Genomic DNA, 59,143 nt, shown 5'->3' with positions numbered 1-59,143 from the left:
CCAAAAAATATTGAAGCGCACGTTTTTTAAAAAAATCTACTTTTTGACTACTTCTCACAGTAAGAGATGAATCTGATTTATTTCGTAGTTCATGATTTCTAGGGAGACACTGAACGAGGAAGGATATTTTTTAAATTATAATGTTCTTAATCATAAAAATTACAATTTCCTCGGTTGTAATTGGTTTAAAAAACTCCTATTTTCCACTAATTCACTTGCCAAGTTGTTGTCGGACAGTTTGTTATCGGACAGTTTGTTATTGGATAGTTTGCTCTTGGACAGTTTGTTATCGGACAGTTCAATAAGTCAATCACATTCAAAGTTGTAGTTTAAATCAACCAATCACATTCAAAGTTGTGGTTACGTGCGTGCGTGCGTACGCTTGCTTTTGTGTTTTTGGCGCCTAATTGCCGGTAGGAGGCGCGGTGGCCTTAGAATGTTTACATCTCCTTTGTAGGTATTTTGATGCAAATTTTCCCTTTCTTTCATAACTTGGCTATTCTTCTTTTCTAGGAAATTGTAATTTTTATGATTAATTGGTATTAAGACTTCGTGTCGTCCAATTCGGTCTGTAATCATACTCGTCAGGTGATAAACAAATCGGACTCCTGCTACGCGGTCGTCCGATTTTATCACTCTTATGATAACAGACCAAATTAGACTCCACCCAGTCCTATTACCATTACTAATAACAGCTCCTTGGTGAAAGAGTTAAATATTTATACTGGAAAGTGGCGCCTAATATCATGTGATATCTAACTACTTGTTTGAGGAAGGGACGAATAGAAATTGACTACAACAAATTTAGTGACTGGAAGCTCGGGAAAAAAGTTTCTTTTATGCTGGATACGGCTTTTAATAACTGCTTCTTATTCTTAGAGGGGGAGGTTTATTGTAAGTTTTCAAGGAGCAGCAAAGAGAGAATGAAGTCGGTGTATTTTAACTACATCTGCCACAGGCTGCCCAAGCTCTCTCTATGAACCACACAAGCAACACAATATGGAATCGAATTATAAGGGATTATATGGGATTTTCTACAAGATATCCATGGAGGTAGTTAAAAGTGAAAATTCTCAATAAAAATAGCTTACCTTATTCCAGACGTGTGTTGTTTGCTCCTGGTGTGGTTATTTTACCGATTGCACTTGATTTAAGCGACTTTTTTGAATTCCGATTTTCCCTTTATAAAGAGAGGACAAGGCGAAACACCTCAGTCGGAACAGCCTGCCGAACGAAGTCAAAAATCCCAGGCTAAAATGTACCCACGGCCACAAATCCACCGCAGAATTCAAGGGCAAAGGTTGATCTTTCATTTCAATCCTCTAGCCACACAATCGCAGCCCTGCGAGCGACGCCAGGCGGCTCTTCGTGTCCCCAGTGAAACGATAAAACTATGGAAGAGCTCCGTGTCGTTTGATCGGCGACCCAACGACCGTTGAAATCGGCTTGGTAACCTCGTCATGTTGGCAAACCAAGACTCGCGGGGGTACTAGACCGCAATTTGTCAACTAAACTTCTTGTAATCCTCTCAGGTCGAATTTACAATGCAAAATAAAAATCGTACAGAACGCTTATGCAAAATGGCTTCAAAACCAAAGAAACGTAAGATCAACGGCGAAAGCTCCGTAGAAACTGAGGAGATTCAATCATTTTTGAAGTGGAAGTCGTGGTAAGTTTTCTCGTTTATGCACCTTTGATTTGTTTGTATAAAATATTCTCGAGCTGATAAACTAAATTTGCTTCTCTTAGGGTATTGTGGAATTACGAATATTGTGAGGAAACTGTAATGGAAGCCAGCTAAATTTTGTCTAGAACATACGAAGAGAAAGAAATTGCCGTAAGCAAATTGAACTCTGTTTTGCTCAAATTTGCTCGGGAGAATTCTTAACGAATTATGGGGAGATGAAGTTAAATTGGTGAGGCGAGGACCAAGTAACTCAAAGGTGCGTAAACGTGAAAACTTACCATGACTTCCACTTCAAAAATGATCTCCTCAGTTTCTACGGAGCTTTCGCCGTTGATCTTACGTTTGACAAATTTGACAAATTGCGGTCTAGTACCCCCGCGAGTCTTGGTTTGCCAACATGACGAGGTTACCAAGCCGATTTCAACGGTCGTTGGGTCGCCGATCAAACGACACGGAGCTCTTCCATAGTTTTATCGTTTCACTGGGGACACGAAGAGCCGCCTGGCGTCGCTCGCAGGGCTGCGATTGTGTGGCTAGAGGATTGAAATGAAAGATCAACCTTTGCCCTTGAATTCTGCGGTGGATTTGTGGCCGTGGGTACATTTTAGCCTGGGATTTTTGACTTCGTTCGACAGGCTGTTCCGACTGAGGTGTTTCGCCTTGTCCTCTCTTTATAAAGGGAAAATCGGAATTCAAAAAAGTCGCTTAAATCAAGTGCAATCGGTAAAATAACCACACCAGGAGCAAACAACACACGTCTGGAATAAGATAAGCCATTTTTATTGAGAATTTTCACTTTTAACTACCTCCATGGATATCTTGTAGAAAATCCCATATAATCCCTTATAATTCGATGCCATATTGTGTTGCTTCTGTGGTTCGTAGAGAGAGCTTGGGCTGCCTGTGCATCTGCTTTCTAACTGGCGCTAGGAAAATGACGCTTGTGTTTGTTCCAAATTGTATGATTCCATAAAAAGGCGTCCGGACAATCGGGCAAACCAATTCGTCTTTGATTTTCTGAAAAACTAATTTCCTTACAGTGTAACTACTTAAACCGGTCCAGAGAAAAATGGAGTGGTATCTTTCTCGTGAAGGCGGGTAACGCTCTGTTTGGCATGAATGCATAAATACTATTGACTCCTCTGCGTTATATACACTACAGATTCAGTCCTCGTCGGCGAATCATCATAATTGTAAATTTCCCAAACAAAATTTACCTTGAAAATACGTTTTGCGACAACTAAACCGAAACCGTTGATATGCGTACAAAATTAGCAAACAACAAGTAGCAAGTTTTCTGAGAGTTCTGTAGCACATCACACTTTTGTTGGGTTTGAACTATACGGTTTGTATTCTTCAGTGTTATTTTTTAATCTCGAGTAACGCTTTGAGGGGTTATTTTTTTGCAAGTGGCTAGGTTCGAGTGGTCGCTCTGTAATGATTTTCACGATATTTGATTTACTCCTTCGAAAAGTGTCTGCTACCGCAACCTCCAGTTCAAGACTGACGCATTTTTATTTGACGAAATCGCGAACGTTCGTTCAGCTTGTGCTAGGAAGTGTAACAGAAATGTTTGGCATCCAAAACGCACCGAAATGCCAATTTTAGTACTATCTATAAGAAAACTGACTTGATTTACGCTGAGGGCCGTAAATACAAATTACCACCGAAACAATTTTCTCCGAGAGCTGTGGTATGTATATAGCGCAAAAAAAAAAAACCCTGTTGCTGTAGTTTGTCGAATTCAGTATCCATGTTCCTGGTGGTTTGGAAAAACAAAAAAAGAAAACATTGTGCGAAGTTTATACTTCCAAGACGTGACCCAGCACCGGCACTAAGGAACATTTTATAGTGAATAAAAACTATTTAGCATAATACCAGAAAAATTCAAAACTTACCAGCAAAAGAGCAAGAAAATAGCAGAATAGTGGAAGATATCGGAATGCCATCTTGCTTGTGCAATGACTTGACTGATTTTATGAACCTGCAAATTTAAAACAATGCAACCGAAAAATTTCTTATTACCAGTTGATTAAAACCTCAAACAAAAAGTAAGGGAAACGCCAAGAAAACATTCGGGATAAAGCTTTAGTTTTAGACGTACGATCAACGTGCTTTCATTTACCTTAAAATTTCCTCTCCTCTTGCGATTAAAATTTGCGGTCAGATGTCCTTCTTAAGACTTCGACAACAAACTCAGCTTTGTCTTTCCCACGCTTCATTTTATCAGATGATTTTTATTTCATTGTTTAACGCTCGAGAATTTTCGCGTTTCGAAGCTGGGTTGCACTTTAACCTTACTGTTATATTCAGCGCACACTTAATAGATCTGTCTAAGTTTTGTTTGTTTATCAACTTTACTTTAAAGACTTGGATAGGGAACTAAAATCTATCGACACGAATGGAAATAACACCTTAAATTTAGTGTAATGACCGAGTTTGAGAGTCATGTCTTCCAAAAATCGAAAATATGGTTCTTCGGGGGTTCTGTACGGGTCCGCAAATGATCCCAGGATCGCAAATGATCCCGGACCGCAAATGATCCCCAAATTGAACCGCAAATGATCCCGGACCGGAAATGATCCCCATATTGGACCGCAAATGATCCCGATCAAAAAATAAGGAATGGCATGGATTTATATCAGAGGAAGGTGAGAACATATACAAAAATTATGAACTAAAAAACATGTTTTATCATTTTACAAAAAAATATTCCACAGCTGCTGTGTTGTTCTTCGAACGGTTCAGATCGTTTTCACTGTCACGCAATAAAAAAAATAATAAATCGAAAATCAACCAATGGAAAAAGCTAAGAAATTGTGATGTACGCTATAGAAGATAACTAAATAAGACACTTCTCCAAGTTTTAGGCCTGTCCGTTTCCCCAAACTTCAGAAATTCGTCGTAAATGTTTCCCAGAAATTTACAGAGCCCAGTAAGAAAACGCCATGTTGGTATACATCCGTGGTACACCAATATGGCGGCCGGAATATAGTGTAAACATCTAGAACTTACTTCGGCTTTCCAGGCGACTAATTATCAGTACTAAACAAACAAGCATTTACATAAGCACTTTTACTAATGCTCTAACTTCTAAAAAGGCTCAAAATCATGAGATAAGTATATATTTTTCAACAAACTCGATCGTAGCCTTGTGTCACGCAACCTACATAACCTGAAATTCAAAATGCTCTGGTTTCCAAACGAAGCACGCTAATCATAAACAGATATAAGTATACCGCCTCCTATGCCTGATGAGGATAAAAACACGTCACGTGAAGACGATCTATTGAATTAGAAGTCTTAGTAAAACACATACTTGTAAACATTCTCGAAATCCCGGTGGCGATAGTATCAAACATCTATCAAACAGCTAACTTGTCAAAACGAAGTGCAAGCCTTAGCCTTGCTTGGTCATGAAGCTGAACTTCATAACTATAGCTTGGAATTTTGGCTTCTTAGAATACTCAAGCAGTCATTTCCGAGGAATTAAAGCCAAAATACGACCAAGGAAAAATTACAAAATAAATTTGTTCAAATTTTCAGTGCTACACACTAGGTGTTTTACAGAGCGATGAAGCGTTGTAGGCTTGTGGGTCTACTCAGGTGACAGCGTCTTCCTTAATAGTTGGCTAGATTTTAGTTTAAAACTTTAGACGAGTGGCGTTAATGGCTGATAAAATGTGATTTAACTATAACACCGAAATATCAATGTTTAACAAAGGAGGATATGTAGCGTATGTTGCACTGATCAGAATTTTACTGAGAATTGCAAAGAAATGCAAGCCAAGTCGTGTTTTGATGTTTGAGTGGTGATATTCATAACATCGTAGTTAGCAACAAAATTTAGTCGAAAGTATGAAAAAAAGCAAGTTGTAAGCCATTATAATTACAAGATGACTTTAATAAAAACATCGGTATTCATGTACGCCAATTCCCTATCCACACCATCCCACCATCCATGCCATTCTTTATTTTTTAGTCGGGATCATTTGCGGTCCCTATCGGGGACCATTTCTGGTCTGGGATCATTTGCGGTCCAATCTGGGGATCATTTGCGGTCCGGGATCATTTGCGGTCCTGGGATCATTTGCGGACCCGTACAGATCACCTTGAAACGAGACTGACTGAACACAATGAGCCACGAGAAATGGTGATGCCAACAATTACATTGCTGTACATCATCAACTGACAAACCACAACATTGACTGGGACTCTGCTCAGTGTTTAACCTACAGTACAAACTATTATCAACGATTAACTCTGGAAAGCTGGTACACTAACTTAGAACAAACGCCTCTTAACAGATGTCAACAACTACCGGCGCCTTACAAACGACTTATCCACGACGGAAACGAAACCGACAAACGGACTTCTAACAGACCGACTTAACAATACATGGACCAAAAACCGACCAATTTTAATAGCAATAGACGGATCGAAACCCACCAATGACTGATGACAAACTTTACACGAGTCTTTCAGCCAATACCATCATGGCTAAACTGACCAATAACGTTCAACGAACCAGACTTATAACATCTTCCACTGACAAACACTCAGTATTCACTTGACTCTGAAGATGACTTCCGCTCAGGTTGTCGAAACGTCAGTCACCAACAACAGTTCTTTTCAGAACTACCCCCACCCGGACGATCGCACTATACGAATTATCCAAGTGATGTTAAAAGCAATTCCATTATAACTTGTGTTGCAAGGCTGAATGCCCTGAACCGAAATTCCATGTCAAACAGGGATGCGTTATTTCAGCCTTACTGTTGAATATTGCCATCGACTTGGTACTATATCTCGAAATGTTGAAGACAGAATGAAAGGAATATGCTGGACACTATCTACTGTACTCGAAAATCTAGATTGTGCAAATTGCAATGTAATGAAATGCAGGGAAACTCTGGCAGGCTCAAAAGATTTGCTCGGTAGCTGATCAGTCCTAACGAGACAGAAGTCTTGCGTGTAAAAAATTCAGCACCATTGCTCCTAAGAATGAAAAGCTGCACCTCGCAGAGTCATTGCCGCTCACTCATTGGGGTTGTATGGTTCGTAGATATTCGAGAGACCAGAACTAGAGCAAGTTCGTGTACTCTCTATCCTCCTCTATTGATGAAAATAGTGGAAAATGACTGCATATTATCTAGAGAAGCTGCACGCAAAGTTTTCTCACACACTAATTCTCCATCCATATAGACTACCAACGTCACTGTTTGGTAATGACACAGGTGAAATAATTATCTTCGATATTTTTTAAAACCTGATGTGAACGCACATAAACTTTTTTTCGATTTAAAGCCAGGTCTCGGGGTTGATCAACTATCCAGCCGGCCATCGTCGGGTTGAACAACGCCGGGAACAACGGTGCAGGGTGTGCAACAGACCCATCCTCCCTTCTCCCAATGGCCTGCGAGTAGGCTTACCCTTGAGTCACGCGCGCGAGCGGCGAACAGCAAAGCGATCCGGCGTTCTCGTCTCGCGGCAGAAGTGTAGCGGCTCTCGTAAGCTTGTAATTTTCTTCATTGTTAGCAGTTCAGCTGTTATTAATTCAGGGCTAGGGGTATTGTTTCTGTTGTTTGTTCTATTGTTCTCTCAAAGGGTAGCAAGCCATTCACGTGAGACCTTACTAGACTCTCGCGGCTTCACCGCTCGATTTTGCGCTACGTCGCGCGCGCTTATGCTCCAACGTGGGCCTGCTCGAAGGCTACTCTCCCAAAGGATAAGCTTGAAAACGTCTTGTGACTTATTTTATTGGCGTCTTAGCAACCTTTTCATGTATAGTGTCACAGTCGTGACCTCCTGAACGGTCCGTAAATTATTCGTGGAAGCAGACTTCACGCACACTGCGCTCCGACGTTAAAGGGCTAGAATGAGTGTTCAAAAGCAGATCATAATTTCCATTTTATCTATTTTGTTGTATTCTATCGGATTTTTCAGAATCGAAGTGGAGTTAAGCAATCACATGAGGAAAATAATCGCGCTTGAAGACGCCGTGCAAGCCATCGAAAAGTCCATCCTGAATGGTTCCCCCGAAGGTACGATTACTAACTCAGTTAAAACCTCGAACTTTGCCTTTATTAACTATATCCTATATGATTAATTCTCGATAATACTTTGATTGAAATCTTAGTATACGTGAAAGGAAACAAAAGGGAATTTACCGAAAACTGGCTCAGTAGTGAGGAAACATTCCAAAAGTGATTCTCATATGCCGACACTTGTGATGACGGTAACTCGAATGCTTATAACTCGAGTGGCATTTTTATCCAAAGGTATCCAAAATATACTTGGTTGTGTGCCTTCACATCTCCTGCTGGTCTGTTTTCGAGTAATCAAACTTTCGTCAAAACAGTACTGTTTAGGGTTATCAACCAGAAAACAATTATTTATGCGGCTTTCATGTACAGTGGAATCCCGCTCTACAGACACCCGCTCACTGACGGACACTTCTGTTTGTCCCATGGAAAATATTTCTCCTGCATTAGCTTCCGTAGTACGCACATTGATAAATTCCGACAAAATGAACTTTTCTGTGACCTGCCTGACAAACTTTCATTAATTATAAATCTCGCCTAGCATATGCGCACTATATCCGCGGAACATAACAAGTGAGTAATCTTAAATATATCTTTTTTAGTCACGACTATGGACTAATTGTACCCTATTAGGGTCCTATTACTCTAGAAAACAAAAGCTCGTGCGCTGTTTCCTTAGTCGCGTTTGACACAAGAGCACATTAATTTCAGGCCTAGCTTTTTTACTTTTGAAACAAGCGGGTAGTTTCTTCAGTGCGAGCCTATTACCTTGTTACAGTGCCGGGGATGTTCGTTGACAGAGTAATTTGTCTAATTTTAATGCCGGACACAATGATAATACGCCGCACACGTTTTACCCTTTGGTGTCCTTACTAACGCAGGTGTCGAGTTAAGAAACCGGCCAAAAGATGAGTTTTATCGTCTTACTTGTGTTCACTAAAAGACCGAGAGGAAAACATAAGAATCAACGAGCACTGATAAAAGCCCGGGATAAAAGCTCTAACACGTGCACGTTACCGATCACGCCACTTGTCAGGAGACCTGAACAGGCCACCGGAACTAGCCATGCATGGCCGGAAGTCATCATTACAATAGGAGGCCCTAAAAATCCCTCCTGTCTTAATATACAAATTTTTAAAATAAAAACGATGCGCTAAAACGATGTTCTTTAATTAACTGTACCGGCTAATCTGAATAAGCGATGTTTGCCGTAAATATTAATATACATCCAGAATAGTCTGTTCATATCGCAATCCGCAAATGTTGACATTGGGCCGCCTAGCCTACAGCCGTACTTTGTTTCATCAGGCTATCTTCGTTATCCACCAGATAATGATTTCTTCGGATTGGGATTACCAAAATACCCCATGGATTTTTGGTAAAACGCGTAAAGAATGTTATATTTATAAAAGGAGTAGAACGATATTTATATAAGTAATGCACTTGTACTTAATTAAATTTAAATTGTTCACCACTCCAATCGTTCTGGTGAACTATGGCTATTGTTTTCTTTTCTCATAGAGTTCCACGCCGGTAGATCTAATAGGGACAGAAGACAAGCAGATTCGGTCAAAAAGACGACGGAAGAAAAACTTACGGCGGACGCGATGCTTAAAATCAACGAACTCATGTCGGACGGTAGATTGCAATTGTGTCAATCAAAGGATCTGGCGAACCCTTGTGGTCGACCAGGCCCTCCCGGCCCACCTGGACCGCGAGGGAAGAAAGGAGGACCTGGAGACAAAGGAGACAGAGGTATTATGGGATCTCCAGGAAAAGGGGGCAAGCAAGGTATCATGGGACCTGCTGGGTTGAAGGGGGAGACTGGGCCCAAAGGAGAGAGAGGTGGTATGGGCCCCGCAGGCATGCCGGGAACTAAAGGAGAACCCGGTGAGTCGATATCAGTCCCTGATGTCGAGGTCTCTCCTGTAACAAGGACCGTGAACGAGTCTGGCTCAGCCTATTTTCAGTGTTCAGCAAGCGGAAATCCGACGCCAACGATAGTGTGGAGTAAGCTGGAGAATGGAACTGAAGTAACACTGCAAGGTTCATCAGGAGAACGCTTACATTTGAAGAACGTATCGGCAAATGACGCAGGCATATACAAGTGTGCAGCCACAAATATCTTAGGACAGGCTCGGAGAGAAACTCGGCTGGTAGTAAATGGTATGTGGTAGTCACTACTACGGGAGGTTAAACGTGAAATTCGGTGTGCCCTGCTGGTTCTGTACACGTTGGGGGCAATTTGTTGAGAAAAGTCGCATTTTTTTGGTTAACACAGTTTTTAGGTTAACAGAGTTTTTAGGTTAACAGAGTTTTTAGGTTAACACAGTGGTAAGTCACCTTTTGCTCATCTTGAAAAGTTTAGTCGACATTTTTCAAGCTCGTCGATTGTAATCCGTGTTAATCTTCTCCATCATTAACCATCCTGGTTCTTTTATGGTTTATTATTATCTCTTTGCTGTTTTTCTATCTGAGTAAACTGTAATTTTCAGTTTTCCTTCAATTAAAAGGTCACTTTTAACGTGATCAAAATAACTCAAAATACCGTGACTGAACACTTTTAAGCTGGCTGCTTTTATGACAATGACAATATATTCATTATGATTGAAAATAACCTCCTTAAAAGAAAAAAACCCCTTTCTATTAACTCCCATTCTCTCCTTCGTGCGAAAGGTCTTGAGAAAACGTTGGTTTTCCGGGCAGGGGCTTAAAATAGACCTCTTACGGTAACTTGGAAATATTTTGAAGAAAGCTAGTTTCATAATAATATGTAACTTTGTTATTTCTTTTGTCATAGTTCGACCAAAGGTGTCTATTAATCTGGGGCCACTGTACGCCATAAAAGGGAGTGACATCACCCTTCCAATCTGTCACGTGACTGGCTACCCGCGTCCGCACGTCACGTGGGTCAAGCCTTTTGGTCAGTTACCTCAGGGGAGGGTACAGTATAACGACAGCGCATTGAAAATATTTGGTGTGCGTAAAAGCGATTCTGACAATTACGTATGTACGGCGTCAAACCCTCTTGGAAAAGCTATCGGAAAAACTCTGTTATTCGTGGTCTCTCTGCCGGAGTTTACCGTTAAGCCGCCTGCAAAAGTTTCAGTCATTTTAGGAAAAACTCTGAAGTTAAACTGCAGCGTGAGGGGTGATGGACAGCCGGTCATTAGCTGGAAAAGAGAAGGAGCAGAACTTCCCGTGGGGAGGAGTATCGTGTCAAGGGAAAGGCTGGTCATCAGGGATTTAAAACTTGAGGATGCTGGAAATTATGTTTGCGTTGCTACAAGCGCAGGAAATTTTTTTATCGAGGCTTTCACTGCTGTTGAAGTAAAAGGTAAGATGGACGGCAATTAAGAATGAATTTTGCGATTTCGATTTTCGCCGCTCTCACGGGTCCGGTAGTCTACGTTCCTCCCGAGAAGAGAATGCCTTCGGAAGCCGGGAGGGGCGCGGGCTCCTATCTAAACAGCGGCTGGTCATTGACATGGTACCATGATAGGGAACATGTTGAATATTGAATATGAATTTCGAAGAGTAACGTACGTTCAGAAAAAGGCTTGCTTTATACAGCACGAAATCTAAAGAGCACTTGAAGTAAGGTAGATGTGCAGTATTTTTTCTACTCACTACTGACATAGAATTTGTAGCATTTATGAATCCTAATCAACAAGAGCGACCTACGTGGTTTTATTTTCATCGTTCTATTTGCCACAATAAAAAAGTTCTAACAATTTTGATAGGGCGGGGATCGGGGAGACCTCCAAAAAACCACCAGGCTTGTAGCCAACGCCACCTCAAGATATATGCATCTTATTAATATTAATATATAATAAGCTTTGCTCAACCTGATTAGTTTTACTGTAGGTGATTGCTATAAGAATGCTTGAGTCTCGTATATTAAGTAAGCCTGAGATTGCTACCTAGTTGTTCTTTATCTTATCAAGTAGTATGATATCGTATCTTCCTATCTTAAGATTTCTGTTTCATTGAAGACTTTAAAAGGGAAGCACGATGGCATTTAGCTCGCAGGATTCCAGATCAAGTAGTTCGAATTCGAGCGGTGTCACTGTGTTGTGTCTGTTTTGAGTAAGCCTTTTACCATCTCATAGTGCGCCTCTTCTATTGAGGGTGGAAGATTATCTGCTGGGAACTATTGAGGACTTACAGTGTCGTCCATTTATGCTATACTGAAATAAAGATAAGCACTGCCATGATGGGCCACTCGGCTTGAATGAAAACTTCTCGACGCACCTTGGATCCAAAAGTGTAGTCATTTAGTTAAGAAGCAGCATGGAAAACATGTTCTATAAACTCTGATCCTTACAGCTGCGTGGGGTGACGCGCGTTTGTTTTTTGTTTCTTATAGACAGTTGTACTACCATCAAGACTGTTGGGAGCCCAGTGACTCACAAAACTCTCTCTTCTACACAAGGAGCCTGGATGAAAGATCCACTAGGAATCATGGGTACTGAGACAATATTTACTATGGCGTCATATTCCGGCAGCAAAGTGGTTGAAGAATTTGAAAACATGCAGAAGTTCAAAGCAGGCGTGACTCGTAAGACATACAGTCTGCCTTACGACTGGGACGGAACTGGAGCAGTGGTGCATGGACAGTACCTTTACTACAACAGGTAATATTTTAGGTGCTCTGCATGTAAACATTTCATGAAGACAGGGTTTCATCAAGCGGGGTATGAACCATATCTTTACTAGAATAGGTTTCCTACACTCATGTAAGTGCTGCGATATTATTGGCTAAGCCATCCTACACTATCAGTCGAGAGTTTTTAGTGGCTTTAGGTCGGTCACGAATTGGTGAGGTTTTCTCGTTTCCTCCTCCCCCCCCCCCCCCCCTGCCCCCCTGTAGCTGGACCGGGACGAGGTTCAAGGCAAGTAAACACAACACTTCTGAGGTTTATTGAAGTCGAGCAAGGATAACAGTAAACAACTCAGCTTCGACCTCCGACAACATGTGTACTTTCTAAGACCGGTTTCGACCGGTTTCGAGACTATACGGTATGTTACGTAATTGTCACTAAGTGTCCCACGACGAAGTTTCGGAGGAACTTTAGAAAAGGTGAGGACGATATCAGACCAAGTGGTCCATACCGGTGGAACTTACTCCAGATTACGAAGTCTGGAACGACTAGGGTTATTTCTTACTTTTCGCGTTGTTAAAGCTTCATTGAGTTAAGATTCGTCAGGCTCTTCAGCTCAGCTTTGTTTAAAGATGTATTGTTTTGTTTATCGTAGTAAGACGAAATGGTTGTCTTCTTTACCTTGTCTCTCTTTCTTTCTTGTCACGACAGAGCCAACACGCCTTATATCATCAAGTACAAGCTAAAGACAAACAGCTTCGAGGCTCAAATAACCTTGAGTGATTACACACCTAGAGCAACAACTTATCAATGGGGTGGTTACAGTGGAGTGGATCTGGCAGTGGACGAGCAGGGATTGTGGGTATTATGGGGTAGTCCTGGAAACAGCAATCGACTGAAAGCAGCAAAAATTGACCATAACAGTAACCGCATAGTGAGAACATGGAGCTTAAATACAGGTATTCCACTCGAACACACGAACCAAATGTATACTTGTATCGTACCATGCCCCCTTATCGGACCTTATCATTTGTTAATCTACCCATTGTGCAAAGTAGGTTTCACCGATTGATTAATAATGCTGAATAAGTAGGCTGAGAGATCCTAGAGATTCCATTGTATGTTCTACTCAGTAAATCCTGTTGGTTTATTGGGCGCCTGGTCAGAGTTGAAATGCGTACAGTAGAACCCCGCCTTACGGTCACCTCGTTATCACGGCCACTTTATTCTGGCCCGAAGAAAAGCTCATGCAGTTAGTCATTTTCGTAGTTAAAGAGCCCCTTTAATACGGCCACCCCATTAATACGGCCCAAATTTTTGGGACCCGTTGGTGACCTGATTAACGGGGTTCCACTGTGCACCATGCGGCAATTAACGGTGGTGTTCATGGCTGTATGAACTGCTAAATTACAAAATAGCTAGTACAGCGTCATTATTTGTTTTTTTGTGATCGCTACCTATTGCACATTTTTCCCCTTGAACAGAACCAATGAGATCGATGGGCAATGCTTTTGTGGTCTGTGGAGTGATCTACTGTATCAACGACTATCACAGCAAGTTCACTACCATCAACTTTGCTTACGACACCAAGACAGGCAAACAGTGGAACCCCAACATACCATTTACAAACCAGTACGGCTACAACTCCATGGTGGATTACAACCCCAGAGAAAAAGTGCTGTACGCTTGGGACAACAGGCGTCTAGTTACTTACTCTCTTACTTTTGGGGAATAAATTTCCAGCTAAACATATTCTCGCAACCCGTTGAGCAGCAATATTTATAGTAAGGGAGTTTAGGAAAACCGCGACTGCAACGGCAACGGGAACGTCGCTGAAAAAAAAAATTCATGCCGTCCTCTGCAAAGCAACATTAGGGAGCTTAAGCAACGACGACGGCGACGCCGAGGACGACGCTTAGTAAAAAAATGAACTTATATTTTACAAGCGAAATTCGCGATTGTCTAGATCTGTTCGGTACGCCAATGGCTCTGAAATCGTGCTTAAGCTAAATATGTAACGACGGCGTTCAGTTCAAATGGAAATACAAAAAAAATTAGCCGTCGTCGTCCATGTTTCGTAGACGACGCAGTACGTGGTCCTTTCACGTTGTGTTTTGCAGAGGACGGTATTAAAATGTACAAAGATTTATAACGCACGTGCACAGCTATTGTTTTTCTCATTAAACCTTTTGTTTGGTGACGTTCTCGTTGCCGTCGTCGTCGTGGTTTGCTTAAGCTTCCTTTTGTGAAATGACAAATTCTGCCTTGTCTGGAGAACGTGAACCACGACGAATAATTTTTTAAATTTCTATTTCAAACGTTTCGCCCTGTCCCAGATTCAGTTTCGTGATAGTTTTGACGCTAAAAAACAAAGGAAAATGACTTTAGAGTATCGCGAAATTCGTAGGCAAAATATAAATTCACTTTTTAATCGACGTTGTCCTTGGCGTCGCCGTCTTGGCTACTTAACTCCGTAATTTCGCATTGCACTGCAAGTTGGTAAGTGTTATCGCGTACTGTTCAGATTGTTCCACCACATGTTGCTGCAAGTTGCAGCAACATGTTGCTCAACACGGCAAGATCGCTCAACATGTTGCCACAACTTGCACTGAGCACTGCACTGAGGCAGTGGTCGGTAATACGGGCAATAACCAACTTTTTTCAACTGGCAATGTGACATTGTTGCGCCACAAGTTGTGAGAAAATGTTGCCCGTCTATGTTAGTCTGTAGACGATGTACAAACAAGAGTGTTGTTCAGCTATAATTTATGCTTTTATAAGGTACGGTAAAAATCTGCATACCAGCCTAGTGGCCAATCAGGCCGGCGCTTATCTCCGGTTTCAGTGGCATGAAGCGACTAGGAGTATTTCTACGCCCCCCCGGGATGGGATGCTAGTCCATCACAGGGTTACCCCAAGCATTGAATTCGCTGGTACTCATTTTTGCACCGGGGTGGAGAGAGGCACTTTGAGATTAAAGTGTCTTGTCCAAGTTATTTGAAAACGGGACTCACTACGGCCAATTTTTCGTATTTCTATTTGGAACTGAACGCATTCATAACATGTTCAGCAGGGGCAAGTTTTGATACCGACAGACACACTGAATAGATCTAAATAAAATGGAAATTCCAAAGTAAAATATAAACGAACTGTTAAATAGGACTCGTCCTCGCCGTCGCCGTCGTACATGCGTAAGGTCCCTAATGTCCACCGCCAGGGCTCGAACCCAGACCGCTCGATCCGGAGGCGAGCGCACAAACCACGAGGCAACCACGCCTTCATTATTAGGTTTTATTATTAGTATTAGGTTTGCATATAAAGATAAAATTTTATTTAAACTTTAGTATTTAGAAGGGTCTGAAATAATGCAATTAAATTACTTTGTATGCTCTCTTGTAGCTCACGCCCTCCTGTGCAGCCAAGTTACTACGCGATTATCGAACCGTCTCGAAGATCGAACCTCCTCTGGACGTTAGATAGGTGTTCTGGGGGAGGGGGGGAGGGGGTAGGCAAAAAGGATTCTTTTTTGTGGCTGGTAGATGGTGGGAAGCATGGTGTGAAACACTATATCCCGTAAAAAAATCACAAAAGTTGAAAGTTTACGAAAAACTTGCTCTTTCTCTTAGAGTGACTTAAAAGAAAATGCCCGAGTGAAATGGCTGCGCGAAATCCGGGTGCCTTCTCTTCCTCAGGCCCCTTCCACACTAGGCCAAAGGGATTTGAAAACGGAAGTTTCACTTTGAAAACGCATCAAATGTCAGTTTCCGCCTACACTACGCCGGAGGAATTTAAAAAGGAAACAATCAGTAGCCGTTTTGGATTTGTGTTTGAGGAAAACTCAATCAGGGAAATCACATGATTATCGTGACGCCATCGTTTTCGAAAAACGCCGTTTTCAAAATGTTTTCCGTCCACACTAAAACGAAAAGCCTCCGGTTTGAAGAGTGTTTTCGAAAAGCGCCGTTTTCGTGACGGACTAGTGTGGACGGTAAGCCTAACCGTAGAAATAAAGCTGCGGTTTCAAATTTCTCTGACGTAGTGTAAACGCCGCCTCATAAGCACGCACAGCCATTTTTGGCGTGCGCTCTGTTTCCTCACTTGGCCATTTTTCGCATCGTGCGCTTTCTTTCGCGTCATTTTCAACGAACTAAGAAAAAAGAGGGACAGGGATAGAGATCGACTGCTTGTAGTCTACCTTAAAATTACCATAATGCTGATTTTATAGTGCGTGGTTCAGTTTTAGTTTTACCCGAATTAAAGAGACGCCAATAATTATATATAAATGACTCTAGTTGCTAGTGTGCCGCGTCCACTGTGAGCGTGTTTTGTGACATAATATATTAGACAAGAAGGGAAGTGTTTGACCACATTGCCAAACACCGAAAAGAGAGTTGAAAATACGGCGCGTAGCCATAGTGGAGTATTTTTGGCGAACTTCGAGGTGTTTGGAAATGTGGTCATGCAGACACGGTCTTGAGTGTTTGATATATCTTCGCAATCGAAACTAAAACTAAGAAAAAAACGGAGAAGTAAAATCGTAAAAATCTATGATAATTAAGATCAGGAATCCAGTCAGCGTCACGGTCAGGATTTTCCTTGTTTAAACCTGATGTAACCATCTCCAACAACCAGATATTTAAAATATTCGCGAGCGCAAGCGCAGTGTATTCACATATCTTTTCTCATTCACACACAACACTAAATTTAACCAGGAGCATATCACATGTGGTATGCTAATGATTTAACATCTTAGGGTCCGGATGGGGATGTTGGAATGTTATTTTTCAGTTTTAGGTTCCCCTTGGCGATTTCTCAGCTCTGGGTTAAAGCTTTTGCCATTTCTCAGCTTTTAGTAAATTGTTCTTGCAGATTTGCGTTATTTCTTAGCTGCAAATTTTGATCATTTCTGCTCCGAACATTCAATCAAAACGAACCGATCGTTTCAATATTGCATATCTTCCAGTTTAATCGACTACATAACTTGCACTTTGTACAAACTGGGGTAGTATAATGGGGAGAGGAGAGGTAAAAACCAAAGACAACGTCTTTTCTTCCTTTTTTTCTGAATTTTACTTGCTTATTATTTATTTCTCGGCAAATTAGTACACGTGAACGCTAGAGATCTAATCTCCTCATCAATCCGGGTATAAAGTTATGTATGCATGTAAAGACGCCTTAAAACCTGGCTCAAACCTGGTCATTTTTCGAGAAACCACGATATGATTTATTGTAGCGAGGTAGCCAAGCATGCAGCCATCAAGCCAGCCAGTCAGCCAGCTAGTAGCTTGCAGAACAGGCGGATTAGCGGGCAAGAGCGCAAAACGCCGCACACAAGCGCGGAGCGGTAGATTTTTTTCGCGTTTGGCGCTGCAAATCCACCTGTTCTACATGCTACCCAGACAGCCAGCCAGCCAACCAGCCATGTAAGACCACATGTAACCAGCCAGCCAGCTACAGAGCTCTCGGTAAGGTTCACTCAGTGATCCTCTCACAACAGCTTCTTTAGAAAACAACTAAAACCTTTCCCTTTCTTTATTTTTGTAGCAACACTGACAATTTGAAATAGGACGGACTAGTGGAGAAAGGATTAGAATTAGAAAGACCACAGCTTCTTATGGAATTCAACTTCCTCAAAGCTTGGTAAGCTGTGGTAGCATAAATCTAGATGACGTCATGTACTTTTTTCATTGGCTGGACCAATGAGAAGCGGACGATTGAATGAAAACAACACGTGCTCACGTACTCCAAGAGGGAAATTTGCTGGAGGGAAGAGAGGTGCAACAATCGTTCGAGCAGAGTCCAAAGCACTGCTACCTCTTTCAGTCTGTTTTGTCATTGGTTTTAAATTGACCAGCACACTGAGGTCAAAATCTTCATCGAGGGCTCAAAGATGAAGTACATACTGGTGACTGGCGGTGTTATTAGCGGTATTGGCAAGGGAGTTATTTCTAGCAGCATTGGAGCGTTGTTGAAGGGCTGTGGTTTGCATGTTACTTCTATCAAAATCGACCCCTACTTAAACATCGACGCTGGGACATTCTCTCCCTACGAACACGGTAATTCAATTCACTGTTTTTCATCGATTGGTAATTGAACTGCTATTTAGGCCTTTTTATTTAGTTTATGTTTTGCGCGCGCAATTGGGATCAAAATAACAGAAACGAGAATCCCGCCATTTTATTACGCAGATTTAACGTCATTTTGAAAATTGGGAAACGCGAAATAATCACGCAGCCATTTTGTAAAGCAGAATAGAACATATCTGAAAAGTGAAATTTCATCTAAGCCGGTAAAAAAGAAAAAAAGTCACGCTGTGCTTTGCTATGTTTTGCTATGTTTTGCTATGTTTGTTGCGACACTACAGCACATGGTACGTAAAAAGCGACGTACGTGAAAAGCTAAGCAAGATGATGTTTAGGAGAATAATATTATAGTAATGGTGTCCCTAACAGTCCAGGGTTCTTTAAAAAGTCGGAAAAATACGAAAAATGGTTTGAAAGCTTGTTGTTCTTTAAAGTGTAATGTGCCACTTAAACGTGTTATGATTCCGGATTTTTAAAATTAATCTTTGATTAGCTTTTTATTTGCGTACTGGAGAAGCTGAAATAAAAATTAAAATAGGGCTGAATCTCTGATACCTCTCCTTAAACATATGAGGTAGAGATGTAGGGTGTTTTATTAATTCTGTGAGGTTCTTTTGATTGTGGTATTATATGTATTTATGATCTGTTCAGTATATTTTGCAATTGTGCTGATAATATTTACACCCCATTTCCTGGTCTCCAGCTGTTGACTCTGAATTTTTAATCTTAAAGTTTTTTGCATATCCTTTGCTGTTACTTTTTTCTTGTGAGTTCCTGTGATATGCTTGCAAGGGTTGTGAAAGACCTTAAAAATTTGCCAGATCTTTAAAAGGTCCTTGACAATGCAAAACATTAGACCTTCTCATCTACACTGAAACAGGTGAAATTTTACTGAGATTAGCCCTTGAATTTCATTACAAAGTCCATGAATGCTTTGGACTTAAAGTAAAAAAAAAGCAATATTTTGCCCTGCTAGGGAAGGGAAGGGAAAGTGGCAATGGACATGCACATGACCTTGGGAAAGATATAATGAAAAATATAATGAATCTTTGAATATTACTGAATTGTCCTTGAAAATTCCTTGACTAGTCCTTGAGAAAAGGGTCTGAATAAAGGGGTCTTACATCTGTATGAATCATGTGACTTTATGAACAATTACTTGAATCATACAAATGTGAGCCAATTCTTGATATTCTTGAATTGATTGTGTCTATTATCTAGAAGTGTATAGCATTGTTATTACTGCACTTCTAGTCTAGGAAACTGGGTAACAAAAATCCTTTTTGAGGTCTTTAAAAAGTATATTTGCAAGACCCTGAAAAAAGAAAAAATACTCTGAAATTGGTTTATTTCATCGTTGATCCTAAATTGTAACTCTTCCCCTCATCTGGTAGAGACTCAAGAAAATAAATGTAGCTCATCACAAAAGCAAAGATTTTTCAGGAATGTTTTGTGGGAAATAAAGTGTAAGATTGAAGTCTTTGAAATCTTTGCAATTGCCCTTGTTTTCTGTTGGTGAACACCTGTAATCAGTCATCTAGTCGCAATCTTGACCATAATACGCTTTTAACCTTCCACAATCAATCAATGGATCAATTAGTCAATCAATCAATTTATTAATGTGAAGAAGTGGGACAAGGGTGCCCTCCATATCTGAGTCAGAGGCTCAGATATAAAACGTTTGACAATTAACAAAGCCAACAAACAGACACCTCTCCTCAGTGGACACTATCTGGTACCAAGGATGTCTCCTTTTGTAATGGATTTTGACCTTAACTTTGTTTATTTAAATTTTCACATTACAGGAGAAGTTTTTGTTTTGGATGATGGAGGTGAAGTAGACCTGGACCTTGGTAACTACGAAAGGTTCCTGGATGTTACTCTTCGTCGAAATAACAATATCACAACAGGCAAAATATACCAGAGTGTGATTGACAAGGAAAGACGTGGCGACTACCTGGGCAAAACAGTTCAAGGTGCGATGCACGTGTATCTGTGTTTTGTAGTGATTTATAACATGTCATTATTTTGACAACATGGTTGCCAGAGAAACAACGAATCACATGACCAAACAATTGACACAAAAGTTGCAATGTTTTGCTACTATAGCTTGAATGGTTATGTTGTAAGAAAAGATTGAAATCAAGACGGGTTCTTTGTGTCCCATCCCCAAGACTTGATAGTTTAATTTTTTTGTTTGTTTTATTATTTTTGACGTTCTTCTATTTCTCCTGTCCATGTACATAGTGGTCCCTCATATAACAGATGCTATTCAAGACTGGGTCACAAAGGTGTCTGGTGAGCCTGTAGAAAAAGCTACCCAGGCTGATGTTTGTCTTATTGAGGTGAGTAAGCATCCTCAAAATATTGCTCTTCCTTGATCTATTCTTACTGGAAAAGCTAACTCAAGAATGGTTATGTTTTATGGTGGCAACCAAAATGTTTGACCAAGAGGGTGCAGTTGGCATTACATGTCATAAAATGGTTCATGGTGTCTGAGAAAAACTGAAATAATACATGTATGTTCAAGTAAGAATGTGCTTTTTTCCTTTGCGAGGTTCTGGATGCTCACTGCTGCCCACTACTGTAAATGTACAAATTGTTGTCCGTCTACTCGTACTTCAAACGTTTAGGAGAACCCTGAATTGTTTATAATTTGGAACCTTGTGAGCTTATTAAATGTTACATATGAGTCACTCATCACATTTGTCTGATAAATTGTCTCTTTAGCTTGGAGGAACTGTTGGAGATATAGAGGGCATGCCTTTTATTGAGGCCTTTCGACAATTTCAGTTCCGAGTTGGGAGAGACAACTTTTGTGTGGTTCATGTCAGCCTTATCCCTGAGGTAGGTATTGCAAGCATTAGGAGTGTTTCCTTGCTTATTTGATTATAACACATTTTTGTCAGGGTTTGTATGGGTCCTGGAAAACCTGGAAAGTCCTGGAATTTTACTGTGGCATTTTCCAGGACTGGAAAGTCCTGGAAAAGGCTACTAGTCCTGGAAAGTTCTGGATATCTGTTAAACTCAAGTAAAAAATATGAAATGTATGGCAGACAGTAAGGAGAATTAACAATGAGATCTTGGGAGTGAAAGGGTTAATGTGAATTTTAGAGTCCTGGAAATTTGTTTCTCAAAAAGGGTACGAACCCTGTTTCTTATAATAACTGAATTAACACATTTTCCTGTAACTGAATTAAACTAAACATCTTTATCTAATCCTACTACACACATATGTATTAAAGAATCTACATCACTGATGGTTCATCTTAGATTAAATTTTGCACACTTGTCAAAGTATGTCTTTTAAATCTTCCTCATTCTTGTCCATCCTTGTCAGTGCAGGTTAAGTTTTCTTCTCTGTTCTTCTTCTGAAGTGTTAACTTGAGGTTTCCTTTCGTCTACAGACCCCAGAATGTTTGCAGTTCATGAAACATTGATTGGTCACAGTGCCTCCTAACATACCTCTCCAAATTCTCAAAGAAAACACAAGATGATAAAAGTTGAGAAGCCTGCCAATACAGTTGTACCAAACAATTTTAATAACAAGCTCTAGGTTTTTATTTGTTGAAAAGGCTGGCTTTGGTAGGCTTATGTTCAGTCAGGCTTATCATCAGAGGGTTTTGTGCATAAACTTAAAAAATGCTTGAGCTCATATTTGGAAGGAGATATTAATTAGCAAGTTAACTAATGAACTCATATGTTTTTGTAATTTTTTAGCCTGACTCAACTGGAGAGCAGAAAACAAAGCCAACACAGAGTAGTGTGCGAGAACTGCGTGGTTTGGGTTTGACTCCTGATTTGGTGAGTCGGTGTTTTTCCTTAAATTGTGGGCTTAATATTTTTGTAATGTTATAAGGGTAAGGTCAAATTAGAGTGTGGTCACATGATATCATGGCAGCCATATTAGTGTTCCAAAACAATGAAACGGTGGCCATGTTGGTGTATCAAACCAATCCTGTGGGGGTTAAAGTTGAACTCTTTTCTTATGTGAATCCTTTCCAATGTGCCAACAAATTTGCATGACTGAAGGCCATGTGAGGGAAAACGCCCTCTTTAAGAAGAAGTGCTTTCACATGTGTACATAGGCCTTTTAAGCCAGATGTAAAATAACTTTTCAAGCTTGTGAAAGAGTAAATTGCACAGTTAATCACTAACTCCCAGTACCCAAATCACAGATTATGTGTAGATGCAAGCATCCTGTCACTAATGCTGTCAAGCAAAAGGTGTCTTTGTTCTGTCATGTGCCTCCAAAGCAGGTGAGAAATTTTGGATTTGATGTTAGCATTTCTGGATATTGATACCTGTATGCGATGAAATTCAGGTTTTTAGATTGATGGAGTTGACAATAATTATGCAGAATTGACCTATTATGAGAAAGTTGTAGCTAGGTTATGGTAAGGATTTGTTAATTTGCCGCGAGAAAGGGTTAATACAGTGTCCACTTGCAGATTAGCAAAGGAAAATTCGCCTTGATAATGCACTAAAAATGCTAGACCCTATTGACAAGAAGGTTTTCATTCATGAAGGATTCAGTAGATTTTACTGTCGATTGTGAACCTTGAAGGTGTGCAACTAGTTGTGCAATTGACTCACATTTCATTTGTGTACTTAAAATCCTTAGCTCTTCGTTTGATGAACTGTTTTCTGTGAAACAGGTTGTCCATTGACCTTGAGAACACTGAGATATACATGAACATGTATATAGTTTTTTTATGGCAACAGTGCGTAGTTAAGGCCTCGCATAACTGACTGTATTTTGTTTATTTTCAGGTGATCGATGTCCATGACTGTAAATCTATTTACAGAGTTCCATTGTTGTTGTCAAGCCAAGGAATTGTGCCACTCTTTTCCAAGAGACTTAAAATGGAGATCAAGTCCCCCAAACCACGTCATTTTATGATGCAGTGGAGAGAACTAGCTGAGAGGTACAGCTGAGCAGCAAAAGCAACTTGTGACAAGTGCTGTAGTTACATGTACACAGTTAGCTGTACTTCAGTTGAGCTCTTTCAGTAAAGTAACCTTACTGAATGATGAAATAGAATGATCACCCACATAAAAGTTGGTTTGAAAAAAGTTTCTTAAACGGTTGTTGCCTGCTGAAAAACTAGGCTTTTTAGGTTCAGAAATAGATTCGTATTGTGCTTGTTGCAGGTTGGAAACCCATCCAGGGTCACTTCATAACATGGAAACTTTAATCTTGGGGTTGATGGGTTAAAAATAGTGATTGCCAATAATATAAGTTTCTCTGTTAATTTTCTAGAGAGGAGCGAGTTCTAGATGAAGTAAAGATTGCTCTGGTTGGAAAATACACTAAACTAGAGGATGCGTATATTTCCGTTCTTAAAGCTCTCAAACATGCATCCCTTCATTGCAACAGATGTCTGAAAGTTGTGGTGGGTTTTTTTACTTTTTTTACTCTGCTGTTCTTGTAAGATTTAGTGTTTTAGCTATTCCAGGCTTGAAAGAATTTAGGTAAAAACTGAAACACAATGAATGTGTACGTACATGTAGCATGAGAGACTTGTCACCTTAAAAAAACTTGTGTAACACCACTTCTTGAATTGCATTTCATAATCTCTTGAATTGTACTGTATTATTGACAGATGTCATATCTACCTGATGTATCTTCTTTTCAATGTCAGGATAGCCCCTTGCATTGCATAATGTGTTCTTTGACTTTAAATGACCTTTGTGTCCTTGCAGTGGGTGGAGTCTGAAAATATTGAAAAGGTAATGCAGGAAAGAGATCCTGTAAAATATCATGAAGCTTGGCAGAAGCTTTGCAGTTGCGAGTGAGTATATTGAAAATAAATTGTTTTTAGCAGCTCTTGTTTAACTATCGTAGTCCTGATGTCAACCAGCAAATTCACCATGCTGGTTTCCTTATTCCATTGTAACAAAGGTTATATAATTATGTTATTTGCCAGGAAGTGATCTGTATCTTGGAAAATTTTGCCAAGGTCTTGAGCACAGCCCGAGCGTTATGACCTTAGGTCATTTCAACATTTTTCTTTCAACAATTTTCAGTGGTATCTTAGTTCCTGGGGGATTTGGAAAGAGAGGCACAGAGGGAAAAATTGCTGCTGCTGAATGGGGAAGAAAGATGAAAAAACCTTATTTAGGTATGATGTTGTTATGAGTTTATCATGTGATGTTTTTCATATATTTTGGTTGCAAAGCTGTGAACTTTCGAGATTCAGGACAAACACCTTCCATGGGAGATATGCAGTCGACATATGTATTTGCCTCATTGTAAGACCGCAGAGGCCTAGTTTGAGAGGTTCAGTATAGCCCTACCTGGTGTTGGGCCTTTGTGTTATGTTCTTGAGAAAGACACATTACCTGCACTCTAGGAGTATGAATGGATACTGGTGAATTGTTGGCAAAAATCTGACCAAATGCTGGGATTAACCTGCAGATGATTAGCATTGCACTGAAGGCTGGTTTTCACTAGTGACGGAGTCAGAGTCTTAGTTGGATTTTTAAGAGAGCTGAGGATCTAGTGAAAATCAAAAATTGGAGTTGTAAGCAGAGTCATAAGCTCAGCAGAATCAGAGTCAGAAGAATCAGAACATTTCCATTTCTTCTGATCCTGTTTACGACTCTGTTGCTTGTGATCCAGTAAATTAACTAGATTGTCGGAGACGGAAACAGGAGTGAAAGAACCAACTAATCACAAGGCCCGGAATTGAATATTATGATTGGTTTATTCTTCAGCTTCTGCTTCAGACTCCAAAAATCTAGTTTTCATAAGATCATAAGCAACAGAGTCATAAGCAGAATCAGTGAATTAGTGTTCTGTTTCAGGCTCTGTTGGTTTGATTTTCACTACATCACATCGCTCTATGCTTGTGATTACGACTCCAACTACGACTCCGTGATTAGTGTAAACCAACTTTTTAAGGGAGAGTAGTAAGAGGCTCCTAGTCACGTCACGCCATAGAAACTAGTCAAGAGTTGATTGGAAGCCTGGTGAGGAACCTAGGCTTGAACATAGACCACTTGCCCTACATTATACATGTAGCAATTGTTAGTGCTACGTGATATTAAAATTAGCCAACCGACAGTGAGCCATTTTCTCGATTTCTCTGATAGGTGTTTGTTATGGTATGCAGTTAGCTGTTATTGAGTTTGCCAGAAATATCCTGGGATGGAAAGGTAACAGTCCTCTGTAATAATTCAGGAGAGAAAATGAATGACCATGAGCTGTGCTGCTTAGATTTTCACAAATTTCAGGGTTGGCAAAAGTATCCAGCTACCAGCAAAAATCGCCATCTACCTCATGATCTTGGCCAGCTACTCTGCTAAGCCAATAGTACCGGTCAAAGGGATTGCAGCACCTACATGCACGTAAAATGCGTGTAGTCTGCGTGTAGTATTCGAGGACAGTGCGTGGATAGTGCGTGGACGGTGCGTGTAATTACATGCGTGTAAAATTTACTGATCTGGTAGTTACACGCATTTGCGTGTAATTTTACGCAAATGCATGTATTTTAATTGGAGCAAGAAACCTTTGTTATTCATACACACAGTTGCATGTATTTTGCAAAACAAAAAGCCACTAGTAACTTGTATTCGAAACACGGGACTTTCAATGTTCACAACAAAAAGTAAATTTAAAAGCCGACAAGCATTGCTAAATTACTGGACTAGCTTGAGCATCTATCAAACAAGCACTCTTTCTTAATCTGTAGCAGTCCGCACTTCTGCTTAACATCAAAACTTAATTCTTAGATCTCTGAGCTTTCGTTTACATTAAAACACATATGATGTAAGTCACAAGGTAATAATGTTCACCCACGCAAGAAATGTCATTTTCAACTGCTGTACCTTCAATAACAATGAAATAGGGATTCAAACAGAAACTCACGGATTCTCTCTTAATCTTAAACAGCGAAGAATCAAAATTTTTTTTCAACAAAATCTAAGTGAATTCGTTAATTTTCAATTCATCAGATTCGTGTGTTAATGCGCAATGTTTACACCCGGTTTGTTCGATTATTTGGCTTAAATTACAATACATTTCACTCAGACTACCGATAAGCTAAGTTTGAGAAAAACATTGGGATTTTCATCTGTGGGTTAAGTCCGGTTGACAGATCGTCATGTGTCTGTATATGTATTCGTGTATGGAATAAAATGAAGCAGTAACTAATTTCAAAACAACTCTCAGACTGCACAGGATTTCTGCCTGGGGTAGATTTTGGTCATGTGCTAGGCAATGCTCTTCAAGAAACAGATCGAATTTCATTTTTATCAGATCAAAACAATGTTTTCAGACAGAGAACATTCGCTTCTTAGCTATTAGTGACGAATCTTCAAAGGCTTTTTAAACTTAAACAAGGATAACTGATGTTTAAAAATTAACTGAAAATCTCATGTGAAATATTGTGTTTTGCTGTTGTTTCGTGTCCGTTAAGCGTCAGTTCGTCAGTCGCTGACGCCCTTGTTGTTTCTCACGAATAGAAAAAAAAAGCATGACGGGAAAAGCTTTTGAACACCGGTTAACTCCGAACGCTTCAGAGTACGAAATATTTTTAATGAATCTTCAGATTGATTTAAAGTACACTGATTGCTGTAATTTAAAATTGAAAGTGACATATGTTTATGTTCTGTTATCTCAGTGAATCTTAGCTAGCATGCCTGCCCGCCGCTGGCACCACTTGTTGAAACTATAATGGAAAAACACTTTTACTGTAAAGTGGTAAGCTGGTTTAAGGAAACTGGTCGATTCTATTGGAAACGTTTGATGACCAGAAGCAAGAAGGCAAAAGACTAAACTGTATCGCCGTGCAGTTCAGTACGGTAAATGTTTTGTTTTCATTACACGTACTTTTAATATTTCGTTCTCATTACACGCACTTAATGAGTTCCAGTTGACTGACTGCGAGTAATTTTACATGCAATATCACGTTTATTGCGTGTAATTACACGCATTTTTGGTTATTTGCGTGTAAGGTGCATGTAAGGTGCGTGGACACTACATGTAATGTGCGTGTAGTACACGTGCTTAATGTGCGCATAATGCTGCAGTCCCTTTGACCGGTACTGTATCTTCTGATTCTTTCAAAGAAGATGGCAAATCAGCAACCTTCTCCAACAAAAAAAGTGGTTTACCTTCAAACTTTGTGACAACCCTGAACTTTGGTTTACCGACTGCTTTGTGAGAAACTACACAGGAAAAGTAAATTTATCTTATCTTGTTTTTCAGATGCAAATTCCACAGAAAATGAACCAGACACCTCACATCCTGTGGTAATAATTAATTTCTGACTACTTGTGTACCTTTTATTTTCTTATCTTTTAAACAAAGGCACGCCTAGTTTGTGCACTGTTTATAGCTAAATACTCTGATTTTGCTGCATTGTTCGCTTTATATGAGCTTGATTTTGCTTCTTTTTTTACCCAAGACATATTGGACATCTTGACTTTGTTCTAGTGTACTCGTATTCAATCGTGTGTTATGTTTATCACTTTGCTAGGTTATTGAAATGCCTGAACATAACCCAGGTCAGTTAGGAGGCACCATGAGACTAGGAAGACGGCGCACAGTATTTTCCAATGATTACGAAAGTATAACAAGTAAGTTATTCCCTAGCATCTTGATGGAGTAACAGGGTTTTGAGCCAGCTTTTAATGACCTTAGCAACAATTTCTTCCCATTATGGTTTTTGCAAGGTGACAAACAAGTGATGTGAATGGACCAAAAGAACAATTTTCCTGGGAATATGTTATTCTGCACGCTCTCTCAATATGGTTTGGTCTGGTGCAATAAATTAAGAGCCCTAGTCCATTGGTCCAGTTTGATTAAGGTATCATGGTAGGTGGATTTTTACGAAAAATGCGAAAAATCTTTTTTTGGCTGTTCAAATTGAGAAGACTGAGATAAATATTTTGCAAAAAGAATGGGGGAAAGGGCTTTTTTACTTTTTAAGTTGAAGTAAAAAAACTATTTTTGAATATTATTAACCCCTTACAGCGCGTTGACACCTCTAATTAAAATTCACCGCCAGTTGTCACAAGAAATGCGAATTGCGGTGCGATATTTCATTTGTGCACGCGAACTGTTCTTGATCTGGTTGTTTCATTGCAAGTTGGCTCTCGTTCTTGTCAAATTTTCTTTATGTCACGACGAAAAATTCTTGCCCATTTTCGTTTTCGAAGAGGCCGAAGAGGCGAAAATCTGGTGGAACCCACAGGTTCAGCGTCGAACAAGATCTTTGGCTCTGAGTGACCGTGGGTCACATTGTAACCAAGAAGAATGGTTGATGGAACTCGAGGACACTAGTCCTGCCAATGAAGCTAAAGGACAAAATACAAGTGCTAGTCGCACGAAATTGTGGTAGAACGGACGCGACTCCGAAACTTCCACAACGAGAGAGTCAAGCGCAGATATAGATGTTGACAATATAGACCTCGCGATTTCCTCTTTTTCATGCTTTTTGGCTTCACGAGGCATGGTTTCAAAAAATGTCTGGAGAATCAAGGAGCATAAACTTAAGCAACATAACACCAATGCTGCCGATGAAATCTTTTAAGTAAAAGATCACAGCAGTTTAACTTGTAGTTTGTCCCTTCTTGGACGACTTCACTGCGACGTGGGTTTCTGCACCAGAATATTAGTCGCCTGTTGATTTCAAGTTGTCATAACCCATTGTTGTGGTAAACTGACCCATGCCGATATCTGTCAGTCCAGAGGGGATTTTTAACACCTATTCATACAAATCTCATAAAAGGTTTTTCGTGTTTTTCGCGATAAAATAAAACTGCATATAAGGATGAACATTTTTAGTTTGTTTACGTGCGTCTTCCGATGGAATTGGCTGAAAATCAGCAGGTATGTTCTAGGATACCTTCTTTGAAAAACCGTGTCGGGCTTTGTTTAATTTCGCTTCTGTTTCAAAGTTATGGCCTCTTCTGTAGAAGGAAACGTCCGCATTAAAAATATCAAAGTTTAGGAGGGTGTAGAAAAAAAACCAAACCACATCTGGAAAATCGCAGACATGATTTTTGAGGGTGATGTGTGAAAAAACATTTCCGATGTAAATGGTGCCGCTCCGATAATTCACGCACAGAAGCGAACCAGTTTAAGTGAAGCAGTGTTTCTGGGTATTTCTTTTAATATCACTGCGACAATAACTTTTTAGAAAATTTCAAAGATATGATTGTATTCTATAACTATTAAGCGTTCAGAAAATGTATAGGTTGATGGGGTTTTCTTTCAAAGCACCAGTGTAAGAGCGCGATTTCCAAACACTGTCAATCCACCTACCATGATACCTTAATATACAATCATGTGAAGATTGGGTCATGCCAGTGGCATTAAATTTAAACAAAATCATAAATTGATTTTATCTCGTCTTGATTTTGCTGCACACTGATATGCTTAAACTGTAAAAATATGTTTAGTTTTTTAAGTTTCAAGAGATTTGACGCCTGTTTTTTGTTCCAGGAAAGCTCTACAAGAATGCAGAGTATGTAGAGGAAAGACACAGGCATAGATATGAGGTAAACACAGCTCTTCAGCTTGGGGCTCATTGGTAGAGTGTAGATTAGCATGAACAACAGTTGAAAAGGCCAATACTAACCAATACCAAGATTTGCTTCCCAGCAACATTTTCAATAAAAATCTTTAAGATTTTTCAAACTTTCAAAACTGCCATCATAAAATTAATGGTCTAAACCAATTGGTAATCTTACTAATTCATAACACTATAGCTGTGGTAGCTGCTCTAGCCTTATGGTTAGTGCACTGGACTCCTGATCAAGCAGTGCAAGTTCAAGTCCTGGCCAGTGTCATTGTGATGTGTTCTTGTGCAAGACACTTTGCTCTCACTGTGCATCTCTCCACCCAAGTGTATAAATGTGTACTGGCACATTGTTTGGGTAACCAGTGGAGTAGTCTGTGATGAATTAGCAGCCTATTCAGTGGAAGTAACAGTGCTAGTAGCTGCTTCATGCTACAGAAACCAGCCCTTACTGGTTAGTCTTAAAATATCTGTAACAATGACAATGTTTCTGATGGTGTTTTGATTTTTTACCTTACATCAAGGTTAATCCAACATACATCAGTCAAATTGAGGAGAAGGGAATGAAATTTGTTGCACGAGATTTGGAGGGTGAAAGAATGGAAATCATGGAGATTCCAGGTAAGTTGATTGAAATTAATGATACTGTCTCTTAAAAGTAATAAGAATATACATCATAGATTTGCAAAGGAACCAGAAATGTTATTTCGTAGATGTAGGTGAAAATCATTTTTACCACTTTTAGGTACCAAGTTAGACTGGTGTTCCAACACAAAATGTCAAGCATTTTGCACTTGTACTGCCATAACTACAGAGACATTATCTGGAGATTTGTTAGTGAACACACTATGTGATAGCAAAACACTCATTTTGACACACAAGGATATGATGAATATCCTCATCTTTCCTGTAATTAAAGTCTGTCTAGTGAGGGTAGCTCTGAAAAATGCTGTTGACAAAATGGGTGATGGACAAACTCAGTAAGTTGTTCATTACGTTGATTATTTTACAGTACCAATCAGAAGAAACCTAACAGGGAATGCTTGACAGAACGTGTTCTGTTTCTGTTCCACAAGCTTTCCAGTTCCTTATCCACTCTGTTCTGTTCTGTTCCTGTTCTGTTAGCGTTCCATTGGTAAGCGTTCTTAGAATTCGTTCAGAAGATCGAGGTTTCCGAGAACTAGAATTTTGAATTTTGTGATACTCTTAGTGATGTTATTTTCACAGGCGAATGCTCAGTTAAGATTGAACGTTATCCTTGTTGATTCTTCCGCAAAGTAGGCAAACAACTTTTTTTTGTTTCTTTTCATGTGGAAACCTTTCAATTCCAGTCTAACTCAACTCGTCCATCCGTTTCCTTACTTGAACATAACTTGGGCATGTTGACAATCGCAAAATGGAGGCGGTGAACACAAAATGGACAAGAAGATGCAGAGAATTAAGATGCTTGCTTAGTGCGTGTAAGAAGAAATTAAAAAAGACATTAGATGATTCTTTGTCATTTTCTCAAGATCGCCGGGCTGGACAAAAATTGGACAAACATGTATTTAAAGTTGCATCGTTTCCAAATCCTTGGTGAGCAAGTGCTCTGATAGGGTAACATACTAGCACGTGTTCTGAAGAACATGTTCTCTTATAGTTTGTTCTGGAGAACTTTTTTTCCATTTTTGTGAATCGTAACTGTTCCATTTCTGTTCTATTTCCATTTGGTATCCATTCTGTAACTGTTCCATTCACGTTCTCGTACCTGTTCTGTATCCACTCTATACTCGTTTGCAAACACCTTCCTGGATAGGTTTCTTCTGAGTGGTTCTGTTAATGGTGGCTAGAGGTCATGGTAGACCAAAATAAGCAAGGTATTGGAGCTTAGAACTTTAAATAGTACTCGTGTAGAATAGCAATTTTGGGTGTAGTCCATTTGGGTAGTCCATGGATAGGGGGTCAGTGTTTTGTTCATCACCTGACAAGATTTCAGTCACCGTAAACAAATATGGAAGAAAAAAACTCCAATGAGTTTTCTTTGCCTGATACTCCTGGGTTCAAACCATTTACTTGACACATCTGTTTGCAAGTTTACGTTTTAGTTGTGACTCAGTTTGAGCAATGCTTAACTCTTGTTGCTTCTTTTTAGACCATCCGTATTTTGTTGGAGTCCAGTACCATCCAGAGTACATCAGTCGACCAGTCAGACCCTCCCCTCCCTATCTTGGGTTAATTTTGGCAGCTATTGGAAAACTCCCTCAGTTCATTGCCAGGGGCTGCCGCTTGTCTCCCAGGTGCAGCATCAGTGAAGATGAAGACGAAGATGATGAGGAGTTGGCCAAGTTGACCAGAATTCCAGAATTTAACCTTTAGATTACATAAAGGGAGTTAATTTGGAAAACAACAACAAAAACATGAATTTTGTGAAAGGGCGTCAAGTTGAATGTAAAGTACTGGCTTTATTGGTCACTCTGCATCGGGATTTCCCTTCTTTTCTTCAAGGGCCTTGAGGAGTTGCATTTTCCATTTACATTAAGGAAATTATCAACTTGCTTATTTAACACCTCATCATAGTGAACAATTTGAGTTCAAGGTTTCTTCCGAACTTAATTCAGTCCTTTTCTCTCTCTCTCAAAGAGAGAGAATGATAGAGTTACTAAAAAAAACTATTTTATGGAAAGTATTTCTCAAACACAGTTTCAGGTCTTAACAAATACTATCTGAATGAACAACCTGTAGTAATGACAGTATATTTTAAACCTACATATATGTTTTGTTTTGATCTCTCTTTTTTTGTAAGTCAGACATAAGATGTAGATTTTGTGAAAGACCTTGTTTCCAGTTAAATTTCTTTTACAATAATCATGGTAACAAATGAAGCTAATTTCACATCTAATGTGTTCCTTAGTGTGTGTCTTTTTTTTGCAGTCTATAATAACCATCGGGAGGTAAAAATTTACCAGTACCTCGAATTTGTATTACTACATTCTTCTACACAAGTAGACATGAAGAGATAATTTTGTTTTAAGTTGAAATTTAATGGATTGTAAATATTGTTACACTAATAACAAGCTAAAATCAAATACTTGCTCTCTCACAGTTTTAGTCAAGAAAAAGGGTGAATGCAAGCATTATCTGCAGTTGCAGTCATTCATGATGAGGCAAAGCCTGTTGATGTGTACTCTAGCAAATACAAATGATTGTCAACTTTTGAAAACTTGCTCCTTTGTAATATTACCTTATGGATTTAATGGCTGGATGGAAAAACTTTCAAAAGAACTTCACAAGTTTTACACCATGTGAGCAGAGTTGCTTTGATCTTTCCTAGATAAGTCAGGAAAGAGGAAGGCAAATTCCTCTCTTGACTTAATTCTGAAAGATCAAAGCGACTCTGCTTGGAGGCTACAAATTCCAAACATGTTCTTCACTAAAACAATTTGTTACACAAAAAGGGCATTATCATTTTCTTTCAACCTCCGGGTAACAAATTAAAGTAAACTCAAAGTAACCTTTATGGTTGTGATATACTGTGTAGCATGAAATTTTTGCAGGACTTTTATTTTGTGGATTGGCAATTCTTTGAGGTTTGCTGGAGCAAATTTTTGTGGCATGTGTTGACTGAAATTTCTGCTGGAAACTAAGTTTTGCAGTTTCCTTTTCAAGCAGCGAGACATCAACAAGGAAGGAAATGTAATATTGACAACTTTTATTACTTTCTTAGGTAAAGCAACAGTCTGTGCTTCTCAGACATTTCAGTCAACGATAAGCCAGTTGTACAACGTACTAATGGGAGTAAATTTTTGCGGTTATTAATTTTGCTGGTTTTTTTTTTCCGCTGCAACTTATTTTTGCGGATCAAGTACCATCCGCAAAATCACAAAACTTAAACCCTGCAAAATAAAAGTGCTACATGGTATTCATTTTTATCAATTACACTCTTACCCAATTGTGAAATATTTCTTAACGTTACTAAACCTCTGTGAACATATTAACATAATTATTTAACTCCAGTTCATTCCACATACATCTGTAACATGTATTTAAAACATGCTCTTGAATCTTGGTGGACAATGCACCATATAGATTGATGTCTGTTCAAGAAATTGATTTTGTAACAGTTGTAAGATTTAGTTAATTTTGGCTTATTTTTAATAGCAAGAACAGTTTCAACCATAGATGAAATGTCCCAGTTGCACTTAGTCTCTTTTTATTTCCAAGATTCATGCATGTTATCAAAGATTTGTATGCTTGACATTTGTCAAGATATTGCTTGATTTTTAGAAAATTGAGGTTAAAAGCACTTGTAATAGACCATACAGTACACCACGTTTACCATAAATAAATAAAAGATATTACTCAAAGGAATGAATTTGAATGCATTTTTTTGTGGAGTTATTTATTTACAAGTTTGGGAAAATTGATTTGAAAATCATTTAAACAAATTTGATTTAGGTATGGTTTAATCCGAGGAATCCCCAGCTTGACATAGCAATGGCACTGGGTGCTTTACGTTCAACTAGATTTTTACGGAAATTTTGAAACGAGCAAAATGGCACAAAAATTTCCTTGAAAGTTTCTGGAAAATCTTAAAAAAAGGTGAACCATTCAACTGAAAATTTCATAAATTCTGGGTGGAAAATCAAAGGAAACAATAATTCCCAGTCACAGATTCCTGAAAATTTGGGTATACCGGTACCTCACAAGGTTGTTCTCTTTTCTGGGAATTCTGGAAAATGCTGTTCCATTTGCCACTGCAAATTTCTGAAAACTCAAATCAGAACTTTGTTGATGGGAAGGTGCCCACTTCTTTATATTGTTGCATGTCTTGGAGAGCATCCCTTGGCAAGTTTATCACAATTCAGGAATTTGGTTGACTGGAAAGCATGTTGGCACTTTTACACCTTGTTTGTTTGAGATGGAACTGTCGGCTAATCATGTTGCCTTTTCTGATACTCCCAACCAGGGCTTTCTACAAAAGTGTTGGGGTGATAGTTGACCCTGTTAGAAACTTAGCACCACTAAGGGTGGATCTAAATTTAATGCTGACATGCTAGAATTATTACAGTTCCCTTGTGGTATACAGCTGGAAAAAAAAGAGAACTTATTTTGGAAGTGTACACTACGACAAGGAAAATGCATTTTAGTCACTACAAGGAAATTTAAGTACCTTTTACATGGAAAGGGTTCCTTTCAAACTTTCAAATATCATTCCTGTTGCTTGAACTGGTCACCTTTTTAATGGAAGCCCATGGGCTTCCTCTAGTCATGTTCTTGACCTTGTTACAAAGATCATTTAACTTTCTGCATCCTATTTGCTATACAACAATCAGTCCTTGTCACTGGCAATAAAGTCTGTAAAGTCACTGCAGTACAACAACCCCTTGCAATTATGCAAGGTTACTCTGTTCAATACAAGATAGATAACTGTTTAGCACCATTTCATATACTCGTCCTGTTTTATTACGGTATTGTTACTGATTTCATCACTGCAATTTGGAAGCTGTATTGTGCTGGATAGGCTGTGGTGATCCAAGTGTAAGGGTTGTGTGAACACAAAATTTCAACTTCAAGTCCATACAGTGCTAACTAGGTGTGTGGTCCAGTCGCTGTATGAAATCCAGAATGTACATTTGAAGTCGAATGTCATCAGGGTTGTTTGTGATGGAAAACAAGGGAACACCAGCTCTCTGTGAAGAATTAAAAACAAAAATGACATGTTGACATTCAACCTATAAACTCATTACCAACAGCGGAACCTCCCATAAGAGGACAACGAGAAATCTGGAACCAGAAAAAGAGTAAACAGCTGGCCAAAACAAAACAACTGCAGGGACTATTCTTACTTGGAGCGTTGCCTGTTGATCACTAACTAGCTGGTCCAGTTCCAAGACTACCTTCTGATCAACTTGAGTCACTTCTGCTTCTAACTTCTCTTCTAGAGCCTTATTTGCAAGAATTTTACAATAAAATAGTATTAATCATTTAGTTTGTAATGAAACCTGTTCAGACCGAAAATTACTATCATTCTGTGATAAGGTACATTGTACCATTGGTAAAGTCTGCATTCCAGCCAAGTGGCCCATCAGGCTCGTGGTTATCTGTGATTTGCAGAAGGGACCGTCAACATATTCACTTGGCCCCTATGAACTAAGTGGCATAGCCCAGTCCCCTGTACAAACTGCATACCTACAAGGCTGATCCAGTAAGATAGGCCTGCAATGTGTGCTAAAAGTTACAACAACATAGCCCTCCGCACACACTGCATGCCTACACTGCTAATCCAGTGCTATTGGCCTACAATGTGTGCTAAAAGCTACAACTACATAGCCCTCTGTACACATTGCATGCCTACATGGCTAATCCAGCACTATAGGTCTACAATGTGTGCAAAACGCTACAACTACATAGCCCTCTGTACACACTGTATGCCTACATTGCTAATCCAGTACTATAAGCCTGCAATGATTGCAAAGAGCTATAACTACATAGCCCTCTGTATACAATGCATGTCTACACTGCTAATCCAGTACTATAGGCCTGCAATGTGTGCAAAGTGCTACAACTACACAGCCCTCTGTACACACTGCATGCCTACAATGCTAATCCAGTAACAAAGGCCTGCAATGTGTGCAAAGAGCTACAACGACATAGCCCTGCACACCTACAATGCTAATCCAGTAAGATAGGCCTGCAATGTGTGCAAAGAGCTACAACCACATAGCCCTCTGTACACACTGCATGCCTACAATGCTAATCCAGCACCATAGGTCTGCAATGTGTGCAAAGTGCCACAACTACATAGCCTTCTGAACATACTGCATTTAATTTCTACAATGTTAATCAAGTATCAGAGGCCTGCCATATGTGCACAAGACTACACAGCCTCATCTTCATCAAAGCATCATCATCATGTCCTTTTCCCTATGAGGGGAAAAGGACATTGCATTCTCGCTTTCCAAGCTTCTTGGTTCTTAGCACATGCAAGCTAGGTTATTCTAGAATTGCTTTAGATTAAGGGACAACTTCTCCACATGATACTGATATTACATTTTATCATAAACTTAAAACATTATAATTATACGCCATGAGCAAAAAAGGAAATTACATGATTGAGCAGTTTACCTTCTTTTCCTGAGCATTTGTAGCCTCCACAAGAGGGAGATTATGAGGTCTTTGTTCACATTTTTGAAGGGCATCTTTCTGTTTCTTTGCCATCTGCATCCTTTGAGCTATAAAAAACTGTGATTACTGCCACTTGTACAAAGATCATTGAGCAAACTGTGTAGCAATGCAATAGTTATTTTGCACCATATAGTGCTACTGGTAAGGAGATCTGAGTTAGCCTCTGAATTGATTAAACATAATTATGATCAATCAGTCTTAAAATAAAGTGCTTCCATTTTCACCATTAGGAATTGAAAGGCAAAGAAATATGACACACCTCCTTTCAACTCAATGAAGTTTTACTCAGGATTTAATAGACAAAGTATAAAATGTTTTTTTTTGCAGGCCATGAAACCAAGTAAGAGATCATTATAATGTTACAATTCCACAAGGGTACAGATGGGCTACATACACTGTAATGCAAAAAATAAAACTAACTTATAAAATAATGTCAAATTACAATCTTTTCCCCAGAGCCCACATATTTCTGGTCAGTGGTTACTGAATGCCTGATACTCTGAAAATATAAAATATAATGGTTCCAACTTGATTATGCACATGTGTTCAAATTCAATAACAGTTTCTAAACATGAGTATAGAGAGTAACTGCTGTGACTGATGCTGGCTCACTTTCCGATTTCTACCCCCTGACTCCAGGATTGAGATTGGTCAAATTATTGCTACTGAGCAATTACATTAGATTGCAATTTAAAATCAAGTCTTTTTTGTTTACTTTGCAGTTCACCCAGAACAGACAAGACTGGCTGTAAAATCCTCTCCTCTCCTCCCTTATCCTCAGTGACTTCCAAAGAGATAATGTTATACACACTAATTTCACCAAGAAATGATACAACAATGAACTACCTTTTTGTGAGTTTACTATTTTCATTCTTTTATTGAGCAAATTTCGTTCAGAAAGTTGTTGGATGTCCTCCAGTCCCTTTACAATCTCAAAGACTGTGCCATCCAGAAGACAAGTAGCAATTCCAGATAGCACATCATAAGTAAATTTCTTTTTGTATGTACTGAAAATAAAAAAAAAGAAAACAATTAAGCTAGAATATTTATCCTAAATTAAAGATTATTGATCTCCTTTAAAAGAATAGGGTCAAGAGAGTCAGATGTGAAACATCACGACTAGTTAAATTCACACAGCTTAAAGAAAGATTGATTAATAAAAATTTTGAAAATTTTGAAAGGAAATCATTACCCAGGCAGATCTCGAACCATGGCTTGAAGTTGTGTCAAATAACTGGTTAACCTTTTCTGTTCGGCTTCGATTCGCTGTTGCTCCTTACGATATTCCTCTTCTTTTCGAAGCATTTCATCGCGAACTGTAGCTAATAAATTGGGATCTAGGTTTGTTTGATAATTCCATTTTGGCTGCCTTTGCCCTCCTCCTCCGCCGTAAAAGTAAGACATTCTTAGGGAGAAAAGTGAAGAATATTGATCGGCTGAAGGGGCTGAAATCAAGCAGGCGTTGAAAGCAGCGTTCAGGAGAGATCTGGGGAGAGCTTCCCATGACACCTTTCACGCTTGCAAGAAAATCATGGCCACCATGTTCAAGAAGTCTAAACGAAATTTTCGCAAAAAAGTCGTAGACGAAGACGACGACACCGGAGATGATGATGAATCAGAGAACGTTCCTGCAATTCCAAAAAACACAGTTGAAAATTCGAAGCCAAAAGAGAAAAAGAAGTCAAAGATCAAGGTCGATAAAGTTGCGTCTTCCAATTCCCTGTTGAGCTTCGATGATGAAGCGGCAGACGAGGGTGAGGTTTTTAAGGTTCGGAAATCAAAGGAAAGCCGTCGTTTGGCGAAGAAAATCGAGCAAGAACGGAAAAAGAAAGAGAAAATCGGCGGGGAGGCGGACGCGAATAAAAATGACGGAAGTCTTGATCAGGGTCAAGACGACACCGATGAGAAACTTGCTGCACTGCGGGCAGAACTGAGCCAGATCACACGTGAAGGCGACGATGATGACGCTGATGATGACATTGAGTCTGTAGGGTCAGCTCCTGTAAAAGAACCGGTTACAAATTCAAATATAAGAACTGATTTTAGTATACCAGATGCAGCAACAATCCATGCCGCACGCAAAAGACGTGAAATGGCTAGACAAACTGAGCAAGATTACATTCCTCTAGATGACACAAAGAAATATGAAGGGCAATTTGCTTCAAAAGGTCGGCTGGTGAGAGAAGATGAAAATGATGTAAGTGATGACGAGGGTGACGAAGGCCCCATCACCTTCTCTGTTGCAAGGAAAACAGGATTTCCAGCTCTGGATCGTAGACGAGAGGTAGAAGCCGCGCTTGCTAATCAACAACTTGACGAAAAATCTGACGATGAAGAGGCTGAAGATGATGAGGAGTTGAAACTTTGGGAAGATGAACAAATTCGCAAAGGAGTGAAAGGGGTTTCTGCACCCCTGGTACAAACAGAATTGCCGCCAGCCACTGAGATGACAAATTCATTATATCAGCAACAGTATGCCGAGGATCAACCTTCAGGCTTTCAAATAGCCCAGCAACCTTATACATATGGAGTCGGGTATAGAGATGTACACACAAATGGAAATCAAACTCATGGACTGACCGTGGCCTCTAATTCACTGCAAAGTCATCACGCAGTAACTGTAGACATGATTTGCGACAAGATGAAACAACAGTTAGCAACGCTTCAAGAGGTACATCGCGGACATCAGATGGACAAAGAAAAAGCAACATCTCAGCTGGAAACTGCGCAGGGAAGCATCAAGAAGCTAGAGCGTCAGGGACGAAATGCAGAGCAGAGATTTACTTTTTTTCAAGAGATGAGGGGGTATGTCAGGGACTTGCTAGAATGCCTTAATCACAAGGTGGGTGATACAAGCAGGATCTAAGGGGTGGAGATGTGGGGTGAGGGTTGCTTCAACAAGAGCTTATCTGATATCACTATAATAACTTCTCTTTTTATACATTTTCATTAGTAAGTTCTAGGGTTGTGTGACTTGTTTTGCGCCCAATTTGCTGGTAAGTGATACAATGTTGGAATTTACCATAAAGACCCGCAGATAAGCCACGCCTTTTTTCCAAAAATCGTCACTCAAAATCGAGGGTGTGGCTCATCTGCGGGAACATTTGGAAAAGGTGCCCTAAATCTCGGTGAATTGACACTTTATGGATAAGTATGTCAATAAACATTACATAAAACTACAAAGGAGTACTGGTCATTGCTTTTGCAAGTTTGGTGGCTCCTAAAAGAGCCGTTGTTGATGTAAGTGTAACCTTATTGTAGAGCTTACATTTGTTGCTGCTTAAAGCGTTAAACCTTCTTCGTTAGGAGATCATTCAAGCGATTTATGGTCGCTTTTCTCGAACAGGAAAACATCACGCAGCATGGAATTTCCATTCCCCCGCAAAGCTGTTTGCAGCGTCGACGATGGCCAGTAACTTCAACAGATAGCGATCTTCCACAAGCGAGAAAATACCATGCTATTTTCGAGTATTCGCATGGTAGATGGCCCACTGTTTCCTCACCGTTTAGCACTTTGATGGCATATTTGTCGAACTGATTATGTAACTCTCTTAGAGCAAGAAATTTGTCTCCGACATTTGGCTCCCAAATCTCTTTGTAGATGTGATAGCCACAAACAGCAGATGTAAACTCGAACGACTCCATCTTGTTTTGCTTGAGAATAAACAAACAAGGCAAACTTATCGTTCTCGCCCAAGTCCCATGCGGCTTGGTATAAACCAATTGTGCCAAAATGCAATTTATTTTGTATTTTACAAAAACAGTCTTGTGTCAATTACGTATTAACAAATAAAGACACCGTTACACTGGGCAATGTTTCGTGCAACTTATCTCTCAATTTTGTTTAGCCATTGCGAGACAAGTTACAGAAACGGTGCTTTGTGTAATACCGGCAAAACTCTTAAAAACATCGGGCTGCTTCCGGTGTCCAGTTTTCCATCTTCCAATTCGATCGAAAGCCTGGTAGTATTTTTCGTTTCAATGTTAAAAGTGAGTTTACGTTCGATGAACAAGACTCCTAAAGGCTTGACTTTGGATTTCTTTCAAAAAACTTTTTTTCCAAAATTTGAGTGCTAAACTCAGGGTGCAGCTTATCTGTGGGTGCGGCTTATCTGCGGGTGTTTACGGTAATTTGATTGGGCTCAAAACTTAGAATTTTAAATTCTTTTCTCAGAGGTCTAATTTTTTCTACAGTTCTGCTTTACTGAATTTGAATTTGAATGGGTTAACATATCATTGTAGGACATTACTACTTGTTCTTGTCTGTGTTTGATTACCCAGACTACTGGCTTATTGAGACCCTTTGTTTCATGAACAGAGCTTTACATGCATCTCTCTTTCTACAGGTGCCAGAAATTGATGAACTTGAGAGGTCAATGCATGCGTTATTAAAGAATCGAGCCAGCGCTGTGGTACAGAGGAGGCAGATGGATGTTAGTGACCAGGCAGGAGACTTCTTAAATGCACAAGCTGGTAACTGCAATTTTCTTTTCATGCATAAAAAAATGGAATTGGTTAGGTGCTAACCTATGATAGTGTGTGCAGCCACACAGTGTCCTCAAGAAAAATCAGGGTGACATGCAAATCTGTCTTTATTTGGCTGGTGTGTCTCTGTTTATTTCATAACAGGGAGGCAGGGTCAGAATTCAGCTAAAGCAACAGATCAGGCCAAGCTAAGACGAGCTGCCGAGAGAGAGGGTAGAAGAGCACGGAGGAGAAAACACAGAGAACGGGAGAAGAAATGTTCACAGCCTGAAACTCACCATGAAGGACAGTCGACTGATGAGGAAGAGACTGAAGTAGATGCCATCAAGTTCAGGGCAGAAACAAGTAAGAGTAGGATTATTCCCATTTCCAAGATCTAATATTTAAATTTGATAACTTGGTACAATGTATACTTATATTCTAGATTTGTTCAAACTCAGAAATAAAGTTCCAGAAGCATCTTTTTTAAAGACTAATGATGGCTTATTAACTATTAAATGAATATTACTATCAACTTATTGATGATTTTGGAATTTAAATTTTTCATGTATGGGGAGCAGGGATGGCGCAGTGGTGAGAGTGCTCGCTTCCCACCAATGTGGCCCTGATTTGATTCCAGCATGGTGCTATATCTGGGTTGAGTTTGTTGTTGGTTCTCGCCTTGCTAGTCAGAGTACTCTGGTTCCCCACCTCCCGCCCCCACAAAAACCAACATCTCCAAATAATTCCAATTCAACCAGGATGGAGGACCTGCACGAAAACTAACTAAGGCTGATGTGGCTTCCTCTCTAAAACTGGAATTTATTTAATATATATTTTCATTACTGTAAGTTAGGATTTCACTGATTCAACAACATCAATGAGCCTGTTAATGTAAGTGTACAGAACTCCTTAATCCACTTCATACTTCATTCACTTGACTATCTACAAGGTACAAATTAAAGTTAATTCATTATATGGCTTTGGCTTGTGGCCGATATAACGCGTGCTCTGATTGGCTAAGAGCGAGATCTGAGCGGTCATTATGCAGCCGTAATGCCCACGGGCCGATTACGGATTATGCAAATTAGGAAGAGCCCGGCTTGGAAAATTCAAGCGCATTGAAATGATGAAAGCCGATTGAAAACAGTAAGAGAAGTAAATTTAATTCTGAGTAGCTAAAAGTTTAGGGATTTTTCCTTAATAAAATTTATATAGACGTCGTTTTTGACTTACCGGTAACCGTGGCAAGCACTAGTGAAAAACAAACACAGTTTGCCGAGTGTTGAGTAAAGCTAAAATCGCCAAGTGAAAAACACCATCGGCAGATGTGTCACTTATCCTGAGCAGAAAACCACGAAGAAACTTATAAGTTATCATCTTAGTCACAACAATGAGCGAAATATTGAACTCCGTTTCAGTTCTCATCAAATAGATTCCCTTGCTTTAACACAAGCAAGTGTACATAAGCTTCCAGGATCATCAGATGTAAACAATCGGGCGGTTTCTGTCGGTAGCAATGTTTCTGATACCTGCAGGAAGTTTTAGACGCTCACAAGGCTTGAAAAGTTCATTCATAAGTCCCAGAATGAAGAGGGCCAAGATATGTTGTCGAAAGCGAATGCGATGATCGAGTTATTCTGAGCAGTGCATTCTGAAGCATTAGTATATTCTTTCACCGAAAGACCGTTGGTTTGGACCATTTTGAAGCACTTTCTGTCTTTTCTATATGCATTGACGTTTCGCCAAAAAAGTTGGAAAAACTCCCTCATCAATTTGTGGCACCACGATACTAAAATACCTTTTTGAGGGCTGTGACAATCATTTTTCCCGCAAAGAAATACAGTGGTGAAGTTCACTGACTGTGTAGTTTTGCCCTGGGTTTGAGACGATGAATGAATCGGTAAACACACGCATCGCCGGATGTAAATGGACGACTTGCGCTCGAATAATTTTTTTTCTTTAATTCGTGAGACATATAATAAACAACTTAATAACCTCGACTGTTCGGTCGCTACGCGAAAATCTCAAACCTTGGCCTACCGTATTGACCTTGCTATCACTCGGTCAATACGGCAAGACCTCAGTTTGAGATTTTCCCGTAACGACCTCACTCTCGGTTATTAAGTAGTTAATTTTACACTTTGTAAATGTCTGTAATGGAATGTTCCAAACAAATGCCTGCTCTTAACTGTTGACACTGTTGGTCAGAAATATTTAGTTGCTTTGAGAGGTGATCTGGGGAGAGAGGAGTTAAAATGAGACAAGGAGTTTACTTGTTCCAATATTACCGTGCATATACATAGAATGGGTGATTTGATAAATACCTTATTTTGTTGTTTTTTGCAGAGAGGATTCTATCTGAGGAGAAAGCTTTATTTGAAGATGTAGTGGAGGATTTCAGTTCTATCGACTCAATAAAATCAAGATTTGAGGAATGGAAGAACAAACACGAAGACTGTTATAGGAATGCATACATTTCACTTTGTCTTCCTAAACTGTTTGCTCCATTTATTAGACTGCAACTTTTGGACTGGAATCCGTTTGAGGTACAATTGATACCTTTGTTATGAACACGTTGTGCAACTGAACTTGGCAAGGACACGGTGTTGGTGATGAACACCTTGCCGCACGCAAAGTTTGACTGAAGCAGGTTACACCGGACGTGCATTTGATTTGATTTTTACTTGAATGCAGCGCACTGTGACAATGTATGGTGTTCTTTGGCGGCATTAGGCTTTCAGGGGTATGCCACTGCAAGCTGTCGTGAACCTTGGTGAAAATCCAAGAGAAACATTATTTGAATATGTCATCACTGATTGGACAATTCCCCTCAGCTAACACTGAGTCATATTTTTTGTCTGAGGAAAACTGTGACTTTCACATGAAAGTTTTTCAATGCTGTTTGTTTCTTGAATTCTTTTCTTTGAGTGGAAAGTTCCAATTATTTTTAATCTGTAGTTTTGGCTTGCCAGTTTTTAAATAATTGCATAACTGCAGGTATAAAATCAGTTACTTTTTTGTTTTAGTAATGTGAGGGAGGACACGAGTTGTGTTCAACTCCTTTGTACATTTTTCTCAAGTCATAAGGAAATGGATGGCCATTTTCTCAATCCCCTTTTTTTTTGCAAACCAAAGCATACTTAGATTTTGTCAGTGTGTGTCAGGATTGTATTAATTTTTGACTTTGTTTTCTTCCAGGCCAAATGTTTGGAGATTGAGGATTTCCGCTGGTACAAAAGTCTGGTGTTGTTTGGATGTGGGGATGATCCCTATGACATTGATGTTGACGACCCTGATGTTAAACTCATTCCAATAGTGTTGGAGAAGTCACTTATCCCAAAACTAACTGGTATCAAATTTTAGTTTCATTGCTGCCTCCCAATGAGTATTAGGTTAAAGGAGCTCAGTCACAGCATTTTTAGTTATTTTGGCCATGTAAAAAAAATTATCTTTACACTGAAGGAAACCTGAAAATATTAGTTTTCCAAGGTAGAAAAATACCAAAAAGGTAGTGATACACCATAAAGGAACAAGCATGGTGAAGGATGGAGAAGATTAACGTGGATTATTAGACAAACTTGAAAAATTTAGGCTAAACTTTTCAAGGTGCAAAACTGTGGCCTAGCTCCTTTAAGCATACTGTAGCTTCTTGTAGACCTAGATTACAAATGTTGATTTTGCTTTTAAATGATTAGTTTCTAAACAGCCTCTCTAGTTACTTAAGGTACATGTATATGGAAAAAAAAGTTAGCAATCACCCTTGCTTTGCTCTGCTTGTGAATATCTTTTTCCTTCTACACCCCTTAAGGAAGCTGTCTCATAGGCTACTGAATTGCAAGAGGCCTGATTTGCCATGCAGTACAAAGAGGACTAAGTTAGGGAGTAAATGTTATGTTGCCATTTTAGTAATGAACTTTCCCATCTGCAATACAATGTACTCCAGTGTGGCTGCAAGGCAATTTCAAGCAAAAACTAATTGTCCAAATTTGCCTAGTATGTACGTTAGATTATGTTGTACATAATGGAAATGAGAAAAGTTAATGTGAAAAGGGCTATTTCATAATTACCATTGGTAAATCATGGAGTTGTTTTTTGTATTCCTTATAGGTCTTTTTGAACATGTTTGGGATCCTTTATCACAGAAACAAACAGTGCTGGCTATTAAATTAATTAGAGGGATGGCTGAAGTTTATCCCAACTTTCATGCTCAAGATAAGTCTACACAGGTAAGGTTAGATGTGAGATTATTAGGCAGTTAAATGGCAGCAGTGTGGGATTTTTTTCTTCTTAAGAGAGCATTGCATAATAGGAGGAGATTACACACTGTGGTACAATGTAATCATGCTTTAGCCGCCACGCTTGAAACAATCTTGTTCATCGAGTCAGAGTTTGTTAAGTACTGCACAAGCTTGATAAAGCCAGTGACTCTTGAGAGTTCTGGTACAGGCTCGGTTTTGATTGGTTTTAAAGCAATGGAAATGAGCGGAAGTAAAACACCAGTGACTGGATTGAGCCACATGTTTCTTAGCTAGGCATGCGCAATACAACTGGATGTTTGATATGTTTAGACTTCCAAACAGAACTTTCCAGGCTCGCATGTTTCCCACCCGTTGGTCAAGGTTCAACAAAGGGTTGCCTTTTAAATGATGACTTGGAAACTCTGAATATTTAATGCGGCTTTCTTCTAGTGACAATATTTACAGGCACATATCTTGTGCAGGCATTGCTACATGTGTATCATTTCTTCAGTACATTTTCCCTATACTAGGGACTTACAATACTGTTTAATCCCCTTGTTCCCATGATATTGCATCATATTTTCTCTCAGTGTCATCTCTTTTGCTTTTGTACAGTCGCTGTTTGCTGCCATAACGACTCGCTTGAGAAGATGTGTAAGCGACGATGTCTATGTCCCTCTTTATCCTAAAAGGTACACTTCGGTCCTTCTTCTTTTTGATTCATATTAAGTACTTGTTTACTTCTAAAAGTTTGGCTGAGGCTCCTTTAACACTGTTCAGCGATGTCGTTTTAAAGCTAAGTAGATTATTCCAGATTGATGCATTGGCTGACTGGACATTGTGCTATGAGCAGTCTTGATACACTATATCACACTGTGTTACAAAAGAGTTATTAACCATTACCTATTATTGCACAACATATTAGAACCTGCTTAGAGCGGACACCCTGTATTAAGGGGACACTAGTGAGGGTCTTAAGGGTGTCTGCTCAATACAGGTTTAACTGTATTCGCTTTTATTTTTCACAGTTTACTGGACAACAAATCTTCAGGGGCCTTGGCGTTTTTCCAGAGACAGTTTTGGAGTTGTGTCAAGGTACTCTTCTTTCTTTTCTTTCTGCTGCTTATACAATTTAGTGCTTGCTCTAACAACTGAAATAAACGCTTTCTGAGCAGTATCACGTGTTGATGAACGTCGTTCCGAAAATTCGGAGCATTCTTCCAACTTTTTCAAAATTCTGCATGATGTTCCTGATGTGCTTCACGATAGTGTGACATATTACCTCGGTCTATTTTCCCAGGAAATTCTTGGAATCCCCTGATTGCGGGTAACTTGCTTGTAAATCTCTGGCAGGAAGTTACTGTTCTTCTAAAACAGCAGTCATTGTCACCCACGCTGTGATCCACTGAGATCTCTGCTTATTACACTACATGTACCTTACAAACCTTCATTGTCCGTTGTTCTTGTAGCTCATGGATAACATCCTCAGATGGGAGGGTCTCATTTCGTCCGCCAGGCTGCAGGAAATGGCAGTGGACGGTCTACTGAACAGATATCTGCTCTTAGCTCTTCAACATTCTCATCTTTACTTCGACAGTCTGGAAAAGGCTAAAGCGGTAAGTGCTGTTATCTTATTACATTTAAGACCACGAGTAGTCCCTCTTTTGCTTAGTCCGTCGAGCGTGACCTTAAATAAACTGCGAGGAAAAGATGTCCGCGCGAAATCCTGGGGGCGAGAAGCGTGCCCCCAGTTTTTCGCGACACCATTTTTTCTTGCGGTTTTCTTTCGCGTCTCGCCCGACGGACTGAGCGAAAGAGGGGCTACTCGTAGTCTAATTGCTGTTGACCCGCTCGCTGCTATCGGACACCTCCCACAGGCGGACGATACGAGCAGAAACTTAGCCGTGTTCCCAGCCACATATCTACTTTTAAGTACATTTTCACCTCCCATTTAAGAAACAGGGAAAACATTTTCCCTGTATTATTTTTTGATCGAGCCACAGAAAAAGAGATTGGAAGTTTGGGAAAACGAGCAAAGAGAACATGAGCCGGGTGTGAGTGTTTGAACGACTTTTTCGAGTTCTCGGACACGTTTACATTTACGAATGTTTCTATAACTCCAATTGTATTTCTTTTAGGGAGAAACATAAGAAAACAAATCAAGTCAAAAAAGTTATTTCAATTATCAAAATATAAATTAAATTTGCTCGCATCAGCATTGCCTCGAGTTATAAAAGTACGGCTTTCAGCGTACGCTTTCTTACAAGGTGTCTTCATAGAATGGATACTTCTCAACATACTTTTATTCTGATTCAAAGATTGAGGGACTTTATAGAAAGTAAACTAAACTAAGTGAGGATGCTTCTCCTTCCACTGCAGATCACTGCCACGTTTCCCAAACAGTGGTTTAGCGAGCACCAACAGAAGACTTTGCCTTCGTTAGAAGCGTTGGTGCGTTATCTCGCCACCTTGGCAGCAAGCATGCAACGCTCTTGTGCAGGATGTCCTGAAGCTGAGAAAAAGAAGGCGAGGTAGATAACATATGCACTGAAATTTCTCTATTTCGACTGGATAACAAATACCGGGGGAATTGCAATGGGTTATGGTCATCAGGAAAAAATCAGGGAGGGGTAGGGTAGGCAAGGGGGAAAACCTCTCTCCCATCCCCTGCGTCCATTCTCGCTCTCGCTCTCGCTCTCGCTCTCGCTCTCGCTCTCGCTCTCGCTCTCGCTCTCGCTCTCGCTCTCGCTCTCGCTCTCGCTCTCGCTCTCGCTCTCGCTCTCGCTCTCGCTCTCGCTCTCGCTCTCGCTCTCGCTCTCGCTCTCGCTCTCGCTCTCGCTCTCGCTCTCGCTCTCGCTCTCGCTCTCGCTCTCGCTCTCGCTCTCGCTCTCGCTCTCGCTCTCGCTCTCGCTCTCGCTCTCCCTTTTCCCCGTATTACACCTACTGTGCAGATTAGAACTAAGGCCTCGTCCACTCTACGCTGGAGAAATTTGAAACCGCAGCTTTATTTCTACGGTTTGGCCTACCGTCCACACTAATCCGTCACGAAAACGGAGCTTTTCGAAAACACTCTTCAAACCGGAGGAATTTGAAAACGCCGGCTTTGGGTTTTTACTTACGTCCACACTAAAAGTTTTACTGTGGACGGAAAACATTTTGAAAACAGAGGTTTTTGAAAGCAATAATGTGACGATAATCAATTGGTTTCTCCTAGGTTTCCTCAAACACAAATCCAAAATAAGCGCTGATTGATGCGTTTTTGAATTCCTCTAGTGCAGTGTGGACGGAAAAAATTTGATGCGTTTTCAGAGTAAAAACGTTGTTTTCAGATTTCTCCAGCGTGGTGTGGACTGGGCCTAAATCACACATTTGAACTGAAATTGTATTTAACTACTTATCTTATGATTACTCTTAGATGTAGCCACGTCTGGCTTTCTGGACCTTCTCTTAGTGTTCGTTAAAACTATTTGGTGTGAAAAGAGCCAGTGGGTGTTCATTGTGTTTATTGATTTGATTTTATCACCTTTGTAGGAATGGCATCAAGAAGGTTATCCAACTTCTCCTTCAACTGAGATCCGTGGACAAGGCGAAGCTGGTGGCTACAGAACACAGTCTGGATGATCTCGTGAAAGAAGTATGACATAGGCTCGAATCCTTTTATGTTCAACAGTGGAGTTCTCCAAACCTTGAACTACTTGGAGGAGCGTTGTGTCGAGCCTTCGACTCAGTTGGTCAGCGAAGTTACTGGGCGGCTTTGCGCGCTGGGGGAATTGAAGGAAAAGGATTGAAATTTCTCTTTCTTCACTTGTAACAGCCATTTTACCGTTGCTATAAATCACCTAAAAATGACCACGTAATCATGCTGTAAGTGTGACGAGACGCCAGCCTCAGGAGCAGACGTTTACGTGACCAGCATTGTTCGAGTGCTCCCCGAGTCACGCAATCTTTGGAAGCATTGCGTACGTGACTTTTGTGACTACACACAGTTTAACATCGAAAGGAGTGTTTTAAAGATTTTTCTTGTAGTGGAACCCCCTTTGCATGGCAGTTCATTCTCTTGACATCAAAAGAACAAAAAGGTTTTGTGGATACTTGAAAGACCAAGTGTATTTTGGTTGTCGATATTTTCTGGAGGCTTGATTTCCGCAATCTCTCGTCCGTATTACAGGCGTTACTTGGTTCGTGGCGTAACGCTCTTTGAATCCACGAGAAGCGTTGTGTGACAACTGAAGTAACGGTTGCGAGACTGCGGACAATCGTTAGTCTGTAGCAAACTCTTTGAGAGCTCCCTAGAGAGCTTGTCTGCAGGCTATAAGACGTGGACGGATCTCAAGTTTCTTTTTGCTCGATAAGTAAGATAAATTAACAAAGAACTGCTCCAAGTCTGTCTCTTGCAGGCTTCGAATCCTAGGAGTTAATTAATTATTCACTGCTTTCCTCGGGAGCTAGGCTCAGAGGCTTCATTTATCACCCGGTTTAGTAACTTGCTTGGTCGCAGCGGCCTTTACATTGCAAGATTATTCAAACGTTCATTCATCTCTCAATTTCAAGTTGCTTTCCCCAACGTGGATCCGCTCTCCCTTTTCCTCCCCCCCCCCCCCCCCCCTCAAAAAAAACAACAAAAAAAAAAACACCCTAACCCTCTCTTTTGTCCGGCCTCAAGGATTGGTAAGAGGTGCCCAACACTTGAAGGGTGTTAAGAGAATAATTGACCCATTGGTGTGTTGCTTGTTCTGTTACTTGGGTTGAAGCACTGCTTTGTTGCTTGCGATCTTGACGAGCTGAAGACAAAATAGAGTGTCAAGTACAATCATCTAAAACAACGTGATTAGCCACTAAACTTTCAAAGACTTTTAAAAGGTGCGTTTGGCGAGCATTTACAAAGTTCTATACGTATACGGGGAGGCTCTGCGTAGAGGTCCAACCCCTTACCCGTTTGAGTACCATTTTGACAGAAAGGAACTTCTTTTGATACCATGAATTGAAAAGAGGTACCCCTTTTACACACTTTCAAAACTGGCCCATGTTATGAATCAATCATCAATGAATCAAGATTTTGACGATTTTACTTTTCCGTTCACTCCTTAGTTTTTGTTTCGATCGATTGAGAAGATATATCAAACACTCGAGACAGTGTTTCATCGGCTATTCAAACACCTCAAATTTCGTCAAAAATGCTCCGCTAAGCGTAGTATTTTTAACTTTCTTCTCGGTGTTTGGATATCCCGATGAAACACGGTCTCTCGTGTTTGATATATAACCTCACCTTGTGAAATCCCATCCCTTTTATACACCTAAAGCCTGAAAGAGGTACCCCTTTCGGGCGGAGCCTCTCCGTCAGTACTCGGGTTCACGCGCGAAAATGCTGTCTGTCAGCGGCTATCATTCATTGTGGTCATTGTGCATGTAAGCGATGTAAGCCAGATTCACGTGAGCCAGAATCAGGGTTACAGGCTATCGTGAGTTGCCAAGAAAATGCTTCACTTTCGAGTTAAACATATGGTGCTTCAATTTCGAGTTTAGGTGCTTTTAAGGGACCATTCATTTTTTATGAGGTAGGGGGGGCTGGTGGGATTTGGGGGGGGGGCATGCGAAAAAAAATGGCTTTCGAGGGGGGGCCATCCCAAAAAAATAAGGGGAAAAGGGGGGGTCACGTGAAATATTTTAGTAAAACTTTAAAATGGCATAATGTTTGAATATCAAAAAAATTGCTATAGAATAAACATAGAAGGCAGGATACAAATTTATTACAAACTTTCCTGCTTTAAAAAAACATTTGGCGACAAAAAGCATTTGTAACTACTGAAAAGAAGTATTTAACACTGTTATTTGCGAATGCAACTTTCACTGGCACTCATCTTCATCTCTGCTGTCGTCGAGTTCTTCGTCGCCGCTTGTGCTGCTATGGGAGTCTCTTTTACCAATGCTGCAAGAAGCAGCAATGCTTTCCGTCAGAGTGTACTCTTCAGGGTACATGAAGGTGTAAACATAATCTCTGACTTCCCGCTCAAGGTTGGTGGTGATTCTGCTTCTTGCAACATTGGTGAAATAATTCCCTTCCAAGAGCTGTGCGATGTATGGCCCATCTCTTCTAAATATCGACGTGGCAACATCCTCAACTTTAAGACACTCTTCCGGGACGGCCGTTCTAGGAGGGTACACAAGGCATTGTGGAAGATCATTTCCTAACGGGTTTCCAACACAGATTCCATAAACTCGTTGGACGTTGTTTTCAGTCCGCTTCCTCTTTCTTTCATTGGACTTTCTGCGGTTTTCTTTTTTCCTTCTCCTTTTGTTGATGTGCTGTTTGAGTATACCTTTGAATATGCTGTTGTAATTGCTCTTCTTATTTTCTAGTGCTTCCATGTCCTGCGTGACCTTCGTCAACTTAGCTTCTGTACATTTGATCTGTTTTACATTAAAACTGTGGGCAAATTCTCCGCCCTGCTTTAAAGCAAGCCCATTGGACTGAAAGAGTGTGGAATCGTGTTCCTTTAAATCTTTCAATACGACATTCAACTTTTCCACCATTGCTCTGTGCTCTTTGATGGAGAAGTTCAGTTTTCTTCCATCACTGGGCTTCAACTGGGATGCGATTTTTAAATGGCGCTTCCCAAATCCCACCAGCCCCCCCTCCCTCATAAAAAATGAACGGTCCCTAATTTCTTATAATTTTCAGTGCTTTGCTATGCAGTTTTATGTCTTCCGTTTTTTAAGTTTCAGTGTTTCGTTTTCAAACCATGTTTAGCAGTTTTTCATTCCTGAAAAATGCTAAAAATGGGGAATTAGATAGGAAGAGAAAGGTGGGGGGGGGGGGGGTGGGGGTGGGGGTGGGGGTGGGGGAAGAACTTCAAAGCAAAGGGCCGTGCTCAATGCTCTCACTGGTATTTTCTCGTTGGACCTTAAGGATAAGGAGGTACAGATGTGTGCCAGAAACAAAGAATACGCTGCTGGATAACTTGAATTCTCCCAACGATTACTCCCTCCAAGACAGAAACACTCTCCCGTGCATCCTGGAAAGGTAAACAATAGGACAGTGGAGTAGAGTAGAACCCTACCTAGTCAGTAAATATTTTCGAATCTTACAAAGCAGGAGTTGCATTTTGCTTCTTAAACTTATAGTATTGTTTGAATCCATGCCTTGCAAAATGCATGATAGACAGAATCACATGATCCAAAGCGAGAAGCCGGCATTATTATTTAGGTCACGAAACTCTAGCCTACGGTGCAGCCGGGCGTGTCATAAAATCCTCGATAGACGGTGTACAGTGCACTGTCTGTGACGTAGGCTATGCAATCTCTGAACTTCTTCACGATTTCGTACTTCTATAGATCGGTTTCACGTACCGCCAACACATAATGGCGTTTCTTTTATTTATTCGAAAGCAATCCCAAACGATACTTTGACAGGTAAAAACATTGAAACACGTAAGTAAAATCAAATTTTATAATTTTCGCCCTTAACTGAGGAAGACCAGCTAGGAAGCTTTCCCTGCATCTTCTGTTTCCAAACCGGAAACGGATGAAATTGGATCGTACGTAAGGTTTCACAAAAATTTCACATGATGTCCATGCCAGGAAATGCAGTACTACTGACGTCATGGAAAACCGGAAGTGACTTTACACTAAAGGATTTTCGAGGTCACGCATTTAAAAAAAAGTTACAGTACTCTCGGAACTTCAGCTTTATCCTCTGTCCAGACCGATTGTGGAGAAGACAAAAAAGAAATTGAGGTTTTTTTAAAAAGAGGTGTAATCAATCAGGCTGCGACTGTTTTCAACTAAAAAAAAATATTTACCTTTACATGTAAAAATGGAACCAATGAAACTTGATCGTTGGCTAAGAGTGGGATATTTAACGTTTGTTTTTCTGCAATAGATTAAAAACAGTTAAAAAATCTATAGGCTCATTTCGTCAAAATCAAACAGCTGGTTACGAAGTTAATGGTTAATCAACTTTATATTTATTTCTAGTGTGTGAAGTAACTTAATACGTGCCTCCCGTTGCGTTACGTACTTTGCGCATGCTGTTATGTTGGATTGACTGAGCGGGTGCGCCAATCTACAGTTCGTCGCAGTTTGGTTGGTAAATCTGAGAAATTTGAACGTGCTTTTTAGCATATTATTTGAATACGAAGTGGACTGCTGCAGAAAAGCGTAGTTGCTGGATCTCTTGAAAAATATTGTAAACTTGTAAACTGGAGCTGATATCGACTAAATATTCCATGAGCGTGGCGTGAACTTGCCGTGGCAGCAGCTGATCGTGCTCCGAGATAAAGGCAAGTTGCTCGAAAATCGGTTTTTATTAATGAAAACAGTACATTTAAACATCAGTTATGTAGATGAAGTGTGTCTGGATTTATCGAGGAAAATATAATTTAGCAATAGCACGTGTATTTTGGTATTTTTTTCGGCCCTAAGGACTGTGACCTTCACTTTATTCATGTGAACAATTAACATCACTGAATTTATTTGTTAGTGTTTTCAATGTGAAAACGGATATCTACAGCAGCTCTTGTAAAGCTCTTGGGGTTTCTTCGCGAAGAGAAAGCTAATGGAGCTCAACAGCGTCCAGTATATAATTTAACTGAATTTTACTTGAACGATAGAGAGAACAAATACTTATTCAACAAATGGAGGTTTAACAATTGTCAATATTAACCCATTTGTTTGCGCAAGACATTGTGCAGTTCACGGGTCGGTATCTTTATGCTGCGGATTTTATATCAAAATGTCAGCCACAACTGATAAAACAAAGAAAGAAAAGAATGCCAGTGTTTTTAATCGCCCATTGCTTCTTAATATGTCCCGGTGTAAGCAACAGGGGGCGAATTGTGTGAGGTTTGCAACACACTGAATTGAAATGTTCGAAGTGATTTCATAAATTGTTGGCGGTATTTTTGGACTACATGTAATGTGTGGAGTATATGAATGGGCGGATTAAATTCATTGTAAATTTTAAGGGATCTGACGGATGTACGATTAAAAATCCCGGAAAAAGAAGCTTGTGTAGTGAAACTGAATGAAGTCACAATCCTTAGCCCTTCCCTAATATATTCATTTCGCTCTTATGTTTATCTTTTCTCCAGCGGTGTTGTTTCGGATGAAGGACAGCCACTTCGTGCAATGATCGAAACTGCTCTGAGAAGTCCACTTTAACGATCTTAGCGACGGCTGAAGCGAGAGCAGGCGAGGGCGGTGTAATTCTGCAGTGAAATGTCATCACGAAGCGACTGCTGTTGTTGGAGTGAAAAGTATCATTTTCCGCCATCCCTCTATGGCTGAGAGGAAAGGCAGTCGGCCTATTAATCTTCGTATATTCGCCGGTCAACTGTTGGCCGCTGTGCAGTCCACTGTGGTTTCAGTAGCAGAGAGCGCCACCACTCGCCAAGTTCTGAAATTAACGCTTGGGAATCTCGAAATTAAAGACAAACCGGACAATTTTGAATTGGTTGAGGTTTGTTACCGAGACAGTGTTCTGGATCACGAGAGCGAGAGAGTTCTAAGCGTCTCAGATCGTCCCGTCCAAGTTCAACAGAGCTGGAAGAGCTTGCCACCGAGGGCTAGAAGCTCTTACCGGCTTTTTATCAGAGAAAAAAGCTTCACGAACGACGATACGAAACCAGAACTACTCAGACTTCACTGGATGGATTGCCACGAAAGTGTAAGAAAGAGGCAAGAGTTAGACTTCGACCTTGAATCTAAACTTCCGGATGACGACCTATGTCGATTACCAACGTTATCAGAGCAAACTTTGCTCGAGCATTTGGAGGGAAGATTTTCCCAGGGACGGATTTATACCTACGTGGGAGAAATTCTCATAGCTGTGAACCCTTTTCGATTTTTTCCTATGTACAACCCAAAGTTTATCAACGCTTACAACAACCGGAACTTGGGGTCGCTTCCTCCTCATATTTTCGCTATTGCCGATGTGGCGTTCCATCGCATGTTGCGAGAGAAGAAAAGTCAATGTGTAGTTATTAGCGGTGAAAGTGGATCTGGAAAAACAGAAAGCACAAAACTCTTAGTCCATCACTTGACGGCTTTGGGTTTAAAAACGCAAGCTTCGTCCGTAGAAAAAACTATTCTCGGTGTTGGGCCGGTTCTTGAGGTATGTACTGTTTACATCTTAATTCCCGGCAGCTTTACTCAGTTTTGTTTTGAGGTTGTAGATCTTTGATAACTCAATAACCTTTCATGTTATGTTAGCTCGATTATTGGCTGCAAATTAACGGTGCAAATGAGCCTCTAATTAATTACGTCAGGGGTTGTTTGTGTGCTCCAACTAATATTGCTACTTTAGAATTGTTCTATTTAATGTCTTCATTTGTGTCACTGGTTCTCAGTGTAACAAAATTTTCCTAATTTACATGCAACGTTTTGTTGCAAAAAGAAGAATCATTCAAAAGTTCTTTGGTTAAGAAATTTGTTAAGAAGCAAATTAACAGGATTACTTCTGGTGTTGTGTGTATTTTAGGTCATGAGAATCCATGGGGAATTTGTTTTGCAGTCTATAACTTACTGATTGGGATACCAGTTGTCATATGTAAAATAACAACAACAACAACAAACAACATGCACTTATCCTTAAAGGCTGGTTTTCACTAGTGACAGAATCAGAGTCAGAGTCCTAGTTGGAGTCGTAAGAGCACTAGTGAAAATCAAAAATCGGAGTCTTAAGTGGAGTCATAAGCTCAACGGAATTGGAGTCAGAAGAATCAGAGCATTTCCATTTCTTCCGATTCCGTTTACGACTCCATCGCTTACAATCTAGTGAAAATTAGATTGTCAGAACCAGAAGCAGAAGCAGAAGAACTAACCAATCACAAGCTCCAGAATGGAGTATTGTGATTGGTTTATTCTTACGCTCCAGCTTCTGACTCTGATGATCTAGTGTTCATTAGATCATAAGCGATGGATCAAAGTTTTATGCAAGGTCGGTGTTCTGTTTCCGGTTTAATTTTCACTAGATTGTATCACTCTGTGCCTCTGATTATAACTCTGGCTACAACTCCGCTAGGGAAGACCAGCCTTAAGCTGAATTATGTGATCAGGCACATTCAATTTTGGCATCTAAAAAGATGTGGGTCTCCAAGTGAAAAATATATGGTTATCATGGCACTTAAAACTAACAGTGACAGTAGTTCATTCACACAATTTATCAAGCTGAAAGGCAATTTTTAAACAACTCCTAAAGAGGACAGAAGTTTCACCACTGATGAAGCACCGTTGATAAAATACTAAGTGTGGCATATACATTACCCTAAGTATATGTAACTGATAAAGAGCTTATAACCAGTCTATGAGGACCAATTTAGATGATGTCATTTGTTTTTGCAATTGTACATGTTGCGTGCAACATGATTCTAAGCTAGGGCAAGGCTATGATAGAAATATTTTTCAGTTGTACCAGCATTAATAACAGTTTGTTTTCTATAGGCTTTTGGAAATGCTAGCACTGCATATAACAACAATTCAAGCAGGTTTGGGAAATTTACACAAATCCACTTCAGGCAGGATGGTGCTGTATGTGGGTATGTGACTGTGCACTGTTAATTAAATAACTGGCCCCAGTTGTTCGAAGATTGGATAACGCTATCCACCACTATCCGCTACCCACTATCCACTGGATAGCAATTGTTGCTATCCAGTGGATAAGTGTTAACAAAACAAACCACGCTATCTGCTGGATAGTGATTTATCCAGTGGATAGCATTATCGACCTTTTGAACAACCTGGGCCTGGCTTACAAGTTGCTACATTGCATTGTGGAACCCCACTAATTCAGTCACTTACTAGCTACAGTCACTACAGTGTAACTGGCAACTGGGTTCATTAAATAAGAAAATGGCTGACTGAGCTTTTGTTTTCAGGCCAGAAAAAATGGCCCTAATATATAACAAGGTGGCAGTATGATGGGGTGACTGTAAGGTGGGGTTCCACTGCAGACATTAACATGTTGCATGGGAATCTAATACATTATGTTGTGTATACCATTCATAAATTAGCTTTTATTAGTTTTGGTATGGCTCTAATATAATGTGCTTTCCAATTTGTTGTTTCATTCCCAGTGTGTTGATACAAATGTTATAACAAATTTTGTAAATCGGAATTGCCATCACTTAATTTGGAGTGCAAGCTCAAGGTTTCTAGCAGCTGATAGTTAGTGAGGGGCAAAGCCCCGAGTCAGCTACCAAAATGGACAGAAACTGAGAGCAAGCAGTCGCACTAATAATATCTTACTTAAAGGTAGCATACATGTAGCTCGGTGAGTGATTAATTACTACAGTAAGACTCATTTATTGACAGTATTTCTTACTATTTGTCCACAATACAAGGGCTTAAGCATAACTTACTTGCCTACTTTTACTATTTTGGGAAATAGCTTAAATCTGATTGGGTATGCAAGGCCATTGAATGGATGATAGACAGCTTGCTTTCGTTTTCTATTGACTATAATTAGTACATGTAGTTGGCTTGGGATTTAGCCCTGGCCCCCCTCCAATTATTAGCTGATTGAGATAGAAATCTCAGGCTTGCAATTTAAAACCAGACAAAGGGAATGGTGTGGTCGTCTTGGACGGAACAGATTACGACCAAGGTATCCTTAAAATCATCAATGACACTTCCAAATTCTGGCCCATCAAGGAAGATCCAACTTTACTGAGAGAAGGTAGACTGCAGTGACTTCTCCGAAAGTTGAAGAAAGATGGTCACCTTGCCAACCAAGTGTACGAAAACATCTATCCCAAAGGCTCTCAACCAGCAAGAATTTATGGCCACCCCAAAATGCACAAGGATTTTGAACCTAACTCAACTCCGCCATTTCGCCCCATCGTGTCTTCTATTGGAACCTACAATTATAACCTGGCCAAATATCTATGCAGTCTTTTGGCGCCACACATCCCAACTGAACACTGTGCTACAGACACTTTTACTTTTGTACAGGACATTCAATCTTAATCTATGTTTGGTAAATTTATGGTTTCCTTCGATGTGGAAAGTCTCTTTACTAACATACCTCTTGAGGAATGTATTGACCTGGCGGTCAATTACATTTCCGAGGGCAATCCTGACCTTAAGTTAAGTAAACCTGAACTTAGAAGCCTTTTCACTGTAGCCACCGCCCAGACCCATTTCTTATTTAACGGTTCTTTCTATGACCAAATTGATGGTGTGGCCATGGGGTCTCCCCTTGCTCCCGTATTAGCCAATCTTTTTATGGAGCATCATGAAAAACTATGGTTGGAAAATTTTCAATGCTCTAAAATTTTATTTTATCGTAGGTATGTTGACGACACTTTTTGTTTATTTCACTCGGAGCA

At 40.0% G+C, this 59,143-nt stretch overlaps 5 protein-coding genes across 8 annotated transcripts in view; 4 read left to right on the top strand and 1 right to left on the bottom strand.

Moving 5' to 3' along the window:
- The first annotated feature begins 6,755 nt into the window (after positions 1-6,755).
- Positions 6,756-16,618, top strand: LOC149116900 (uncharacterized). 2 transcript variants are annotated; one of them, XM_089282579.1, is made up of 6 exons: positions 6,756-7,731; positions 9,253-9,897; positions 10,532-11,068; positions 12,101-12,368; positions 13,047-13,294; positions 13,820-16,618. In XM_089282579.1, exons 1-6 carry the CDS (start codon positions 7,566-7,568, stop codon positions 14,068-14,070), a joined length of 2,115 nt encoding a protein of 704 aa, XP_089138705.1. In that variant the 5' UTR covers positions 6,756-7,565; the 3' UTR covers positions 14,071-16,618. The 2 variants fall into 2 exon arrangements, with proteins under 2 accessions (XP_089138705.1, XP_089138706.1); XM_089282580.1 differs by lacking the exon at positions 6,756-7,731 and adding an exon at positions 8,951-9,109.
- Positions 16,619-18,069: 1,451 nt separating this feature from the next.
- On the top strand, positions 18,070-34,296 carry LOC110061372 (CTP synthase 1-A-like). The gene is made up of 16 exons (XM_089282581.1): positions 18,070-18,391; positions 20,224-20,394; positions 20,666-20,763; positions 21,149-21,265; positions 22,139-22,222; positions 22,597-22,677; positions 23,192-23,346; positions 23,682-23,814; positions 24,125-24,213; positions 24,449-24,543; positions 25,517-25,579; positions 27,633-27,676; positions 27,904-28,003; positions 29,874-29,929; positions 30,474-30,570; positions 32,081-34,296. The coding sequence occupies exons 1-16, from the start codon at positions 18,226-18,228 to the stop codon at positions 32,302-32,304; spliced, it is 1,773 nt and encodes a 590-aa protein (XP_089138707.1). The 5' UTR covers positions 18,070-18,225; the 3' UTR covers positions 32,305-34,296.
- On the bottom strand, positions 32,949-38,598 carry LOC110060305 (protein DGCR6-like). 2 transcript variants are annotated; one of them, XM_020767076.2, is made up of 5 exons: positions 38,306-38,598; positions 37,960-38,120; positions 37,054-37,160; positions 35,775-35,873; positions 32,949-35,618 (listed from the first exon to the last, which is right to left on the bottom strand). In XM_020767076.2, the coding sequence occupies exons 1-5, from the start codon at positions 38,515-38,517 to the stop codon at positions 35,514-35,516; spliced, it is 684 nt and encodes a 227-aa protein (XP_020622735.1). In that variant the 5' UTR covers positions 38,518-38,598; the 3' UTR covers positions 32,949-35,513. The 2 variants fall into 2 exon arrangements, with proteins under 2 accessions (XP_020622735.1, XP_020622727.1); XM_020767068.2 differs by lacking the exon at positions 32,949-35,618 and having other exon boundaries at positions 35,636-35,873.
- LOC110061449 (PAX3- and PAX7-binding protein 1-like) lies at positions 38,572-50,677 on the top strand. 2 transcript variants are annotated; one of them, XM_089282578.1, is made up of 11 exons: positions 38,579-39,955; positions 41,460-41,586; positions 41,743-41,943; positions 43,927-44,126; positions 44,779-44,929; positions 45,688-45,806; positions 46,434-46,510; positions 46,847-46,913; positions 47,288-47,434; positions 48,198-48,349; positions 49,350-50,677. In XM_089282578.1, exons 1-11 carry the CDS (start codon positions 38,645-38,647, stop codon positions 49,456-49,458), a joined length of 2,661 nt encoding a protein of 886 aa, XP_089138704.1. In that variant the 5' UTR covers positions 38,579-38,644; the 3' UTR covers positions 49,459-50,677. The 2 variants fall into 2 exon arrangements, with proteins under 2 accessions (XP_089138703.1, XP_089138704.1); XM_089282577.1 differs by lacking the exons at positions 48,198-48,349; positions 49,350-50,677 and having other exon boundaries at positions 38,572-39,955; positions 47,288-47,969.
- Positions 50,678-53,851: 3,174 nt separating this feature from the next.
- The window catches only part of LOC110062899 (unconventional myosin-IXb-like), a 55,611-nt gene continuing 50,319 nt past the window's right edge, over positions 53,852-59,143 (top strand). The window contains exons 1-3 of the mRNA XM_089282576.1: positions 53,852-54,097; positions 54,908-55,929; positions 57,258-57,352. Of these exons, the coding sequence (XP_089138702.1) occupies positions 55,096-55,929; positions 57,258-57,352 (929 nt within the window). The 5' untranslated portion in view covers positions 53,852-54,097; positions 54,908-55,095. The remainder of the gene's footprint in view (positions 54,098-54,907; positions 55,930-57,257; positions 57,353-59,143) is intronic.

This window comes from Orbicella faveolata, unplaced genomic scaffold (assembly GCF_042242905.1).
Source record: "Orbicella faveolata isolate gen_17 unplaced genomic scaffold, um_ofav_v1 contig_12, whole genome shotgun sequence".
NCBI classification, from domain to species: Eukaryota; Metazoa; Cnidaria; class Anthozoa; order Scleractinia; family Merulinidae; genus Orbicella; species Orbicella faveolata.
This window is presented reverse-complemented; position numbering and strand designations above follow the sequence as displayed.

What these genes read in the sequence shown, in the direction of transcription:
- LOC110061372 (XM_089282581.1), top strand. Translation starts at nt 18,226, where the DNA reads ATGAAGTACATACTGGTGACTGGCGGTGTTATTAGCGGTATTGGCAAG. An exon ending in CCTGGGCAAAACAGTTCAAG is followed by an intron (nt 20,395 to 20,665) that starts GTGCGATGCACG and finishes CCATGTACATAG; the next exon opens with TGGTCCCTCATATAACAGAT. An exon ending in ACAGATGTCTGAAAGTTGTG is followed by an intron (nt 23,815 to 24,124) that starts GTGGGTTTTTTT and finishes GTGTCCTTGCAG; the next exon opens with TGGGTGGAGTCTGAAAATAT.
- LOC110060305 (XM_020767068.2), bottom strand. Translation starts at nt 38,517, where the DNA reads ATGTCTTACTTTTACGGCGGAGGAGGAGGGCAAAGGCAGCCAAAATGG. An exon ending in AATAGTAAACTCACAAAAAG is followed by an intron (nt 37,161 to 37,959) that starts GTAGTTCATTGT and finishes AGTTTTTTATAG; the next exon opens with CTCAAAGGATGCAGATGGCA. An exon ending in CAAATGCTCAGGAAAAGAAG is followed by an intron (nt 35,874 to 37,053) that starts GTAAACTGCTCA and finishes CTTGCAAATAAG; the next exon opens with GCTCTAGAAGAGAAGTTAGA.
- LOC110061449 (XM_089282577.1), top strand. Translation starts at nt 38,645, where the DNA reads ATGGCCACCATGTTCAAGAAGTCTAAACGAAATTTTCGCAAAAAAGTC. An exon ending in CTTCTTAAATGCACAAGCTG is followed by an intron (nt 41,587 to 41,742) that starts GTAACTGCAATT and finishes ATTTCATAACAG; the next exon opens with GGAGGCAGGGTCAGAATTCA. An exon ending in TGGACTGGAATCCGTTTGAG is followed by an intron (nt 44,127 to 44,778) that starts GTACAATTGATA and finishes GTTTTCTTCCAG; the next exon opens with GCCAAATGTTTGGAGATTGA.
- LOC149116900 (XM_089282579.1), top strand. Translation starts at nt 7,566, where the DNA reads ATGAGTGTTCAAAAGCAGATCATAATTTCCATTTTATCTATTTTGTTG. An exon ending in CACTGCTGTTGAAGTAAAAG is followed by an intron (nt 11,069 to 12,100) that starts GTAAGATGGACG and finishes TGTTTCTTATAG; the next exon opens with ACAGTTGTACTACCATCAAG. An exon ending in CAGTACCTTTACTACAACAG is followed by an intron (nt 12,369 to 13,046) that starts GTAATATTTTAG and finishes TTGTCACGACAG; the next exon opens with AGCCAACACGCCTTATATCA.